This window comes from Mirounga leonina, unplaced genomic scaffold, assembly GCF_011800145.1.
Source record: "Mirounga leonina isolate KUSES-001 unplaced genomic scaffold, KU_Mleo_1.0 Mir_53, whole genome shotgun sequence".
In the NCBI taxonomy this organism is placed as follows: Eukaryota; Metazoa; Chordata; class Mammalia; order Carnivora; family Phocidae; genus Mirounga; species Mirounga leonina.
The window spans coordinates 45,739,410-45,811,498 of record NW_023270807.1 but is presented as its reverse complement, the minus strand read 5'-3'; the positions used below and the strand labels follow the sequence as shown (position 1 = coordinate 45,811,498).

General features: G+C 39.2%; 1 non-coding gene and 2 pseudogenes across 1 annotated transcript; 2 read left to right on the top strand and 1 right to left on the bottom strand.

The window, feature by feature from the left end:
* Positions 1-2,095: 2,095 nt before the first annotated feature.
* On the top strand, positions 2,096-2,202 carry LOC118001654. Its single transcript, XR_004676763.1, has one exon. It is a non-coding gene; the product is annotated as a U6 spliceosomal RNA (small nuclear RNA).
* A 17,469-nt stretch (positions 2,203-19,671) lies between these two features.
* On the top strand, positions 19,672-57,209 carry LOC118001070 (annotated as a pseudogene).
* On the bottom strand, positions 50,634-50,774 carry LOC118001723 (annotated as a pseudogene).
* Positions 57,210-72,089: the final 14,880 nt, after the last annotated feature.

Genomic DNA, 72,089 nt, shown 5'->3' with positions numbered 1-72,089 from the left:
CTTTACAAAGAGGGTGCAGACTTTCAAAATCCTTGCTTTATACAAGGGTTTTATTTCAAACTCTCTGCTTATACAAGACCAGCCTCGTTTCTTCTCTAGTGTAGGCATTAAAACCCTCCTGCCTCAACCTCCAGGGAAGACTTAGCATCAGCTCAGACTCATACTTCTTTGATTTACAGTTTCTTCTTTATCCCTGGGACCTGTAGGTTTCCATTTTCTCATAACCGCAGTTATACATTTCTAAGAATTTTTATTGCATTTTATCCAGCATGTATAGAAGCTATTAGAAAGAGAATTTCTAACTGTTTTATCTGCCAGCTTGCTGGAACCAGAAATTCTCAATTTTATTTTTTAACATGCACTTCTCTTTTTGTACTAATATTATAATGCTTTATATTCACTTTAATTATATGATTATAATAATAAATTTAACTGAAACAAACAGATCTGGGAGCACATATACACAATCATCTGATTCTTTGTGAATATACAATGCCAACTGGTAGGAGCAGAAGTTTAGGGCATACTAGAGAGTGTCCTGCAAGCCAGGTGTGTTTTGAAGGCTATAAACATCAATTTAGTGTGTTTCATAGAAAGAATGGGGAATATTAGAAATCCAAATATTAGAAATCCAAATATTATATATATAATACATATATATTATAATATATAAATCCAAATGGGGACTATTATAAATCCAAATATTAGAAATCCAATAAGAAAGCATCCATCATAACTTTTAGGAACGGAGCATAGGAACTGATGAGAAATCAATCTAGAGAAATAGTTAGTTTCATGCCTTGCAAGCATGAGTCATTCTGAGGAATTTGGCCTTAATCCTTAGGAAATGGTGGGGTATTTTGTATTAGCACAAAAATCCGGGGAGGGGGGGTGCGTATCAAAGTATAGTATAAGTAAATGAAAAAACATATAGGAAACAATCTGCATAAAGTTTTGCACATTTTTTCTTATTTCAATATCTATAAAAGCTTCAAAAAGCCCCTAGAATTTAGTGAAGCAATATAAGTATTCTAATATTTAAATGGCTATAAATTCTTAAGCTACTTCAAGGTCTTTGCAGATGTTCTCCTATGGAACACTGGCTCCCCTCATTCAGCCTGTGGCACCTCAGTAACTTTCTCGGTCACCCAGTGAACTTCAGTTACATCCTCTCCAAAGAAGTCTGACTCTCAGCACTCAGTGACTGGGGAAGAGAGAACCCTCTTCCAAATGTGTTCATTCCCCATGTACCCTACCTCAACCCGAGAGCTACTGGCTGCTACCTATATTTGCCATTCTTGTTTTCTTTAGAGCTATTTTTACCCCTTAGTAGTTATGACCCATTGCAAGTTAATAATTCTTTAATTAAGGTTTTTCTGTTTGAATTACTGTATTGTTTCCATCTCCAAACTGGACCCTGACTGATAACACACACTGAAATTTGAGAACCAATATCCTAAAAGACAGAATTATCCCAGAATTTCCAGTAATTTTCACCAAAAGTAGATGAATTATTCTAATGACTGTATAAATAACTGTTACTTGGAGCGCCTGGGTGGCTCAGTTGGTTAAGCATCCAACTCTTGATCTTGGTACAGGTCATGATCTTGGCGTCATGGGATTGAGCCCCACATCAGACTGTGCACTCTGCATGGAGTCAGCTAGTCCCTCTCCCTCTCTTCCTCCCCTCTGCTTGCACATACACACTCTCTCTAATAAACAAAATCTTTAAAAATAATAAATAAATAAATAAATAACTGTTCCTAAAAGATTGAGGGTCATAAATACCTGAAATTTAGAGGCTCAAATAACTATTTATTCAAGGAAATTCTGATATACTGTGTACTTTTATGGCCATACATGCATACTGATACTTTTCTGATCATAAAGCCTATAAAACACTAATTAAAATTTTTAATCCCAAGTAAGTGTGATTTAAGGTAAGATTAATCATCTGTGGAACTAAAAGATAATATTTATAATTACAGTTAAAAGTTGTTTGCAATATGCTAAAATTCTATTTTAGTCATGAAATTAGTACAAGTCAGGAAAAGAAAAAATATTTTTAACAGGGCTTTACAAAGGGAATATCCTTGTGCTCACTTCAGCAGCACATATACTAAAATTGGAATGATACAGAGAAGATTAGCATGGCCCCTGCACAAAGATGACACACAAATTTGTGAAGCATTGCATATTTCTCTTTTGACAAAGGTGGTAAATTCAGACAACATCATGATCTAATAAACCTCATTCTTTTTTTAATAAAGAAAGAATACTCTTTTTCTAAAAGAAGTACAAGATCTCACGCATAACGTATTATTGCCATTATTGTAGTGAGATAAACATTGCTAACAGCAAGAAATCCGACCTTAATTTACTTATTGAATTAAAATAAAAATTCCTATTCAATCAAAGTGACCTGTCAGTGCTATAGTTTCTACTGCTTCAGTGAATACATTTCTTTAGGCTGTTGAAATGTAAGGTCCAGAAAAGAAAGTGATAATTGCACATCTAAGCTATAGGTCACAAAGTTTCAGAACTTTAGCTTTCCTTTCCAAGCAAACTTTAATTATATGAATCTAAACTTTCACAAGGCCTCTTATCAATCCCTCCTCCCCAAAAGTGAGTCAATTGTAAAAATCATTCTTGATCCAGCACCTTGAAAGATTTTATATTCAGGGCACATTCTTAACATCAGATTCATCAAAACACAAAAATCAGAAAGGTATTCTCATCTTTTAAGGTATTTTCTTGATAATATTGACATTTATATGAATATCCTTAGGCTTGACATTATTCAGTCTGAGACAAGTGACTAAAAAGTAAAGGTTTTCTCCTGGCAGAACCACAGCAACATGTTCAGAAGGCTGAGGGTCCCCTCAAGTCTTATTTTGGACTGAAAGTTCAAATTCTTCCCATCTTCTTGGTATATAAATTTTGATTAATGTTGTGAAAAGTACTTACTTTAAGATTTTCATTCATGGGGCGCCTGGGTGGCTCAGATGGTTAAGCGTCTGCCTTCAGCTCGGATTGTGATCCCAGGGTCCTGGGATCGAGTCCCACATCGGGCTCCCTGCTCCTTGGGAGCCTGCTTCTCCCTCTGCCTCTCTCTCTCTCTCTCTCTCTCTGTCTCTCATGAATAAATAAATAGAATCTTTAAAAAAAAAAAAAAAAGGAACACAATCCTTAAAAAAAAAAAAAAAAGATTTTCATTCTTGCTTCCAGTTTCCTTTGAATTTTAGTGGCCTTCTTCTATGCAGAAATGTCGTAGCAGAATCTCAGCAGATCTCCTAGGCAGTTGGGGGTAAGGAGGGGTAAGACAGTGTACAGCACTTCATGAGAATCAATCATAAAGGGCATCTTGGATGACTTGGTGCTCAAAGGGATGCTCATCCCAGGTATATGGAACCATCTTTATTGGTAGCTTCTGTGAGATATAAGGGCCAGAGAAACTTGTCCCTCCAACCGAGAGAAGGCGGTTGTGTCTGTTACTCCATGGAGTAGCAACTGATATGGTATCCTCACTTGTGGTGCCTGTTGTTTGTTGGTGTCTTTCAATCAGCTGTGCAGCCCCTTTCTTCCTGATACCTAGCCTGGGCAACATCCAGAGCTTCATTCAGTTATTTAGCATTTATGGATTCCCTTCCAACGACAGGCATTGCATAACCTTACCCTAGCTGACAGCTTCACAGACATGCATGCAGTGATGGTAGTAGAAGGGAGGGGCTGAGAACGCTGGCTTTGAGATCAGGCAGACTCAGGTAGAAATCCCAATTCTGTTACCTACTAGCTTTGTGAACTTAAGTTTGGCATCTATAAAAAGAAGATAATACTTCATTGCATTGTTGAAGGAACTAAATGAAATAATATACACAGGGACTGAGCAGGTGTCCGGCATATCATAAAAGTTCAATAAATTGTTGATATTACTTTGTTGTTATTGTTATTGTTATAATTATATCTTAAATATCCCTTCTGAGCTCCTGCCCAATATTTTCAGCTGCCTATAGTTCTCTCTCCCTAGATATCCTCTGTAAGTACATCAAACACAGTATTTCTAAAACTGAACCCATTAGCATTCTCGGGAAATCCATCACTATTTTCTCTTAGTAACTCCATCTGCCATCATCTTTATGGACAAATAAAATATCTGGAAGCCACCTTTGAGTCCTGTTTCTTCTTCACTTTGATCATCTATTCAGTCCTTTTTAACTCATAAATGTATCCCTTTCTCTCCATTCCAACTGGCATTGCCCTGGTTTACAATTTCATTCTCTCTTTCCTGCACAGCCTCTACATACAGCCACAGGAAATCTTCTAAAGAATCCTGAGTTCAAATATTCTGTCCTGTTGAGCTTACAACTACATTAATACTTGTTGAACCATGTTGTAATTTTTTTACTCAAGAAATACAGCCTCCCCACTGGCCTCCAGCCTCCCATCTGTGCCCTAAGTCATGTGTCACTCTGCCACCAGAGGGATCATTTAAAAAAACAAATCTCACCATGTTTCTTCCACTCAAAATGTGGAAAACCCTCCACTACTGAGCTCCAGCTTCACTTTTGAGCCCCATCTCCTGCCAAACCTGAGTGTGTGTGTGTGTGTGTGTGTGTGTGTGTGTGTGTGTCTTATATGCACTCTAGTCAAATAGTGCCAGGTTTTCCCAAGTCTTGGAGACTTCCATTTGTCACCTCTACCTGGGATCCCTTCCTCAACCTGTGCCCCTATTCTGCCTTTCCTTCAACTGCCATTCATTCTTTGTCATTCTTCGAAAGTCACTTCCTCTGTGAAGATTTCCAAAACTTTTCTCCAAGGACATTTAACCAGTTTTGCTTCTGGCCTTATATGGTAAATACTCCACCATGGGCTTGTTACAGAACAATTCCTCCCATGTATGACTCTCCCACCAGACTTTGAGCATTTATCCTACTAGATTTGAGCTCTGCTGGGGCAAGTCAACAGTTTACTTCCTTATACTGACAATATGTGGTTGGTCTTTGATAAATGTTTGATGTATGAAAGGATGAATGGACAGTTTAATCAGATGTGGAGGGAGGGAGAAATCAGCACAGTTTGGGAGGGAAATGGAAAACACTCATTGGTATTTGTTTAGTGGGGAGAAAGTAGCATCTCAAATAATAACAGACTTTGCAAATGAAAACATGGCTTTGTCTTTTCTCTTATAATGAGAGGGACACACTGAGAATTACACAATTACCATTAGATATTCAAGTAGCCAAAGGCCTGTGGAGTTAAAGAGTATAAGGGAAAGGTTTCAGTGCACACTGTGTGCAGGCCCTCAGGAAAACAAATGATAAGTGATGACCAGTGTCCCAGGTCATGTGCACAAGGCTTTGGGCAACTGAAGGAATTATTTGGTCACTTGAGGAAGACTGATAGCCCCATGTAGAAAGGTATGAGTGGGCATTCCACTAATAGTGAGAATTAAGGGAGACATTATCCTGAGCCAAGAAAAACAAAAACAAACAAACAAAACAAAACAAAAAAACCTTTGTCTCCAAGCCAGTTCTATTATACAAGGGGTATACTTTGCTGGGGCTGCCATAACAAAGTACCACAAACTGGGTGCCTTAAACAACGGAAACTTAATGTCTTACAATTCTGGAAACTAGGCATTAGAAATCAAAGTGTCAGTAGGACTGGTTCATTCTGAGTCTGTAAGGGAGAAACTATTCCACACCTTTCTCCTAGCTTCTTATGTTTGCTGGCAATCTTTGGCATTCATTAGTTTCTGATGCCTAGCCTTGATCTATGCCTTCATTTTCACTCCCTGGGTATGTAACTGGGTCCAAATTTCCCCCTTTTATAAGGACACCATCATATTGAATTAGGGACACATCCTATTCCACTATGACCTCATTCTAACTTAACTAATTACAGTAGCACTGACCCTATTTCCAAAGAAGGTTACATTCTCAGGTACAGCGCATTAGGACTTCAACATATCAAGTTTTGAAAGGACACAATTCAACATATAACAAGAGATTAGATGGTGTTCATCCCAGAAGATCCTGTTTTCCCAGCATCTTGGGATGGTTTATGAGAAACACATAAGGAAGAGAGCTGGGTTATTGATGGCTTAGAAAGAGAAGGGGTAGGAGACCCCTAGCAAATACTATTGACTAACCACCCAATCATTGGGACCTGGGGAAGGGACAGACTATAAAAGGAGGCGAGGAAGGGTCTTCAGAACCAGACCCACCTCTAATTGCTCTTCTGTAGGTCATGGAAGACTAACACCAAGAAGCTTTTGTGGATAAAATCACCACCAGACTTGACGGTGTCCAGGATTGGAAAGGTATGGTGCCAACTGGTTTATCAAAGTTCCAAGGTGTTTGAGAGAGGTTGATGAGTCACTGAAATTGAAGTCTTGTCTAATTCCTTGTATACAAATACTGGTTATATATAAAACATAAATTGTTTAGAGAGAAAAGGAGAATTTGGTAAAATAGTCTCTCTGCTTTAATTTACAGAAGATGAAACCAAGATTCAGAGGAGGGATTATATGCTAAGATGTATAAGAAACAGCACAAAACCAAGAAGCCAGAGAACACTGTTAAATCCACATTTTGACACTAAGGAACCTTAAGCAAACTGTATCAACTCACTGAGCTGCACTACCATATCTTAAAATATGATACATCCTCCAGAGAATGGTCAGTTGACTAAAGGAGATAAATATATGTGAAATTACCACTCAATTCTAAGAGATGGTTCAATGAATTCCTAAGTACAGTGATCAAATACTATTCCTATTGAGTCTACAACATCTAGCACACACATTAGATGTTCAACAAATGTTTGTTGAATGACTGAATGAATTCAATCTCTTAAAAAGATAAAATCCTAGAATACAATATCCAGATCTCAAACCTGAATACTAACTATCTGAAGCCTTGAAAACAGACTTCCCAAATGTCCTTTTTTAAAACCAGGCAACCCCAGAATCGTAAGGACAATAGATTTCCTGAAGGCAGCATCTTAATTATCCAAAAGAAATTCTATTACTATGGTTTCTGCTTGTGTTCTGAGCAGCCTATCAGAAAGACCACATCCCCTGACAAAACTCAGGAAGGTTCTCTGTACTCAGGGAAATCTCCCCTGAGTATTAACTACACATCTGGTACACTACTCAAAGGGTAAGCGAGTGAACAAATCCATAACAGCCAGCATAAAACTCTAACAGTTATTATTCCAGAGTCCTGTGACCATGGGGAGATCTTTGTGCACGTTGCTATAGCTGAGTATTATTATTGTATATTGTAAGTTCTGACCTAGGGCTTCTTTCTCTCTCTGGTGATTCACTTTCTTAGTACCATCTACATTGTTTCTTGTAGATTGATCAAAATGTTCACATAAAATCTTAGTTTAGTACCTAACCAACGTTGGAGGTTGGAAAAAGGAAAGTTAATTTCAATGCAAACAGAAGAAATTAGCCTCATTGTAAGACTTACTGAAATATCTAAATCAGCTGTTGCAAGGGGACATTTTTCAGGGAAATTGTCCTTTAAAATTTAGATGGTGCTCACCACTTTGAATCTGTGGTTTCCGTCTTTAGAGTGATTAGATTGTGATGCCTTACCCTAACAAGTGATGTGTAGGAGATTATTAGATCCTGAAGGGATGTACTTTACAGCATTTAAATAAACCTAAGTTATTGGGCCCTAAAGAGCATAATTGATCATCATTTTATATTTGATCAAAATGGTTTGCAATTATTTCTGCTGGGGGATTTATCCATTTGCATCTTGCAGTTGGTTTTAAGGATTTTATTCCTTTGATCTTGCCATAATATCATGATTAATTGATTAATTCAAGGGTTCGGGAGTCAATAAACCAAGTATTTGTTATTATTTATTATTTAACTGCCCCCAGTGTGCTGGCTGGCATTCAGAGGCTAAAAAAAATACAGTCCAGCTCTCACAGCTTCTTAAAGACTTGATTATGCAAGAGAAAAAAGAAAACCAATTTTTTGTTCCATCATGTGAATATTAATGGAAAAAAGAAAATGCATTCTGTATTTTTTTGGCCATTATTTAAACATGTTCTGAAGATCTGGACTGTTGTTCACTTTTAATGTATTTTTTCGGTTTCCATATATATCCATATAAATCCATATTTGTATCTGTAACTGCATCTGAAACTAAAGCTCTCAATTTAGTTATTTCTCATATTATAAAAGTAATTCTACTTGGGCATAGTTCAAGAAACACACAGGCTTAGAAAAAAAAATGAGCAATAAAATTGTCCTCAGTTCAGAAAAAGAAAAAATATGTAAGTGCAGGGATATTGATTGTATCAAGGTAACCCATGTTCTTTTCTTAGATTGAGACAAGGTTTCCTCACCTAATAAACACTCCTTCACAGGATGGATTTAGCAGTGGCAAAGAATGGGTCACTGATCCCAAGAAACTATACCCTCATGATGCTTAGGTTTGCCATCAGAGCCCTGGGCAAGTAAGAAATGACCAAATTGGCCAAATGAGAGGCAGCACAGTGAATAAACATGTTGCCAACTAATACTGTAATTCAAACATGCATCCTAGAAAAAAGGTGACTTGTTTTGTACATAACAGCATGAGTGGGTATGATAGCCTCCATCCAATGAGTAACGTTGACAGCAGGATGAATATTTGATGGCTATTTTTCATTTTACAAGGCATTAAATAAAGATATATAGAACTCTGTGAATTCTTTCTAAGGCAACTAAAATAAAGTCAGTATTAACACCAAAACATGGATATCCTAACGCAGAATTTCCAGAGAACTATTTCTTCCTAGGCCACATTTCTACCCATAAGCTGTCAAATTATACAGAGATGCTGTTACATAAATATGGCTACTCTCACTTGAAGCTCCAGGAGAGATGTTTGCATAACCCAAAAATGGAATTCACCACTAAAAGCCCAATAAAAACCCAAAGGTGTAAGGATGCTACTGAACTAAGATTGATGGTATGTCCTAAATGCACCAGCTGTATAAAATATGAAATCATCCACCATGCTGATGTCCCAAAGGAATCCGATGAGGGGCACATGCAATACCACATGTTTTGCATGACAAGCGAGACAACAGTGGTCGACCAGATGTTGTTCTCCTTCTCATTTGCATTGTTAAGACATATGGTGACTAGGAAGAATGAAGCCATCTCTTAAGCAGTGATATGAATGGTTTGAAAGATAATTGTTTCAAATTATAAACCTTACACCTGTCATGGATTAATGGTGGTGAACCTCTGAAAATAAACATATTAAGTATAACCTAAACACCTTATGTCATATGGTGGTTTTTTATGCCTTACCACACATTTGCAATCTCTGAAATAAATCACAGCTCTTTGCATAGTTTGAGATTGTGTAGTTTTATCTGGAGAAAGGTTTGGTTTCCTTACACATGTTAAATTTGAGAGTATTTCAACACTTGCAATAGCAATATTTGGATGTCAGAAGATCTAGATTTCAGCACCAAGGGATAATTTGGTATATAAAACATCTGGTGTGTTTGTGAGAGAGTATCAGATTTAATTCAGTGGTTTCCATATTCTTTCTGGTTCAAATATGCTTTTTTGGTAGCAAGTTCAGTTTCTGGTTTATGTATTTGTCTTTTCAATGGCTAAAGTAAGACTAACATATATTTTTAAAGGTTGCCTTACATAAAATAATAGCAAAGAAGAAAGTAAATTTGCTCACCATCCTGGAAACATGAGCTGAAAGCCCAGCTCCAACTTATTGCAGCTGATCCTCATCCTAGGGATATAGAAGACAAAATCTTTGTAGTGACTTTTGGAGCACAAATAATACCAAAACCCTAAAATTCAGTCATGGCAAGAAATCCCATTAACTATGTAGAACTGGGACTCCTTTTTCTTGGATTTGGAGCTAGCATGAAAAAGCCATTCTACTCTTTCCTCTTGCAACGTAAGTGATTTCAAGACAAGGAAATTTTGCCCCACCAATGGTTCTTATCCTTATATTTTGGCAGATCTCCTAAAATTCTACTAATGTCCTTGATGCAATACTACAAACAAGATACATTAAAGGAATCTAACCTGCTGTAAAACATATCATAATTGATTTTTATGAAGCATCTTTTGCTGTAAGTCATCACACAGCAGTATTCTGAAGCCAGTATGGGAACCACACCAAAGAAGGAGAATAAGGTTTGAAGTGTTATTTTCTTCTTCAAAGGTATTGTTGAGTGGAGCTTCTGAGTTGGAAACATCCCTCTAGACCAATGAGGATAAGATTTTGGAAGGGTGGCCCAAGATCAGCAAAATCCTGGGAAAATATCCAATAGCTTCTGTATCAGAAACCATAAAAGGGGAAGGACTTAACTGTCCCAGACATACTGTAATTAAACACTTTCGGCCAATATCTGCTGGTATCAGTATCACACGCTGAATAGGTAATCCTATCTTTAAGTTGGTGTTTATGAATACTGAAACGCAGTCAGAATTCTTGGGCGAAATCAATCCTGAAAATGGAAAGTTAAATAGACCTAGGAGACTGCCTGGCCAACCACTTCTTGTGTTTATTGGCATCATTTCTTCATGTCCAGGCACAGCTATGCCTATAGAGCAGAGGGTAACACCAGTACCACAACCTTGCTATATAAGGGTGACTCCTGGCAAAATCATGAGTTTGGTGTGACTGACCAAACACTCATCATCGCAGTGTTCTGCTTTCCATTTTCAGTGTCTTGCCCCAAACAATGTTCGGTTCTTTCCCTCTCCCCACCCCTGCCACCACAATGCCAAGGCACTATTTCCCTGGTGAAATAATACTGCCAACCCAACCACACTGTTTCATGCTAGAGATTTCTTGTAGATGTTCTTTGTCAAGTTGAGGATGCCCCCCTCAATTTTTAATTTGCTGAGAGTTTATCATGATGGTTGTTGGATTTTGTCAAATGCTTTTTCCATATCAAATGATATGATCACATCATTTGTCTTCTTTAGCTTGTTGATGTGGTGGACTACTTTGATTTTTAAATGTTGGATCAGCTCTTATTTGCTTTTTTTTTTTTTTCTTATTTGCTTTTTAAAACACGAATAGGGAAACAAAACTCTAGTCAATGGGTATAATTAGTAATAAAAGCCACTCTTAACATTTTCTGACATGATACAATGATGAGAAATATTTATTAATATTGTAATTATTTTAATGTAGAGAAGACATAAGACCATTTGGATTTACAAAAACATAAAATAATACTACTAACATTATTATAAGAATATTTTAATTCTTATCTAAAGTTGGAAGCTCTAGGATTCTTCAAAGTCTCTCTTTCAGAATTTTTTTTTTTTATTTTTAGCAGGAAATGGCCTCCTTGATGGAGCTACATCACCAACTTGTAACTGAAGACTTACTTCTAGGACTTGTAAATCTTACTGCATTTCCCACTTAGAAGCATAAACAGTATCAGGATCATATTCTGGTGCTTGCTTCACAGGACATAAAAAGTGGAGCTCATATCTGGATTGTTCACAGGATTCAAGTCCCCTCTAGTGAACTAAATTATAATGAAGTATTAACAGTGGAGTCCAGAGGTGTTAACCTTCCCAGGAGTATGGGCATTTTGTTTCTTCTTACCTAACACTCACCTGGAAGTTAACCACCAAGTTGGACATTCAGGCACTTGACAGAAAATCTATAGGTCAGGTCAGCAGAGCTGCAAAGCATTTGGTGTCCCTCTCCAAACATACTATACAGTTGATCGCCTAATTAAACTATACATAAGGCTTTCAGAATCCTCAGGTAGCTAATTTTTAAATTTTATCCTGAGTTTTTAGTTGCAATCAGTGGGAAGGATGTGCTATACTGAGTTTAACCCCCCCACAGCAGAACTACAACTCAACAACTCATCTCACAGATGAACAAACTGAGGCCCAGAGGGAGGGACAATGATGAAGCAACTTTTATTTATTAAAGACCTTTATGGTTTACAAAGCATTTCCTTGGGACACCTGGGTGGCTCAGTCGGTTAAGCATCTGCCTTCAGCTCAGGTCCTGATCTCAGGGTCCTGGGATTGAGTCCGGCATTGGGCTTCTTGCTCAGCAGGGAGCCTGCTTCTCCTTCTGCCTGCCACTCCCCCTGCTTGTGTGCTCTCTCTCTCTTTCTCTCTCTCAATCTCTCTCTGACAAATAAATAAATAAAAACTTTTTTAAAAAAGCATTTCCTCACATTATCCATTTCATCTTCATAATAATCCATTGTGAAGGTATAGCCTCATAATGCCATGGATTCCAGAAAGTTGCAATTAATGTTACAAAATTATGACTGTGTTTAACCTTTCATTTTTATTTCTCTCTGCTGTTTTCCTTGATTTATACAAGTAATATAACCCAACAGACAATGTAGGAAGACATGGATTTACAATGTTAGAACATAAATTTGCAATTAAACACTAGAAACAGAAATATTCAAAGATTATGGAGAGGATAAAAGCAGAAATCATGCTAAGCTGATCTATGATGGAAGTGAGAGAAAAGGAATTTGGATCAAAACAAGTTTCCTGCCTGGGGGTTATCAGCAGAACACCCCTATCCATATCAGTACAGGGGAAGCCCAGATATCTGAGAGGAAGGAGCTCTTTGCAATTGGTAAAAAGAGGTTCCCTCTGTTTCTTAGTTTTACGTATGATGTTTTTAATTTTCATCCACTTTTGCTTTTTCCACAACACTCTCATATAACAAATCTTGTTTCAGCCCATAGTAACACAAAGTTGACAAAACAGATACTTGCTTTGCTGTTGACAGGTTTTTTACTGCTGTCTTTTCAGGTAAGAAACTAAAGCCCAGAGAGTTTGAGTGCTTTACTGAAGGTTACACGGTTAGTTTAGAAGTGAACAGGAACTAGGATTCTTTTTTTTTTTTAATTTTATTTTATTATGTTATGTTAGTCACCATACAATACATCACCAGTTTTCGATGCAGTGATCCACGATTCATTGTTTTTGTACAACCCCCAGTGCTCCATGCAGTACGTGCCCTCCTTAATACCCATCACCGGGATAACCCATCCCTGCATCCCCCTCCCCTCTAAAACCCTCAGTTTGTTTCTCAGAGTCCATAGTCTCTCATGGTTCATCTCTCCTTCAGATTTCCCCCGCTTCATTTTTCCCTTCCTTCTCCTAATGTCCTCCATGCTATTCCTTATGTTCCACAAATAAGTGAAACCATATGATAATTGACTTTCTCTGCTTGACTTATTGCACTTAGCATAATCTCCTCCAGTCCCATCCATGTTGATGTAAAAGTTGGGTATTCATCCTTTCTGATGGCTTAGTAATATTCCATTGTATATACAAACCACATCTTCTTTATCCATTCATCTGTTGAAGGGCATCTCGGCTCTTTCCACAGTTTGGCTACTGTGGACATTGCTGCTATGAACATTGAGGTGCATGTGGCCCTTCTTTTCACTACATCTGTGTCTTTGGGGTAAATACCCAGGAGTGCAATTGCTGGGTCATAGGGTAGCTCTATTTTTAATTTTTTGAGGAATCTCCACACTATTTTTCAAAGTGGCTGTACCAACTTGCTTTCCCACCAACAGTATAAGAGGGTTCTCCTTTCTCCACAACCTCTCCAACATTTGTTGTTTCTTGCCTTGTCAATTTTTGCCATTCTAACTGGTGTAAGGTGGTATCTCATTGTGGTTTTGATTTGAATTTCCCTGATGGCTAATGATGATGAACATTTTTTTCATGTGTCTGTTAGCCATTTGTATGTCTTCTTTGGAGAAGTGTCTGTTCATGTCTTCTTCCCATTTTCTGACTTGATTATTTGTTTTTTGGGTGTTGAGTTTGAGAAGTTCTTTATAGATCTTGGATACCAGCCCTTTATCTGTAGTGTCATTTGCAATTATCTTTTCCCATTCTGTGAGCTGCCTCTTTGTTTTGTTGACTGTTTCCTTTGCTGTGCAGAAGTTTTTATCTTGATGAGGTCCCAAAAGTTCATTTTTGCTTTTGTTTCACTAGCCTTTGGAGATGTATCTTGAAAGAAGTTGCTGTGGCCGATGTCAAAGAGGTTACTGCTTATGTTCTCCTCTAGGATTTGGATGGATTCCTGTCTCACATTGAGGTCTTTCATCCATTTTGAGTTTATCTTTGTGTATGGTGTTAGAGAATGGTCGAGTTTCATTCTTTTGCATGTGGCTGTCCAATTTTCCCGGCACCATTTATTGAAGAGACTGTCTTTTTTCCATTGAATATTTTTTCCTGCTTTGTCAAAGATTATTTGACCGTAGAGTTGAGGGTCCACATCTGGGCTCTCTATTCTGTTCCATTGGTCTTGGAAGCTAAAGACCACTCTGCTCAAGAATGTTTGAGTCAACCAGGAAATCAAAGAAGAACTTAAACAATTCATGGAAACCAATGAGAACAAAAACACATCAGTCCAAAACCTATGGGATACTGCAAAGGCAGTCCTAAGGGGAAAATACATAGCCATCCAAGCCTCACTCAAAAAAATAGAAAAATCCCGAATTCACCAACTAACTCTGCGCCTTAAAGAACTAGAGAAAAAGCAACAAATGATGCCTAAGCCTTGCATTAGAGGAGAAATAATTAAGATTAGAGCAGAGATCAATGAATTAGAAACCATAAACACTGTAGATCAGATCAATGAAACTAGAAGCTGGTTCTTCAGAAGAATTAATAAGATCGATAAACCACTGGCCAGACTTATCCAAAAGAAAAGAGAAAGGACCCAAATTAATAAAATTATGAATGAAAGGGGAGAGACCACGGCTAACACCAAGGAAATAGAAAACAATTATTAGAAGTTATTATCAACAACTATATGCCAATAAGCTGAGCAACCTGGATGAAATGGATGCCTTCCTGGAAACCTATAAACTCCTAAGACTGAAACAGGAAGAAATTGACAAGCTGAACAGGCCAATAACCAGTAACGAGATTGAAGCAATGATCAAAAACCTCCCAAGGAACTAGGATTCTTAACAGAACATGAGTCAGAAGAGGTCTTCAAAATGCAATAGAGCAGATTAAATATGACAGATTGGTGCATACATAGGACTGTGTCCTACATTCCATCAAATGGCAAGAAAGGAATTTAAAAGATTTTAGCCCACAAGAGCAAATGACCAGCTGAAGAGCTACCAGCAGAGAAGAGATTTCAACTAATAGTTGGAAAACAGCAAAGGATGAAAGTGTGGCTTTTTGATTCACAAGGAGGAGGAAGGGACAGCTAAGCTGCTACAGAGGAAAATCCTGAAAAGAAATGAGATCTTTGCAGACTCACAACAATGGAAGTCCGGGACATGGGGCACAACTTACCGGAGGAGGCAGGAGGGTGTGTCAGGGCAGAAAACAAGACATAGAGCCAAATCTACACACAACCCGAGTTGAATCCCATATCATTCTCCCACCCAACATAACCAGTCAACTATATCCTCCTCCATATTACTACCTATGCTCCATGCAGAGTCCCAAGAATTCTTTTCTAAGGACATTGAACCCAAGTCTCAGTGATCATCATATTATGTGTTGGGGTTGAGGATAGACATGAAGAGAAATGAAGTAATAAAGTGACAATTCTGCACTGAGAAGGGTGGGACTCCTTAGTTTCTTTTCCCAGCTCTGCTTCCAAAAACCAGGAGCCAGGTTTAACTCTCCAGGCAGGAAATGAAAGAATTTTTCTCTGGAGAAACTAAATAGCTAAAAAACAAACAAACAAACAAAAAACCAAAACAAACAAACAGAAAACAACAAAAGCAAATTTTAAAAATTTCAGATATTGGTGGAGGGAAAACCTGGTGTTAGGTCTCCAGTGTCAAAGCTGATTTTCCCTGCACAACCCCTTCCCCTTACCACACACAAGCCAACACACACACAGAGCTTCCAATCTCCTTTTAAGTGTCTCACTCTAAATATGAATGGACAGCCTAGGATAACCAGACATTAGAGGAAGGCCTCCAATATGAGAGGGACCAAAACAGGCGGGGAGAATAGGGGAAACACTGACAATACACACAGAAATTATGAACATGATTCTCAGAAAAATGAGCAAAGATATTTAATCCCTGAAACAAGATCAGTCTGCCACAAAAAAAATGTAAAAGTGTGTGTTTAGGTTGGGGGTGGGGAATTAGAAAAATATAAAGAGTTTCTAGAAATTAAAAATGTAACAGCAAGAATGAAAAACTTGGGAAATAAGATGAGGAAATAAGAAGAAAAAAAGAATAATGGATAAAGAGACAGACAAATGGAGAGAAAAGGTAAGAAAATCAGAAGATAAATTTGAGAGCCCTGTACCTAACCAATAGGGGCTCTAGAAAGAGATAACAGTGAGGAAGAAATTATGAAAGACATCCTTTTCTCATAACAAAATTCTCCAGGACTAAAGATTAAATTTTTAACTTAATCTTTAGATTAAAATGGTCAATCACAATGAATGAAAAAAGACCAACACCAAGGCACACTGCTGTGAAATTTAAAAAGCTCATCAAGAAAAAGAACATTGTTTTAAGCTTCCAGAGAGAAAAACAGTTCACACACAAAAAAATTACAAATCAGAATGGCAGATTTCTCAATAGTAATTATATAAGGTAGAAGAAAATGCAGCAATGACTTCATAATTTTGAAAGAAATAAAATTCCATACCCAAACTATCAGTGAAGTTTGAGCGTAAAATAAAGACATTTTCAGACATTCAGATCTCAAAAATTTTACTTTCTTCGTACTATTTCTTTGGAGGCTGCTGGAATGCACATTCTAGCAACCCAAAAAAGGAAGCCAACGGAGAAAAAAAAAACAAAAAAACAAAATAGGAATTCATCTGAAAGAAGCTGCAAATGGGATTCAAAAATAAAGCAACACATCTGGATTGGAGTAGAGGGATGAAAAGCTCCAGTTTTAAGAGGAAAAGATGGAATTGATTTTTTGAGCATATGGAAAATACTGATAGGTATGTGTGACAGAGATATTAGAGCATTTGGGGGAAAACTACAATAGGTCCAGAGAAATGTAACAAATGTGAAGAGACAAGTATTAATTCCAAAAGGACTGTACAAGATAGGAGGCATGATTATAGTATATTACTGGGCTTGGCAATGAACATTATTTCCACCATCATCATACTTTAAGCACTGATGATTGATTTAAGCAAAATTTGTGATGCTACTATTTGGGGGTGGGGTGGGGAACAGGATCTGGGGATATTTGTGTAAGAATAAGCTCTCATTGAAAGGGAAACCCTCCTACATTGTTGGTGGGAATGCAAACTGGTGTAGCCACTCTGGAAAACAGTATGGAGATTTCTCAAAATGTTAAAAACAGAACTACCCTATGATCTAGCAATTGCACTACTAGGTATTTACCCAAAGGATACAAAAATACAGATTTGAAGGGGTACATGCACCCCAATGTTTATAGCAGCATTACCAACAATAGCCAAACTATGGAAAGAGCCCAAATGTCCATCAACTAATGAATGGCCAAAGAAGATATATACAATGGAATATTACTCAACCATCAAAAAGAATGAAATCTTGCCATTTGCAACAACATGGATGGAGCTGGAGTGTATTATGCTAAGTGAAGTAAGTCAGAGAAAGAAAAATACCATTTGATTTCACTCATGTGGAATTGAAGTAACAAAACAGATGAACATATGGAAAGGGGGAAGAAAGAGAGGGGGAAACAAACCATAAAATACTCTTAATTGAGGGTTGATGGAGAAAGGTGAGTGGGAGATGGACTAAATGGGTGATGGGTATTAAGAAGGGCACTTGTCACGTTGGAAACTAGGTTTTATATGTAAGTGATGAATCACTAAATTTTCCTGAAACCAATATTACACTATATGTTAACCAATTAGAATTGAAATAAAAATTTGAAAAAGAAAAAAAACTTGAAAAAAAAAGAGAATAAGCCCTCATTTTCTGACAAAAAATTAAGAGATGTCCAAAACTATTAAAATTGTGTGACATACACATCACATTACAAAATGAATGATGAAAATCAAGTGATCATCTCAACAGATGCAGAAAAAGCACGTGACAAAATTCAACATCAATTTATGATAAAAATTCTCAACAAAGTGGATATCGGGAGAAAGTACTTTAACATAATAAAAGTCATTTATGATAAGCCACCACTCATATTCAACATAAAAAAATTGAAAACTTTTCTTCTAAGATCAGGAACAAGACAAGGATGCCCACTTTTGCCATTTTTATTCAACATAGTATTAGAAGTCCTAGCCAGAGCAATTCAGTAAAGAAAAAGAAATAAAAGGCATCCAAATTAGAAAGTAAGAAGTAAAACTGTCACTATTTGCAGATGACATGATTTTATATCTAGAAAATCCTAAAGGCTCCACCCAGAAACAGTTAGAATTTAAAAATTCAGTAAAGTTACAGGATACAATCTCAATATACAGAAATTTGTTGCATTTCTTATACACTAACAATGAACTATCATGAAGAGAAATTAGGAAAACAATCACATTTACAATTGCATCAAAAATGTAAAATATCTAGGAACAAATTTAACTAAAGAGGTAAAAGACCTATACACTGAAAATTATAAGACACTGATCAAAGAAACTAAAGAAGACACAAAGAAATGGAAAGATATTCTATGCTCATGGATTAGAAGAATTAAAATTGTTAAAATGTTCATATTACCCAAAACAATTGACAAATTCAATGCAATCTCTAACAAAATTCCAATGACATTTTTCACAGAAGTATAACAAACAATCCTGAAACTTCTGTGGAACCACAAAAGATCCTGAACAGCCAAAGCAACATTGAGAAAGAAATGGAGAGCTGGAGGCATGATGCTCCCTGATTTTTTTTTTTTTTTGGCTTTTTAACTTTTTATTTTAATTCCAGTTAGTTAACATATGGCACTATATTAGTTTCAGGTGTACAATATAGTGATTCAACAATTCCACACTCCCTGATTTCAAACTATACTACAAAGCTTTAGCAATTAAAACAGTATGGTACTGGTATGACGATAGGCATATAGATTAATGGAATAGAACAGAGAGCCCAGGAATAAACATGTATGGCCAATTAATTTATGACAAAGGAGGAAAGAATATACAATGGGGAAAAGACAGTCTTCAATAAATGGTGTTGGGAAAACTGACAGCCACATGCAAAAGAATGGAATTAAAATACTATCTTAGACCACACACAACTATTAACTCAAAGTGAACTGAAAACTTTAAAGCCAGACCTGAAACAAAAAACTTCCTAAAAGAAAACATGGTCAATGGTCTTGGCAATGGTTTTTTGGATCTGACTCCAAAAGCAAAGGCAATAAAAGCAAAAATGAACAAATGAGACTACATCAAACTAAAAAGCTTCTGCACAGCAAAGGAAACCATCAACAAAATGAAAAGCCAACATACCAAACGGGACAAAACACTTGCAAATCGTATATACAATAAGAGATTAATACTCAAAATATATAAAGAACTCCTACAACTCAAGAGCAAAATAACAAACAATCTAATTTTAAAATTTTTAGACAGATATAACTGACATATAACATTATGTTAGCAAATAGCAGAGGATCTGAACAGACATTTTTCCAAAGAAGACATACAGTGGCCAACAAACACATGAAAAGATGCCCAACAGTCTTTTTTCGTGCCTAGCATAGCCATGTCTCATGGTCACAAGAAGCATCTGAAGCATGTATCAGCTCCAAAGCATTGGACACTGGTCCCCATAAGCTGAGAGAATGTCTCCCTCTCATCATTTTCCTAAGGAACAGACTTAAGTATGTCCTAACAGGAGATGAGGTAAAGATGATCTGTATGCAGTGTTTTATTAAGATTGATGGAATGGTGTGAACTGATATAACCTACCCTGTTGGTTTTATGGATGTCATCAGCATTAACAAGACTGGGGAGAATTTCCATCTGATCTATGACACCAAAGGTCACTTGGCTGTTCATCAGATTACACCTGAGGAGGCCTAGTATAAGTTGAGCAAAGTAAGAATGATCTTTGTGGGGACAAAAGGAATCCCCCATCTGATGACCCATGATGCCTGCACCATCCACTATCCTGATCCCTTCCTCAAGGTGAATGACACTTTCAGATTGATTTGGAGACTGGGAAGATTACTGATTTCATCACATTTGATATTGGTAATCTGTGTATGGTGACTGAGGGTGCTAACCTGGAAAGTATTGGTGTGATCACCAAAGGAAAGGGATACCTTGGTTCTTTTGATATAGTTCATGTGAAAGATGTCAATGGCAACAGCTTCGCCATCCAGCTCTCCAACATTTTTGTTATTGGCAAAGGCAACCAACCATGGATTTCTCTTCCCCATGGAAAGGGTATCTGCCCAGTGGAAGTTTGTCAATAAATACAATATAGTACTGTAAGTGTATTTTCTCTCCCTTATGGTTTTCTTAATAACGTTTCTTTTCTCTAGCTTACTCTGTTGTAGAAACACAGTATATAATACATACAACATACAAACCATGTGTTAACTGACTATGCTATCAGTAAAGCTTTCAGTCAATAGCAGGCAATGAGTAGCTAAGTTTTGGGGGAGCCAGAAGTTAAACACAGATTTTCAACTGCACAGGAGGGGAGGAGAGGGGACCAGTGCCCCTAACCTCCACATTGTTTAAGGGTCAACTGTATACGCAGAAACCACAGGAACTAATTCACCAAGAACTATGTAGGGGCACTCAGCCCAAAGACAGTTCGGTCTTCGAATCCCACTAATTGAATGTGTCCTGAAAGTGGGGAAATCCCTGGCACGGACCCTTCCCTACCTGGGCACCTTGAGAGCTCCAGCACATCGGAGCAGCGTCCAGAAAGAGACCGAGGGGCTAGAAGAAATGGATGTGCCTCCAGAGACTCATCAGAGCAGGGCAGGAGTCTGAAATGTGTAAATGGAGTGCCAACTGATCTTGTTCACGAGGCACACATCAGGTACCTCCTGAGGACTCTCCAAATCCCCCTGGGGCATTTTGCAGTCACCCAATAGGCTGTGTGAGCAGATGCAATGACACTGGTAAGTTCAGTGTCTTTCTATTTATATAGCCCTGTGACCCCTGTGGGCCGGTGACCTGAAAAAGCAAATCTTCCTGAATGAGGTACTAATTCGCCAGTGCAAGCATCTGGCTCCAGCACAGAATCATACCTGACCAGCTTGGAGTGCTCTTGCCATGGGCAGTCTTCCCGAATAATACCAATCAGAGAGAACATTATGCTAAGCAACTGCCCACACCCTTCAAAAACTTTCAGGACATCACTCGTGAGCTGTCACCCCTCAGACAGCTCCACTAAGTCTGAGAAAGGGGCCATGACCAGGGGGCAAGTCCACAGCTGCCAGTTCCACGGTCTGAGTACCACATCTTAAGAAGAACAAGGGACCCTGGTGACATGAGCTCTCAGCTTTAGTGTCTGCTTTTCTCCATGGCCAGACCCTTCATCTTGGCCTCTGGACACATCCTCACCTTGAAGAGTCAAAGCCAAGGAAGGCATGCTCTTGGCGCTTGGGTACCAAGGAGGAAGCTCCCATCACCTCCTGGGAAGCAAAGCAGCATTTCTGTGCCTCTTCCCTTCCTCTGGTGGTTCTGTTGTTACAACGCATAAGGGGAATTTTCCCCTTGAGGATCATTTCCATTTCTCTAACAGCAGGGCCTCTCAGAGACCTCATTTGAGCCCCTAACCCGCCCTTTCCAGCCTAGATACTCCAAACCACACATCCCATCATTCAATGATACAGCCTCTCCTAAGCAAGGTCCCCTATTGTTTTTCATAAGTTGATCCTTTTCCTCCAGCTAGATATTCCAGAACAGCAAGGATCAACCTTAGACATCTATTCTATAGTCCCCAAAGCACCCGTCCAAGCCCAATAAATAAGCTGGCACTCAATAAACACGACTTCACTAATGTTTCAAGTCAAATGGCTAGTTTCATAAGGAAGCTGAAAATGGGCTTGTTAGGGGGGAAAAAAACAAACAGAAAAATTTACAGGTCCTTCAAAGTGTTTCTGATATCCTCTCCTTCTTTTTCAGCCCCTTCCACAAGCCCCTGCATGCTAAAAACACATAAATAAGAGTCTAATAGAAGCCAGACGTTTAAAATAACATATTTTCAGATTTTTTTTTTTAACAAAGCTTGGACGCCTGTGCAGGCTGTAAATTTACAGTTGATGATCTTCTGCCAGAAGTTCTTTTGGGCGCTTACAGCTGTGAAATACAATCTTTGGTTGACTACACAACCCCTTCGTGCTCCCAGTCTGATTCCAACAGCCCATATTCCTGACAACATAACTCATCACAACAATAATGAAATAACAAGAATATTCATTTGGATTTACACACCACCTTTCACCTAAGGGTCCCTGAGCAACTCCAAACACAGCTGAAATGGTTCTAAACCATGTACCTCTCCAACTTGGATTTAGAAGCTAAAAAAGGAGTCAGTCTGCTGTGTGTAATTCCTTGGCAAAAATCATACACTTTTCCATAAATGGAAACAGTGAGTCCTGGCTCTTCTTCAATAATCTTCTCTACCCTCCTGACACCTTTCTTCTTTGCTGAGAAATAAACCATTGGCATAATCAAGATCCTGCCTTTAAATTTTATTGTTTTGTGTTTTGAAGATTTTTTTTTTTGCAAAATGTAAGTGTACTATAAAAATTAAGTGTCTTTCTACTTTGCAAGATTCACTGAAATAACTTTTATTTCAGATACCTAGAGAATTGGGAAATACCCTCTCTTTTCCATTTCCTTATTTTTTCCACACTTGCATTTTTATTTCTTCATGAACTATAGCTATTTCTTTTTTTTTAAAGATTTTATTTATTTATTTGAGATAGAGAGAGAGCATGAGGGGGCAGGGGAGGGAGAAGCAGACTCCCCGCTGAGCAGGGAGCCTAACACGGGGCTCAATCCTAGGACCCTGGGATCATGACCTGAGCTGAAGGCAGATGCTTAACCAACTGAGCCACCCAGGTGCCCTGAATTATAACTATTTCTTTACTTGTTTATTCTCCTCTACTACAGTGGGAGATTTTTAAAAAAATAAGACCTATATTTTGTACCCTTTCTATATATTTGTATCCTTTCTCTTTGTATGCCAATTTCTCTCAGTGTCATGTGCACAGAGTATATAGATCTGTGATGAATGGACTTGTTTCTGAGTTGCATCCATAATTTAAATTTTTTCTTAAATATATTATAATTAATATATATTACATGATATATTTACATATAATATACAAATATATATTAAATATATTATGACCTCAGTGTTTACATTAGGGTACAAATGAGGGGATAAAAATAGCAAATGCCTAAACCCTATCTTTCATTCTACTGGACCTAAACAAACAGCTACCAATGGTGTTAACCATCATCACTAGAAATAAGGAAACCAGTTTACTAGGCCTACCAGCACAGAACCCAGATCTCCTGCTTTGGTCAAACACAGCATTAGAGGGAAATTACTCTGAGCCCTTGGATTATTTCAGCCCTAATCCTGGACATATAAAATGATGACCCTCTTAGAAAACTTTGGCTCTTAGTCACTCATTAAATCTAAATAAGGAATCTACAATGTGTCTGACATTGTGCTAAGGGCTGAGGATATAAGAATGTAAAGTGCATTGCCCTGCCCCCAAAGAACTTATAGTCCAGGGAAGGAAGCCATCAGAGAAACAGAGAAGAGCAGGATAACACTGTAAGCAACGTGACGTAATGATGCACAAGGTGAAAGTGGCTCCATTTGAACCCAACCTGACTGATGCCTCTTCCCAACCACATGTTGGGCCGTGAGCATACTTTAAAACCCTGCGCTCTGAACCTACTTCCCTCCTCTGGAATATCTAGCTATCATCATAGCTGGGGCAGTGCCTCGTCTTGGCATCCTGAGAGCGGTGTTATGTTGCATATTCTAGAAGCTCTCTGGCTTCTTCCCTGGATGCCATCTTTTTGTTCTGTCTTGGCTCTTTACTCTGGAGCCCACAGGCCTGCTTGTTTTCTCTTTGTACTTTAACACTGTGGCTAGATGATATTTTCAGATATTAATGTTTCTTCTCTCTGTATTTGTTTGTTTCCTTCCTCCATTTCAGACTGGTAGCAGTCTTGATATGCCATGACTTCCAGAAGGCATGCATCAGAGCCAAAACCAGAAATAACCAGCAAGTCCTTCTTGCTTTTTTTCCCCCAAAAAAACATGTTTAAGCCTTTACTGGAACTCAGTGGTTTGGAGAAAAGATGGGAGAGAGTATGAAAAACAATAAGGATGGGGCTTCATCCTTCCTTTCTTCCCGGCCCTAGAAAGAAATATCCCTAGGGCAAAAGCAGGAGAGGAAGGAAGAGAGATACCAAAGGGTCCCAGAGCAGCCATGATTCCCCATGCTCTCATAATGTTGACAGCAAAACTCCAAATGGAAGGGCTGGGTGGAGTTTAGGCTAGGCAGACAAAACCCCAGCCAGCATCATGTGGCATAGCCACAGGAGAGAAAAAGGGATCTGGTAGAAGGGTGGCAGCCTTAGCAGTAATCTACCTGGAAAGATGACTAAGGACCAGATAACCACTCTGCATCCTGATGCCTGGCACTGCGTAAGAGGAAGGGAAACTCAAATAAATGAAGTTAAGCTTTGCCCCAGTCAAAATGAAGGGACACTCAGTATGAAGTGAAGCTGACTTATGAATGATAATATACAACGTCTCTAACATACCTGAGTTGTGTGGGCTGACTAGCACCACACTCTTCCTGGATGCCCTTCTCTATGCACAGGGCTTTATCCACTGTTGAATTATACGTCTAAATCTCAGGTTTTGCTTCCTTTCCCTACAATTTGCAGCAAAAAGCAGCAGATATTTCAAGCTGCTTTCTAAATATTTCATTTCAAACTTATCAAGTCCTGAGGTGACTTCTATCTTTTTGATTCTTCCCCACCCCCACCCGACCAACCCAGTTCTCTCCCCCATATTCTTTTCTTTGACAACAGCATTAAAGTCCACTCATATTAAAAACCTCACATATACCCTTAGTTCCTGTATCTCCTTTACCATCCAGACCAGTCAGTTCTACCTTAGGAATCCTCTTCATTGCCTCAGCCATATCCATTTTCCAGACCCTCAGCATGTGTACTCTATTCATGTATTGGCCTCTTCACTGGTATCTGTGTTATCAGACTCTCTTCTACCCTGCCCAAGTCATCCAAGATCCTAGACACCTCCAGCTTCCTGTTAGAGAAAATCCACATTCTTCATCAGGGAATACAGGACTCTGTCTAAATATGGCCTCTGACTACTTCATCCTCCACCACCTTCTATATTCTGCACGCATATACACTCACACACGTACCCCAGAATCTTACCACCTCTTATGAGCCAAGAAGTGACTATCGCTAAGCAATGGATTAAGAAGTGGTAAGCTTGTGGCTTAGTCTAAATGATAAGCTGGTTCATAATTAAGCATGAAGAAAGAGCAAATGTGAAAAAAATCTTCCTTGGTTTCCTTCTAGAATTCTCTTATGTTGCAAGAAAACAAACCCAGGAGAGCCTGTCACTTAGAATATGGTCAACATGAATGGCAACTAAAACTGAATTCTATAAGGCTGCTCTGGCCAGCCTTCCAAGAGTCCTTGGCCATTTTTGTGGCGCTTGGGTGGCTCAGTCGTTAAACATCTGCCTTCGGCTCAGGTCATGATCCCAGGGTCCTGGGATCGAGCCCCGCATCGGGCTCCCTGCTCTGCGGGAAGCCTGCTTCTCCCTCTCCCACTCCCCCCGCTTGTGTTCCCTCTCTCGCTGTGTCTCTCTCTGTCAAATAAATAAATAAAATCTTAAAAAAAAAAAGAGAGAGTCCTTGGCCACTTTTGTGGCACCTGTAATACTGCCATTCTTACAGGATTTTTGTAAGAATGAAGGTGATAGTTGAGGGAGGAGGGGAGTTCTCTGTAAACTTCAAAGTGTTGTACAAAATGTAAGGATTCAGTCTTTTCCCTGTAAATAAATATTCATTCATTTCTGTCTTTTACAATTCAAAATTCCTTAGAAAAATACAACTCACAGAGGGTCTGTCTTATGCAAAAAGGAAATGCCACAGACCCATGAGAATCCAAATAATTTTTAAATGAAAGTATGCTGAGAAATGGCAGGGTATCTTTTACTGAGAACATGGGAATCCATATGAATTCAGAAACATTACACCATGGTTGTTATCATCAGGGCAGCTCTGGTGTGTTTGGCTGAATTTTTAATACTCGAGCTTTTTAATCTTGCATGACTCTCCCTGGCAAAGTCAGTCCAAAAGATGAGACACTTAATAAACATTTGAAGCTGGGGACTAGCTGTTTGTGAAACTCACTGTCCATTAAGTAATTGCAGGTTAGGCTAACTAAAATGTTTTATGGAGAGTAATATATCCATGGTGAGGCTTCATTAAATATGTTACTATTTTTATGGCCCCTTCAGTATGGAAAACAAATAACCTGTCCTTGTTCTCCACAGACTACGCTGACCCCTAAGTCCGCTTTGCACTTGCCTTGCATGCAGATCAAGTGTCACAGCTGGTTTTACAAAATGTAAAAGTGCAACCAGTTCTTTGCTGCTTACCAATGCCCTGATAATACATGATGAGGAATAAAGTTTTATTTCAGTATTCCCTGAATGTGTTCTACAGAACATTAGTTCTGTAAGATGGTAACATATATTCTGAAAAAATGGAAAGGAAGGAGGCAGCCATGATAAGGGGCTCCTCCATGAGCAAACAGGTTTGAGAAACAATAGTTTAAACAAAGGTAAGCCGTTTTCCTTCCTTTGGGATATTTAAAGCCTTCAATAGGCCAAAATGCTTTGTGAGTCTCCTAAAGGGGAATATAGTAAATAGAGCACCTCTAAAATTAGTTGACCATAGAACTTATTTTCTATAGAATACAAAAGGTACAAATGTTCCACAGAACATAGTTTAGAAGAGGCTGTTTTATTTAATAAAGCCAAGTAACCAATGACAACCAGTTCAATAATTTCCAGATCATATTTCTCGGTGAAAGTCCTAAGGGAACATCTCCCACAAGCAATATCATTACAAGAAGCATAAGACAGAATCATCTGCAAATGAAGTTTTGAGTAAAACACATTAAGATTTCACTACAGCCTGAGGATCTATAATTCAATATCTGAAGCCATTGTTTCTCTTATGGAGAATAGGAAACGAAATTGACAAAGGAAGTTGCCATATTTTCTACACTTTGCTGCAGGATGACAATTCTCACTTAAGCACAAGAAGGACAATATTAAAAAACAAAAATCCAAGTATGTTTGCTGTCCATGTTTTCCCTTATAATTGTAAAAATCATCTTATGCACAGCAAGCTTATAAAGTAATGTATGACAGCCAGAGTAGCCAGGGTGACCAAGAATAGGAGCCACATTGTGAAAAACCTCTCATGTGACTCTATGTTGTCATCGCATAATGGATGCTGATGGTGCCCCTCCTGGATCCCTTTTACCTGTCATCCCCCCCACACCCCTGTTGCCATGAATGTTGTTTACTAATAGCTCCAGAGGCTTCCTCCCAGGAAAATTGCCCTCTGCAGAATAGGAGCTAATCTTAGCCAGTAGATTATATCACTCATCCGTCCCAGGGCAGCTTGTAACCAGTGACTGACTGATGTGAGATACAAAAGGCTGGCCTCCTCTCCTCAAGGCAGGACCAGCTATGTGGTACAATTCATCCACGGAGCTCTTCATGAGATCAGGTTAAAGCTGGCCTCTAGCTGAGACCACAGTCCTGCTTAGCTCCTTGCCTGGCCCTATCCTATTTCCCTTACTCTCTTGTTCCTGAGACCACTCCAATAACTAATACACATCCAAATGCCAGTTGCAGGCTCTGCTATTAGGGAACCCAGCCTAAGACATCCAGTTTGCAACTTTGTATCTAAAGAGACAGTTTTTTTTTTCTTTCAATTACAATAATACAGTTCACAATGGCTTGTCCTCTTACCTGCTTCAGGAACCTTACATCATGTTCTAATAAGAGGCCTTAGATCAGTATTTCACATCGTGTGGTCTTGGATTGTGTACACTGGAGTTATCGGGGTGCTTGCTAAAAAGTAGAGATTGCTAAGGCCCACCCCAGACTTACTGAATCAGAATCTCTGAGAGTGGGATCCACAAATTATATTTTATATATCAGGTACTTCTGATATAGTTGAGTTTAAGATCCACTATCAAGATGCCATGATTTAGCCAATTTCCCCCCACCACCACCCTCCCTGTAGTAACTGAGAGACACTCTCAAGTCAGGCTAACTTGTCTTCCTACCTTCTGCCTACTGATAAACTCCTTGGAGAGAAAACAATGCATAAATTTCCAAGTAGAAACTTCCAACATGGTCTATAGAGAGAAAAAAAAAAAAAAAATGAAACCCAAGCAGATTATTGTCTTGGCTAATGACAAACTACTTCAAAATGTAAATTGTTTCATTTCTTTGAAATCAAAAAATGTAACTTGAGATGACACTCTAAATAAATAAGTTGGAGAAGCTATGTTTAATCATCTAAAATCAATTATTTCTAAGTATTTAGGAGCTATGGGAAGGAAGATAATCTGAAAACATTTTTTTCAAAGCACAATGCAGAAAAGATTTACAGTAGCTCATAAACATCTAAATTGCCGTATTTATTCATCCCATAGAAGTTGACTGTTGCTTGAGAATTATTTACCTAAAAAGTCTCAGATCTCTGAATACACTGTGAAAAACATCACCAAATGCCGTGTTTTTGCATACCTCTGACAAGCGTGGGACAACCACAGTTGTTCACAAGTACCTCAATCAGCAGCACAATCAAAATTAACCACAGATATAAGTTAGTGACAAGAGATCAAACAGAGCTCCAACAGCAAACTTGCTGTCTACCATGGAGCCAAGATGGGTCAAGAGAATCAGAGGGTGGGTGGAGATGGCTTCTAGGGAATGGTGTTTACTGAGCAGCAGTTGATTCAAGCCTAGACTGCTTGGCAGGCAGATATCTCTCTTCATTATCACTGTTTTGGGATGTGTGTGTATGTGTGTGTGTGTGTGTGTGTGTGTTGGGTTTTTTGATCCAAGAGAAATGAAATGGTCTTGATTCAATGCCAAACAGAGGAGCCACGCAGTTCCTCACTGGCTGGCATTTCTTAATGACCATCTCAGCAGGGATCCCAAAATGAATCAGACCCCTGGAAAGCTCACTCACCCCTAGAAGATGTTCCTAATAATTATCTAGTGCTTGGTTAATAGAGAATACAAGAACACGCTTCTAATCAAAGTGAAGCACCCTTTCAAATCCCAGAAGTCCAAAAGCTACCTGGTAGGAGGATATTAGGTTATTCAATTTGTTGTTTTCTCCTGGAGGTTGAAACATGGACTGTGTGATAACAAATCTAAAAACAAAACTCAAAGAGAAGTCTAAACTTGTAAGTTATAAAAATACATTAAAACCAATATTTTTAAGAAGAGATATGCTAAAAATAAAGTGTCACAAATAACACACTTTTGAAAGAAAGACAATTCTACAGGTATGAACGTGTAGTTTCCAAAGTCCAAAGTGGTTCCAATGTGTCATTTTAAAATGAGCTCAAAAGTTCCTTAGAAAATCTGTATTAGAGTAGCTCCTTTTGGGCAGAAAGTTATACATATCACTTAATGGATTAACACACAGACATCTGGGGCCACACCCATCAAGAGCCAGCATTCTTGCCTTGAATTTCATAATCAACTCTGTTGGTATACCACAGCAAATTGACCAAGAGGATGTTGGTCATCTGAAAAACCTGAGATTTTCAAACAGACACAAGAAAAAGGAGAAAGAACTATTTTATTTTATTTTTTAAAAAGATTTCATTTATTTATTTGACAGAGAGAGGGAGAGAGAGAGCACAATCAGGGGGAGCAGCAAGCAGAGAGAGAGGGAGAAGCAGGCTCCCCATGGAGCAGGGAGCCCGATGTGGAGCTCGATCCCAGGACCCTGGGATCATGACCCAAACCGAAGGCAGACGCCCAGCTGACTGAGTCACCCAGGCACCTCGAGTAAGAACTATTTTAGAGAAAGGATCCTGGCAATGGTAACACTAAATATAATGAACGCTCCAGGCTTATATCAATAAACAGTCTCACTGCCCTGACAGTTTCAGGAAAGGTAGTAAGAGACATGATGACGATTATAAACTCAACTCCTCAACATTAATTCCTATGGAAACACTAAGACAAACCATTAAACTATCTATTTGAGGGCACCCAAGAAGCACCAAGTTCAAATAATCTTACATGGCTCCATGAAGAACCAGTGTGGCAGCACCCATATAGCCCTTCAACTACAAGTTTGATCTACATGGTATCTAGATAAAGGAGGCAGAATTAGAGGTAATTACCTCAAGAAATTCAATTCCAGTCTACATGATATCCTTAGCAATTTCTTATTGAGATATGGTTTAGGATCTAGCTGGTCAAAAGCCAGATCCAAACACAATTATAGTGGCTTAGTGTCCACCTGAGCACCATAGAGTCTCCTCACAATGAAAGCTGTGATTAAAAGTATGCACCTTAGTCCTTCAGATGACACAAAGTTGAGTGAGGCTGCTTAAAAGTCATGAAATCCTAATTAAAAGCAACTACAATAAAAGGAAGAAGATGTTCAATCTTATTAGTCATCAGGGAAGCACAAGTTAAAACCATGTATGATATCATTATGTACTATCAGATGGTTAAAAAAGACTGACAATATGAAATGTTGGTGAAGATGAGGAACAATAAGAACTCTCAAGCTGATGGGGATGTAAAATGGTTCAACCAATTTAGAGAACTCTTTGGCAGTATCTCGTAAAACTGAACATACGTATATACCAGATGTCTCAGTGATCCCACTTCCAGGTTTATAGCCAACAGAAATGGGTACATTCTGTTACTTCTAGTTTTAAGCTATTGTGAATAATGCTACTATAAATATTCACAGAGTATTCAAAAGTTCAAAAATAGGCAAAACTCATCAATAGTATAAGAGGTCAGCATAGAGCTACCCTTGAGGCAGGAGTAGGAAGGGACTTCTGAGTGCTGATAATATTTTGTGTCTTGATTTGGACACTGGTTACACAGGTCTATTAACTTTGTGAAAATATTTTGAGTTATGTATTTATAGTTTATATACTTATAAGTATATACTTATGATAGTATTGTATGCTATATACTATGAACTGAATTGTATTCCCCAAAATTCATTATGTTGAAGGCCTAACCCCTAATGTGATGATATTTGGAGAGAGGGCCTCTGGGAGGTAATTAGGTTTAGATGAGGTCATGTGAGTATAGCTCTCATGGTAGAATTAGTGCCCTTATCAGAAGAAATAGCGAAGATCTCTCTCCCTCTGCCATGTAAGGACATGGTGGCTAGCTATCTACAAACAAGGAGGAGGACTCTCACCAGGAACTAAAGGGGAAGCACCTTTTTCTTGGACTTCCCAGCCTCCAGAAATATGAGAAATAAATTCCTGTCGATTAAGCTACCTATCTATGGTATTTTCTTATAGCAGCCTGAGCAGATTAACACGCTACTATAAAAGTTTACTTAGAACAAAACAACAGCAAAAAAGCAACTGTAAACCACTAGAAAAAAATAGTCCATCAAAAACAAAATACACTTGAAAACTGTGATTTCAGTACAATGTACTGTGATGCTAGTGAGAAATGATGATTGAGAACTTCTCAAATTCCCAAATCTGCAAATACCATTTCAGAAAAAAACGAAGTGCTATTGAGATATGGTGCTAAGACAAGACAGGCACTTGCTCCACGACTGGTTCTGGACACCAGCCTTACAGTCTTTGAAACTCAAACCTTTGCTTCAGTAAAATGACAAATGACTACCTGTTTGGTGTCATACACACACACACACACACACACACACACACACACACTCCCATTCCTCTAACGTCCACAAAGTCTACTATACAAGATTTGGAAACATAAAGCAAAACCAGAGGTACCAAGAAAAGATTGGGCAGAAAGGATCACTATGGGCTGCAAACTAAACATTAGTGGGGTATGAAATGCCTTTCCTGAAAAGTTAAAATTAAATATGTCTTGTTTCTGGTTAACAGAACGTAGGCTTCTGTATGAGAAAAAATTCAGTGATATTAAGACCAGATAGCATTCAAAGATGGTATTTAGTTTGGGTGGAAAACATCTTAATAAATGGTGGAAACCACTCAACACAATAAAAATAACCCTTCTGAGCAAAAACTGAAGGTATCCAAGTAGTTAGCTCTAGAGGGGCACCCATGCAAAGTGTACAGATTGAACCTAGCTTGACCCACTGGGTAGCTCCCCAAACTTGGCTCAGACAAGTTACTCAACCTTGTCATACCTCAGTCTCCTCATCTCTATACAGGGTGACAGTAAGTATCATGAATCCACTGCATTAACAGAGGTGAAGTGTGTCTGTCATCTAGTAAACAATATGCACACACAGACTGTTATTGCACAAAGAGAAAGAGCTTTGAGATTCTTAGAGCTAGTACACAGGACTCCACAATAGTTTTCCCTTCCTCGCCTCAAGTAGAAGAAAAGAGGAGAGAGAGCAAGGATAGTTGTGGGATGGGGTAACAAGCACCCCCAACCCCCAGAGCATCTCCCTCACTTGCTCAGAGACACCAGAAATGCTTAAACATATTCTATAATCAGAAAGGCTTGAAATGGCAATAGCCCCTTTAAGCAGCCCTTGGATTTTCACCTTATTCACACTGTGCAGTAAATAATTGCTGTCAGGACCCTTTCCAGGCACTAATTTGAAAACTGGAATACAGAGAACCCTGGACACTGGACACTTGAAAGTAGAAGGGAGAGGGGCAGCTGGGTGGCTCAGTCGGTTAAGCATCTGCCTTCGGCTTAGGTCATCATCTCAGGGTCCTGGGATGGAGCCCCATGTCAGGCTCCCTACTCAGCTGGGTGTCTGCTTGTCCCTCTCCCTCTCCCTCTACTCTCCCCCATGCTCTCTGTCTCTCTCTCAAATGAATAAATAAAATCTTTTTTTTTTAAGATTTTATTTATTCATTTGAGAGAGAGACAGAGACAGAAAGAGCACAAGCAGGGGGAGAGGCATAGGGAGAGGGAGAAGCAGACTGCCCACTGAGGTGAGAGCCTGACATGGGGCCTGATCCCAGGACCCTGAGATCATGACCTGAGCTGAAGGCAGACGCTTAACCATCTAAGCCACCCCAGCGCCCCTAAATAAATAAAATCTTTTTAAAAAAAAGAAAGAAGAAGGGATTCTCAAGAAGAAAAGAAGCTAAAGATGCTAGAGGCCAACTTCATCATTTTTTTCTATCCTCAGATGGGACACAGGGAACTGCAGCTGACCCTTGAACAACGAGGGTTTGAACTGTATGGGTCCACTTACACGCAGATTTTTTTTTTTATAAATACAGGACAGTACTATAAATGCATTTCTCTTCTTCATGATTTTCTTAATGACATTTCCTTTTCTCTAGCTTTCTTTATTGTAAAAATAATACACACACACAATACATACAACAAACAAAATATGTATTAATCAACTGTTTATGTTATTGGTTGGTTATGGGAGGAGTCAAAAGTTATACATGGATTTTCAACCATTTTGGGGGGGTCAGTTGTTCAAGGGTCAACTGATTTCCTTATGAAAAAAGAAGATTTAAAGAAGTTATCCAGGTAATACAATCCCCCCCAAACCATTTCTCCTTAATTATTTGCATTTGTCAAAGAAAGTGCTTTTAAGCTTGAATTAGCAGACAGTGGTTACAACTTCACATGCACTTTGCCTACGTAAATACAGGTTTATAAACACTAAGACTAATAAAGAAAGCTACAGAAAAACGGATGTGTGCAATTCAACTCTAATGGAGATGCAAACCTTTGGAAAAGTGGATGTATATTTTTCTGTATTTTAAGTGTGAAAGTGGAATGTGGCTTAAAAGGAGCAACCTCTTGGATAACACATGTCTCTACAAATGGAGCTGTGATGAGCTTTTAAGGGTGATTGAGTAACTGGCTATAAATGTCGACCACAAAAGTTAGCAGGCCGTCTCTAACAGAACTTATTAATTTTAATACCTTCTTGGAATGGTTGTTCAGGCCCAGAATCTAACTTCACACCACACTTACAATCTGTGCAAGCCATTCCTAGAGGTCCTCTGGAGACCCCTTTGAGGTCTGCGGTTTCACAATAAAGATAACCTACAAGAAGGGAAATCAGCATGCAGAGAAAATACCTCCATTGAAACATTCCTTCGAGTCTGGATTCTCCACATTATCTACTCCTGAGAATTCAGGACGATTGTTCCCTCTTAATTCAGGGGAAAAAAAAATATTTAGAGGTAAATCTCCTACCCTTCCTGATTTCCACAAAGAGAAAAAAAATCAAACACTTTCCCTTTCTGTACTGAATTAAGGATGGTTAAAAGTAGTAGATTGGTAGAAATTATTGTAACAATACAGAACCACAATAAAACAATTAGCAAGGTAAGAAGAGAGAAAGAAAAGCAGCAACAGACAGTGAACTAAAAAGATTCCACGGAAATAATTCTCATCTTTTAAGATCTCGGCCTAAGGCTTTTCTGTGAATTTTAGATAAAGATATCCAGCCCCCTCAGAAATCTTTAATAAAACACCCAACCCAACAAATAATGTATTTTCCTGCTGTGGCAGAAGACTGCAGTTAAATTTTCCAGGGGTCATGATCTGTGTTTCCATGCAAGAAAGAGGGCTAGGCAAAAAGGACTTTTCCATAAAGCAGTTAAGGTATAACGTGGATTAGGAAAAAAATTAAATGAGTCTTTATCTTCTTCTATGTAAATATTTTCCTAATATACCACCTGCTGGAAGCCTCTGGCAGAATATGATTATAAGAACACAACTTCTGTGAAGCAATTTTCTGAATTCCTGAGTAATTCAATTAAAAGTGGGACAGCTCTTCAATTATCCAAGATACTATCTCAAACCACAGCTTTGCCCTACTTTTACCAAAATGCCCCAGAAATCTCCATTTATCAGTTTTCCTGTTTGGTAAGATGAATTCCTTGAGCTTTCTCCTTGAGTCTGAAATCTAATCAGTTAACAACCTTTCCAATTCCAAGTCTGGGAGTCATCTTGGACCTCCTCGCCCTCTCATCGTCATGCCAACCAACCCTGTTGATAATACACACACACACACAAACACACACACACACTGCACAGAGTGTACTGAAATATGCCATTGAATATGTTATTTTCCCTGTGGGCTGTGCCTTTTTTCCTCCTTTACACCCACTCAAATTCCAGACCTTTAAGACCAAACCCAGTCATTTTCTCCAGGAAACTTTCCTGGATGAAAGCTACTTCACTGCCTTAACACTTAAGTATCAAGGCTAAATCCTGCCCCCCAAAACGCAGGTCTTTGCTTATAAAGTACTTTGATTCTTTTTAACATTGTTTGAAATAACGTGGCTCTTTAGTATTTGGTTCTTGGTTCTCCCAGCCCCAGCTCCAACCCCTACTTCCATCCCAACTCCCCCTGTTCTCCCCCTCCACACACACATATACACAACAGACTGATCGTGAGCAGGAAGCTGTTTGATCATTTTATACGCTTTGTCCCATGCCTTTTCTCCCATCCTTCCTAGATTACCAGAATACAGTATTTTTAGCACTCTACTTATTGAACAAATAAATATTTGTTCATCATCCTTTTGGTAGCTAGAGACAGAAGGACATGGAAACTAAACTGCCAAATAAATATGTGATCCAGTAGGCACCTAAAATGTCAACACCAATGGTTCTCTTAAGGATTGGGGGTAGGAGCTGGAAGAGAAAGGATATTGGATTGCAGTGTCTTCACAAAACTGTTTGACTTTTTCCCCCTCTCTCAAATGCCAGACTACCACAATCCTAGCTCTCTGACCCATCAGACTGGAGATGTATCTTTTTGTCAGACTGCCCCTTAATTCCCTGCCAGACTTTCTTCTCTGCAAATACCACAGAGGTAACAGCTGGGATATTTTAGAGTACCCCTATCATAGCATTTACCCCACTGTCATGTAACTATTTATATGTTAGTCTCCCACAATTAAGATTAGATTTAATGGATTAAAATACAGGGTGTCAGTTAAATTTAAATTTCAGATAAGTAGTGTTAAAAAACAAATTTCAACAGAGTAAATTTTAAAGATCTTACTGGCTTTATTCAATGACTCATGAATTGGGCAGCATCCCATCTAGCAAATAGAAAGGATCTCTAAAGAGCTGTACAAAATGAAAGACTTTAATAAGCCAAAGGGGGCAGAATAAGCAAAGACTGGACTGTTTCAGGCAAGGTCACCTTCCTTTATGGGATGGCAGGGGTCTATCAGATGAAAGATCCACTAGTGCTGATCAGGTAATTCCAGATTGACCGGTTAAGATTACATTTCTGGGAAAGGCTGAAACTACAATTAGGTTAGGTATTAAGTCTCAATTTGGTGATGTGGGCTTAGCACAAGTAACTCCATGTGGGGCCTGTTATCTCCTTTTTAAGAATAGTAAATAATTTTTTAATATATGTATGTCCCAAATTTCGCATGGGACATACTTACACTTAAAAAAATTATTTGTTGTACATCTGAAATTCGAATTAACTGAGCATTCTCAATTTTATCTGGCAACCCTACCCAAACAGGTTAATGTCATTGCTGTATCCACCACAGCCACATCACCCAATGCTGAATACACAGGAGGCACTCTGTAAATGTTTCTTGGATGGATGTAAATAACTTTCATGCAGAGCTTAAATGGCAGCAAGTCACACTGAAAACTTTCACAATAGAAAGCACAAAAAGGTTAAATGTGGGACGCCTGGGTGGCTCAGTCGTTTGGGTAAGTGTCTGCCTTCAGCTCAGGTCATGATCCCAGGACTCTGGGATGGAGCCCCACATCGGGCTCCCTGCTCCGCGGGGAGCATGTTTCTCCCTCTGCCCCTCCCCCTGCTCATGCTTTCTCTCTCTCAAATAAATAAATAAAATCTTTAAAAACAATTTTTTTAAAAAAAGGTTAAATGTTCATTCTTGAACCCAACATGGGTAGATCCATCTGAAAAGAAGCTACTCCTCAGAAAGAATAAATAAGAACAAGTTTGGAATAGCAGCATTGCCCAAGCGATTCCCTCAAACATTATAAGGACATGATGACAGATGACCCAGTTCAGAGGAAAGGCCACTGTCAAGTGTGAGGCTGCCTATACACGCAGCTTTGCAAAGAGGCAAACCTTCACAGCTGCATTTCCCTCAAGGCTACTTTATCTTCTTCCCTCCTACCTTAAAAAGTATCCTACAAGTCATATTTCTCAAAAAAGAGATAAGAAACAGGAAAATCTACCACCACAGAGTTAGAAGGAGATAAGAGAAATAAGCTGTCTAGATTCCAGCTCAGCAAAGGAGAAAGGAATTAGGAACATTAGGATGTTTCATAGGTGGAACGATAAATAGAGAGGATAAAGAAAATAGAAAAGTTTCTCTGGAGCTGAAGTACATACTGAGAAAAATAAATAAAAGACAGTAAAATATTCAAGGCTACACTGAGGATCAGCAAAGCACTTCATCATGACAATATGTTTTATAGAATTGCAGACCAAAGGTTTCTTCATGAGCACATCTTTATTAATTCTTCAGATACCTAAACCTTGTTAGTAAACGTGTCGTCCTAACAAGCCATCTTTTGTATTGTTATTGAAATGTAAAGCTACTCTTAAAATTCAAATGCTATATGCAGATTGGTTGAAAAAAAAAAAAGAAAAGAAATGGGTGTTCAGAAAGCAGAAAGATCGAAACTATGTAACTCACTGCTCAGAATACCATTAAAATATGGCTAAAAATTTTTTTATTATATATACCCAGGAAAGGAAGATGTGTTTTATCATACATACCTAGGAAAGAAACACTCTTGAATGTGGAAAAGTGTGGCTTATACACTAGCCCTACTCCTTAGCAGCTGAGAGTCCTTGAACAAGTTTTTTCACCTCTCTGACTGTGTCTTTACAACAGAGGTATGATGCTTACTATAGAGGGTGACCATCAGTTAATTTCTACAGAACACCCAGCACAGTCCCCAGGACATATCTGTTTCCTTATTCATTTACACTTACTACCTTGCTATCATCATCCTCATCATCCCCATTATCATCATCATCAATATCAATTCTGATTACTGGCTATGTGCAAATTGCTCTATACACTTTCATTATCCAGCATGACAGACCTAGAATTCTAGTTCCTATTCTGTTGGTTCTAAAGGTCCTCCCCTGTTTACTACATAATATTGCCTCTAAGAATAAAAATTCTGTCACCAAAATCCCTTTACTTTAGCCTTATACTGTCTGCACTTTGAAGTGTGGGAAGATTTATTGATATTTAATAGCAGGAAGGCTGAGGCCCCAGAGATGTGAGAATAAAGTACACCCTCCTGTGGAAATCAGGTGAGGAATTTTGATTCTTCCAAACTTCAGTACATAAGAACCTCCTCAAGACCAAGGAAGAACACTACTCCAGTCTAGGACCCTGCTGACAGGGATAATTCTGGGAGTGGTGAGGACAGCCTAAGAGAGGAAAGGCACCTGCTGTGGATGATTAGAGAAGAAAGCAAGCATTTCCTGTGGCAGCTGGAAGTCAATTTTAAGGCTGATAAGGAATGGAAATTTGAAATATTGTTTATAAAAATTAAAGAAGAGGGGCGCCTGGGTGGCTCAGATGGTTAAGCGTCTGCCTTCGGCTCAGGTCATGATCCCAGGGTCCTGGGATCGAGCCCCACATCGGGCTCCTGGCTCAGCGAGGAGCCTGCTTCTCCCTCTCCCTCTGCCTCTCTCCGTGCTCATGCTTTCTCTCTTTCTCTCTCTCTCTCTGTATCTCAGATGAATAAATAAAATCTTTTAAAAAAATAAATAAATAAAAATTAAAATTAAAGAAGAAATATCTCTATAGAGTCCAGGATTTTTTAAATCAATGTATTTTGTTTCTCATTTGAAACCAAACATTTCAGAAACGCAAAAGTGGCATACCCAAACTTACTCGTACTCAAATGTGCTCACACAGGTGCACAAAAATGTTTAGATAAGGAAATTTGTAACAGCATTTTTTCTAAGAGCCAAAGATTAGAAGGAACCCAAGTGTCCACCAAGAGGAAACTCAAGAAAGTACTGTTCATCCACTACAACAAAATACCCTGTGATGGTGAAAAAGAATAAAATAAATCTGTATGTGCTGATGAGGACAAACTCTAGAGCCCAAGATGATACCTTTGTGCAAATTAAGAAAAGGGGGCCCCTTCTAGGCAGACCCAGCCTCCTGTCAGAGAACACAGTTTATTGAATTCCAGCACCCACTCTCCCCTCAGCCAAGTGCCTTGTGCACAGCTATATACGATAGTTCTGCCAAGATGTATTAAGGGGAGAAAAGGGAGGTGGGTGTAATTTGATACCATTTGTGTGTGTTTCAAACAGCAGATACACAAATACTAAATATATACTTTTATGCATAAATATTTCTGGAAGAACACTCAAGAAATTGGTAACAATGGTTGCCTTTGGGAAAAGGAAATGAGGGTTGTGGGTGGGGGATGATGTTTTACTGCATTCTCTTTCGTACATTTTTTTTTTACCGTGTGCATGTAACTTTATCAACTGTAAAAAAAAAAAAAAAAAAGTTCTATTCTTTTTTAATGGCATGCCCAGGGACTGTGGAGGCAAAGGGCCACGGCTACCGCTGCTAGGCTACCTGTCCTCCCACATATCTGCGTGGCCCAGCAGCCCACATGTGGTGTCCTGGCCCAGTTCAGCCCATGTGGCTTCCATTTATCCGTGTGCAGCGCAGATTTTTTAAGTATATTTTTGAGCTGGAACATACTTTGCTTTTATACACTTCTCAGCAATGACAACTCTCCAAATTATTTTCACTGGGTGCTTCTCATTTTAGCCCGATATACAGCCTGATCCAAACCAACAGAGAACTCTTTTTTCACTTCTGCCAACCACAGTGAAAAAGTAACATACCTGAAGCAATGGCTGCAGCAGCCTCTGAAAATCCCTGCAACACTACGTTTCTGGCTACAGTTTATAGACTGTGTGTTTGGTATCGTGCTTTTGCACATAGGATAAACTACTCTGGAGGGTGCTAACTGATAAAAGTCATGGTTCCAAGAGCACTGGTTAAGAACTGCACTTGGTCTGGCCAATCTACTAGCACTGCAATCCTGAGCAAGTTCCATATACACCCTACGCCTCATTTTTCTCATCTGAAAATTGGGGATAATAATATCTATCTCAGAGGGTTTGTGTGATGGTTAAATGAGATAATGCATTTGTCATACATAGTGACCACTCAGTAAACGTTTGCTGACGTGACTACTGCCTTGTGGTAATATGGTTGCTATCTGGTTGGAAGGATGAGGCTGAAACAATGAAAATGATTCGGTAACCAAAAATGCATTATCATTGGAACAATTCATCCATACTTATCAAATGCAGTCTCACTCAATACACTACCTTCCATCAATAGTAACAGTTGTTATTTGATCTTGAAATTAAGGTACACTGAAATACTACAACACATCCTTCATGTTGTTGCTTGGATTTAATTTTTGTTTAAATATAAAAACTACCCATTATTAAACATTGACAGAATAGTAAAATACAGATGAAAAGGAAGTAATCATCATTTATAATCCCATTTCCAGAGAATAACTACTAATGTTTTTTTTTTTTTTAAAGATTTTATTTATTTATTTGAGACAGAGAATGAGAAACAAGAGAGCATGAGAGGGAGGAGGGTCAGAGGGAGAAGCAGACTCCCTGCCGAGCAGGGAGCCCGATGCGGGACTCGATCCCGGGACTCCAGGATCATGACCTGAGCTGAAGGCAGTCAGTCGCCTAACCAACTGAGCCACCCAGGTGCCCAACTGCTAATGTTTTAACATATTTCCTTCCAGTCTTTTTTCCATGCATTTTGGTAGCTGAGATTATATTAAATATACAATTTTCTATCCTTTTTCCCATTTAGGCCTTGGTCATAGTGTTTCCCCAATATCATTAAAAACTCTTCATAAATATCATCATTTTAATGGGTGGCTAATATTCCATTTCAGTCATTCATTTCTTTAACAAACACCTGCTGAGAACCTATTATGTGTTAGGCACTGTCCTCACTGCTGGAGCTCCAGCAGTGAATAAAACAGACCACAGCCCTGTTCCCATGAAGTTTCCGCACAGTGCTAAGGGTCGTGGCACAAAATAGAGTGGCCTGAGGAGAAAACAGGAGGTGGAAAAGTAGAGATCCTGCTTCAGCAAGTTTAGCTGCAAGGTGGCAGTAGCTGAAGGGAGAGGTGGGGTCAGTGCCATACCTTATTTTATTCAATTATTGCACTAATGTAGAAATACAAATGTGCATCTTAAATGAGCTCATGGACATTTGGTAATACTTAAAAAAGACTTCTTAATAAAAGTCGCTAATGCAGTTCCTAAACTGTTGTTGGTGAATCTATTTTGATTCTCATGTGTATCTGCAATAATTTCATGGTCTTTCGAAAGTCACAAACACAGAGTTGGTTTTAAGGGCGATGGCACTGATACCAAGTCCTCATGCAGGCTTCCACTTTGGATATCATGTTATAACCTCACAATAGCCACCGCTCTCACTTTAAAGAAGAATTTGATAGAAACCATCTCTGCCTGGTATCCTATCCAACTTTCTGTTTGGTTGGTTGTTTTTAAGGCTGGGAAGGAAGGCGTATTGTTCTTATAGGTTTTTATACTAGAAATGTTTTATAGTTCCCTCCCACACCGTCTTCTATGGGAAACCATAGAAGGCCCACATCCTTGATAAGGAATAGTGGCCATGTTTTGTAACCCTTGACCCTACCACTCCCCCACCCCAATACACACACACACACACACACACACACACTGACCACACCTGACTGAACTCAGCATACATTCTGACCTAATGACCTATGACCAATGACCTATGAACCTAAATGGTTCAACCTGAAAATTAGACACTCTCTTCATTTTCATTTGGGAACTGGAGTACCGGGGCAAAAAATAGTAAGGGCAGAAATTGAAGTAGTGTCAGAACCGAAGAAGCCTTAGCTGTCCAAATCACAAGAAGCTGAAATTCTGGAGACTAAAAACTTTGAATAAACAGAACAAGCTGATCAAATAGAAAAAGGAACACAGAGAAATATCCATAGGGAAGTGGAGACACTGTGAGATTTATTCTGATCTTCCAAATGATTCGCCGATTGACACAACTAAAATATCAGCTAAAAATTTTTTTAATGTTTCTTTGTTTTGTTTTGTTTTTTTAGATTTTATTTATTTGAGAGAGAGAGAGAGAGCACATGAGAGGGGGGAGGGTCAGAGGGAGAAGCAGACTCCCCGCTGAGCAGGGAGCCCGATGTGGGACTCCATCCTGGTACTCCAGGATCATGACCTGAGCCGAAGGCAGTCACTTAACCAACTGAGCCACCCAGGCGCCCTTTTTTAATGTTTTTAAATGCATCGATGAACTGGCATAAAACAAAGTTTTTTGTAGATCCCAAAAATGCAAATCAGAGCAGGGACCCTGGTTGGTTAAGTGAATACCAAACCGGCTTTCACGCTGAAAGTTTCTGTCAAACCCTGGAGCATTTGAGCATCTGCTTTGAGGGCTGCACAAGGCTGGGGACCCACCTAAGACGGACAATCTAAATGAAGACTCCTTACATAATGTCGGAAGCCCAGAGGGCTACATGCTTAGCATACAGATAAGCGACAAATAGACCCTGTTCTGCAGAAGGTGGCAGCCAGGATCCCGTCTCTCTTGATCTTGGTGCTGAGTGGATGGTTAGACAATCTCCCATAAGCCATAAGCCAGTCCTCACACGGCTTGTAGTCCAAATTCATGCTAGCTGTGTTGTCTGAAAAACTTCCAGTGGAGAGCGTAATTCTTAGAGTTCCTGACTTAGTAGTCCCAACTGCAGCCGAGTTCTCCAAAGATTCCACAGATGGAAGTTCCAGAAAAATATACAGCTCTCAGACAGAAGATCACAAAACACACAAAGGAATACCATGAGGGGAAAAGGCCACACAGCTCTTGAAAGAGAATCACCTTCACCCTGCAGGTAGCCAAGAGATTCTCTTTAATGCTGCGATAAAGTCTTCCTTTATTTGATCACATTTTAGAGAGACTTTTGTTCTTTAAAAAATATCACAACTCCCTCGTTAGCAGTTTTTGTCCTTAAACAGTGGGCTGACGGCATGGATCTTAAGCACAGCTGTAGCGAGGGCTCTGTTGCCTCTACCTGCCTTTATCTTTACTGTTACTGCATTGGTTTCTGAATTGCATCCTGCAATCCCACTCATTCCTTTGTCATAACCGAGTACCAACGATCTTATGCATCTCTCTTTGGTATCTCTTTGAATGACATGCTGGATGAACAAAAGGGGCTTACAGTATCCAACTGGGACTTGATTGCCGAAGAAATGTATTAGGAAACTCTTGTGGGAAATCTAGTTTATGCTAATCAAACACAATCTGGATGATTGTAAATGCCTGGGAATTAAGGAAAGTGAAACCAAAGAGGTAAGGGGATGGCCACCTAATTCCCCACAAGGGTTGAACACAAGAAATAACTAGTCTTATCATTTTTAGACACAATAGGAAATAATCCACAGCCAGAAGTCTGGTTTCTACAGATAAATCTTTCACAGAAAGGTGAATAAAGCTACTGTGAGCCAGCTCTGAAAAACATAATACGGCACGATTACGAAAGACGGCATTTTGTAAACCTGTGCTCTGCTTCCGGGAATGATCACACCGCTTCAAATCCCCAGGCCTATAGATGGGGCTAAAAATGTCCTCCGTTCTCTAGAGAACTCTCTCCTGGCAAGCTGTCATCTGCTCCTCAGCCTGCTTTTTCTGGAAAGTCTCACCAGTACTTCTGTTTGTAGTCTCACTGAACAAGCAAGCCACCTGGTTGTTGACAAGACTGATGGGTAGACATTCGGGGAGTGGCAGGAAGACAGCAGGGAATGGAACTCCTGACCTTCCTCTCAGGCTGAATTAACACTGGTTAATACAGTTAACCACAGGGACAGAAGGTGCGCTCGGGAGCTAAAGCCTGTGCTTCTTAGCTGCTTCTCTTTACTCGGTGAAGAACTATTTTGAGATTAATTGGACTTTTATCTGAAACACCCAGTAGTGTGACCCTTCTTTGCTCTGCAGTGAGCAAACCCAGGCACAATTATTTCCTGCTGAAGGCCAGGTACACAGCGATATTTGACAACAATTCATCATCAGGCACTAAGGAAGTGAGAAGAGCATTCCACTTCCTCCTTTCCTTGTTGAAAAGGTATTTTTGACTGCAGATTAAGTGAAAATTTAAGGTCTAGTAGTAACGATCCTGTGAAAACAGTAAATTAAGTATTCATCATTTGCAGATGAGCCTGGGCAAAATGGGATTTGTACTATGCAGAATCATTTTGGATACTGGGGCATTTAGACTACAAGGTAGTTATTATATATTTCAATTGCTGCCTCAGCAAAAGACTTTTTCTTCTCCCCTCTCAGTTTGCTTCATTTGAAAAGACCTAGCTTTCTCTAGATTTGAGAAATCAGCCCTCCTTCAAGGATCTGATTTGCAGTACTGTGATTACTGATCTTGTTTCTAGAACTCTAAAAGAACGGGAAATATATCTGCCCATAAACAAATAAACATGTTTTCACACACATTTTTAAAAAGCATGCCACTTGGAGTTTAGCCTTGTAACTTCTGATTTAGCCAGCTAGGCCACTAATTTAAATCACCAAGTATTTATTAAACATCTACATTTCAAGGTACTATGCTGTGCCAATTAAGTCAAATGTCAAAGGCAGGGATGGAAAAGTAGTTGAATTTCATCACTGAGGGTCTCAAACCAAAACACGGTCATTTTTTAAAATTTGTGAATTCTGAATTAATTGAATGGAAGTTTTCCTACATAATCCTTATCAGAGAATATGTTTAATGGTCCTATTTGTCACTAGGATTCTATTCCTATTGGAAAGTAAAATGTCATTTTTCTCACTATTATCATCATCAACAACAAACTCTTACCAGATACAAGGCATTAGAGTCTAGGGAAGAAATCAAGATATAAAAGGACAGGGAGAGTATGAATACCCTGTCATGGGGGTTACAAGAATCTATGCATATATACACACTCATTAAACTGTACCCAATAAAAGTAAACTTTACTGCATGTAAAAAATTTTTAAATACATTTTTTAATGTATAAGAGGAATTCAAAGACAGATTTACCGTGAAGCTAATGAAGCTGAACATTCAGGGCTGCTAGCAAGCACAAATCCTTCTAAGGCCTTGTACCTATTTTGTACTCTTTTTCATAAAGTGGGCTCCATTCCAAACTGTATACGCTTCAGGACATAAAACTTGCATTCACCCCTTGGAGGTACGACTCTAAAATAATTAAATTTACTTCCATGAGTTAAATACAGGGAAAGTTAAAGAACAGAATGAGGCAGCAAATGCTGAATTCTGGGAATTCATAAGAAGAGCAATATCAGAGCACTAGGGAGGTCAGTGGGATTTGAATTGGGTCTTTGTAATAAAGTCTGACTCCATCTTTGATGTTTGACTACTGACAGCTTTCAAGCCCCATCACTCTTGTACCCCTTCTGCAAGCTGATACAAAATCTGGCTGCCCCCTCCTTTGGTACCAGTAGTCAGTTCAAAACACACTAGCACCAGCCCATGTGGGAGCCCTCATCCGGTCCCACTCCCTAATCACAGTGAAAGCACGGTCTCCATTTCCTACTCTCTCAGGTCATTTTAGACCACTTTGGAAGCCCGCATTGTTCTCCATAGAAATTCCCATTATGTAACAAACCTTTCATTCCCTCTTGTTGCATGCATAACATCATCTGTCTTGACATCCAAACCAAATTTGGGGTGGGAACTGAATATTGGATAATGGGTCCATCTTGTTCTGTTTCTGCAAGGTTATCATAACTGTCTTGACAATCTATACAATTTAGATGCACCAAGAAGAGAAGGGCATTTCGGGGAGAGAAAATGGCTTACACAAAGACAGAGAGGTGGAAACATGAAAACTGTGTATGCAGGATGATGTCATTGAAACCGTAAGTTTGAATAGGTGAGTCAGAAAGGTGGTAATAAAGCTAAAGTGGTAGTAGGGGCTCATTGAACAGGTTTAGAAATCCGGATTTCTCTTTTATACATCAAGACACTACCAATGATCTTTTTTGAATGGGGAAATAATTGAGTAAGTATAAGAATATTATCTATCTAGTTACAGGAGGTCAAATGGGCTGGAGGCAGAGAGGTTAAGAGAGACAGAAACTGTCAAGCATAGGATGGTAAGGGCTTGCATTACTGTAGTGTCAATGGGATGGGAAGGAAGAGAGGGATGGCTGTAAAAATACCGTGAATACAGATGTGACAACGGGGATGGTGGGAAAGGGGGAAGGAAAGAATTAAGGATGGCTAAAAGATATAAAATGACTATAACAAGAATAAATTCCATAAAACAAGCATCAATCACTAAATGGATAGTCCCTTTGTGGCACCTATTTGTATCACCCATCATGAAATGATTCACATCCAATTCAAGAAATATTTATTGAGCATACATTTATTCAACAAATAATTAGTAAGGACAGGCACTGACTAAGGTAGGGGGCAAAGAGATAAATAATCAATAGCCCGTTTCCCTCAAGGAACTTAAATTCTACCATGGGGAAACTGCTCTTTATTCAGCTCACTATAAAATAATGTGATAAATGCTATATTCATTTAGGAAGAGGGGTCCTACAAACTTTGAACTGGGAACAATTAACTTTTCCAGGAAGATGACATTTAAGCTGTGCCTTAAAGAATGAACAGTTTTAGGATGCATAGAGAGAGGGTAAGAATGTTTCAGGAAGGGAAGAATAAGCACAAAGAAATTTTTCAAGTGAGCCATGTGTTCGGGCTAAAAACATAGCCCTCAGAGCGGTTGATGGAACAAAGTATGAGAGAGAGAGATATGGTGAAAGAGAATGTGAAAAAGCTGACTTGAACCAGATTACAGAAAAGAAATCACTGAATGTTAAGGCAACAGGAAGCAATCAAAGGATTTAAATTGGGAAAATGATATGTCCTAAGTTTCCGAAAATTTACTCTGATATTGATGGAGGACCAAAGCAACACAGAGAGTCCAGATGCAGAAAGATCAATTGAAAAACTTCTACCAGGTTGAGAAAAGAGATAATGAGACCCTAAAGAAGGTGGTAATGCTGAGGAAAAGAGGAATTTGAAAGAAACCAGTTGAAAGTAGACTCCGTAGGACGTGGAAATCAATTGAATATGAGGATTGAGAGTTAGGGAGGTGCTAAGCCAACAGCTGATACCTTGGGCATTGGGATGGTTGAAGGTGCTCTTAATAGAAGAACCACAGAAAAAGATGAGAGGCTACAATAGGGTGAGATGAGATGATAAGTGCACTTTGGGAAGTGTAGAGCTTGAGAAATCTACAAATGAAAACAAATGCATATACAGCAGGAAGTTAAAACCATAAGTCTAGAGAAATAGAGTTTTATGGACCATCACCCCCACTCCAATCACTATAAATCGGTAGTAGCTGAAGCCACTGGACTGAAAGAGAGTACTTAAGGAAAGAATGAAGAGCTAAAGAAAGATAAGGGGTGAGGAAACAAACATGAGGTAAAGGGCAAAAGGGAAGAGAAGAGTAGCGGAAAGAAACAGCACAGCAATTAGCAAGGGAAGGCACAAGAACGGCCAGTGAAATAGATTGCAAAGCCCCTCCATGCGCGCGCGCGCACACACACACACACAATGTACGTGTATACATGTATATATGACTATATTTTTTAAATGAAAGGCTAAAATATAAAAACAATGGTTCCCTGTAAAAGACAGAATGGGATTGAGGTTGAGGGAAAGGAATAAAGACTAAAGTTCTTTGAATATATCTGGTTTTATAGATTTGACTTTGGAACCAGGTAAATATCTCACAAATTATTTTTAAAAAATTGAGTTTTGGGGTGCCTGGGTGGCACAGTCGTTAAGCATCTGCCTTTGGCTCAGGTCTTGATCCCAGGGTCCTGGGTTCGAGCCCCGCATCAGGCTCCCTGCTCAGCGAGAAGCCTGCTTCTCCCTCTCCCACTCCCCCTGCTTGTGTTCCCTCTCTCACTGTGTCTCTCTCTGCCAAATAAATAAACAAAATATTTTTTAAAAAATTGAGTTTCAAGAAAGCACTTTTTGAAGTTAAAAAAAAAATGAACCTAAATGTGTATTTGGTTGGGGGCAAAACCACACAGAAAGGAACCAATTCAAATGACTTTTAAAGCACAATAATGTGAGTAAATATCAGTGAGCATAATTGCTGGATTGTATACTATGTTTAATTTTGTGACAAACTGCCAAACTGTTGTCCAAAGTGGCTATGCCACTTTGCATTCCCACTAGCAGTGAATGAATGAATGCTCTACAGCATTTCGTGTTGTAAGTATTTTGAATTCTGGCCATTCCAATAGGCGTGTAGTGGGACCTCATTATTGTTTTAATTTACAATTCCCTAATGACATATGATTTGAGCAGCTTTTCATATGCTTATCTGACATCTATATATTTTTCTTGGTGAGGTATCTATTCAGATCTTCTGCTCATTTTTTAACTGAGTTATTTGCTCTCTTATTGCTGAGTTTTGAGAGTTCTTTGTATATATTGGACACAAGTCCTTTATCAGGTAAATGTTTTGAAAATATTTTTTCCCAGCCTGTCACTTTATTTTCATTCTCTTATATAAAGACATTTTGAGACAAGGAAAATCTCAGGAAATATACTTCCCTTGTACCTTTTCCTAGGAAGCAACAACAAGACGTTCTCCATCCAAATGAGAAAGAACTCAGAAGGATGAAACATGGAACCCAAGAAACAAGATGCAACACAAGAAATAGCCAAAAGGATTTCCTAGATTTTTGGCAAAAAGTTCCAAGATATTGTGAGTAAACCTAGAGCAGAGGTCTCACATCCCAGTGAGTGAAAGCCAATTGTTAGGGGCACATAAAGGAAATAATATTAAATTTATTTTTATGTTAGCCTTTTGGGTTTTCTATTTTTATTTGTTTCATAATGTAAACACTACTTTATTACAGAAAATATATTTTATAAACAAATAATACAAATATTGAAGGTATATGCTGAAACTGATAACAGTCCATCTTTTTTTTTCTTTAATTTTTTTTAAATTTATTTATTCATGAGAGTCAGAGAGAGAGAGAGAGGCAGAGGCAGAGGGAGAGGCAGGCTCCAGGCCTAGCAGGGAGCCCGACGAGGGACTCGATCCCAGGACCCCGGGATCATGACCCGAGCCAAAGGCTGACGCTCAACCATCCGAGCCACCCGGGTGCCCCAACAGTCCATCATTTTAAAAATCTAGAGAGAATCAGTCCAGAATGGAGTAGGAGGCCAGAGGTGCACAGAAAGAATTTTACAGAATGAAATGGAACTGATATGTGATATGACAGTTTTGACCATGTGGAAAATTGTATAGAGAGCCATTTTACAGAGCTATTGGAAGGCAGGAAGACTTACCATTTTTCAAAGAAATTTAAGCAAATGAAAATGACAATTATTAACTCCAAGAAAAAAATAAAAAATACACAAGAAAGAAAACATAGTCATAGCACATTACTTAGGTCGGTAGTGAACAATATTCTCATAATTATCATGAAAACACTGAATATGTATTTAACTAAAAATTAAAACATAATTACATCAGGAAGATTCAAGAAAGAGGGTAAGAGAAAGCAAAAGTCTTCACTATCTGTATACTCTTGGTAAATGAAGAAATAGTAGGATGTTAATATTAGGGGTTTTTTTATTTTTAAAACTTTTTTTTTTTTAAGATTTTATTTATTTATTTGACAGAGACAGACACAGCGAGAGAGGGAACACAAGCAGGGGGAGTGGGAGAGGGAGAAGCAGGCTCCCCGCGGAGCAGGAGCCCGATGTGGGGCTCGATGTGGGGCTCGATCCCAGGACCCTGAGATCATGACCCGAGCCGAAGGCAGACGCTTAACGACTGAGCCACCCAGGCGCCCCTTAAAACTCTTTTAATATATTCTGTCTCAGACCCCTTCCTACCTGGCCAGCTTGGGTCTCTAGTTCCCAATTCCTGATCTGCCCCTGTGGCGTGGACACTACCCCTGCCTTCCCGAGCTCTGACCTCAAATCCACCTGCTGCTCTGATTTATCTTCACCCCTGCACTCCTTCACTCCCAGTCTGGATTGCTTTCTTCACTCTAGGACTCCCCACGATTTCCTATGGATGAAAAAAGCGGAGGCGCAAATACAAAACCAGCAAAAAAGTTCAAACTTACGGGTTTTCTTCCACGGACAAGTCAGGCAAAAAGAAAACCGAGTTGCTTAAGAACTCACACCGGGCCTCTCAACCCAGCTCGCTCTCACCACATAGTGAACTCGTCCTATGAGAACTGCGGGCAAAACGCAGGGCGCGCAACTACGGAGGCCGAAGAGCTCCAGTGTGGTCTCGAACCCGAGAGGATCAGGGGAAAGCGCGAACCAGGGCCCCTTCCACGGATCGTGCAGGAAGTCGCAGGGGTGAGCAGAGCCGGAGTACACGGGTTAAGCATCACCCTGGGAAGACCACGTCCGTGATCATGGTATCTCCGCTGACAGGTAAAAATAATACTAGTTTTAAAGATGGAACTGTGTATCAAAAGAAGCTGCTATAGAATAACGGAAAGCGGTTCCTCTTGAGACAGGACAAAGCAGATAAGGCTGCGGGGAGAACGGAGTGTCTTTTATACCACTATTTCATTTTGTAGAATATTTGTGTGTAATAATGTAGGCAGATATTCAAAATATAATGTTAAGTGAAAGGGGAGGATTAAAATTGGTAAAAATTTTATAGCAATATATAGCTACTGACATAAATTTACCAAGTTCCAAATATACATGCCTTCTGTTAATATAAAATCTGAATACATCGAACTACATTTTTTAAAATATACTCAAAGTAGTTATCACTGCACGATAAGCTAATGGTAATTGTAACCTAATTTTTTGTCTTTTTTTCTTTTAACTACAGTAAGATATATTACTTTCTTAGGCAGGGGGAGAACTTTTTAAAAACTTTTCCGACCTTCAATTACTAAGGAAATGGCTGAATTGCAAACAGGAGTCACATGTAACTGAGGTGCCCGGGACCAGAGCCGCTTAAAAGATACAAATTGGGTAGCACTGGGTCACAACCTTTCTTTGCTGACTTTCACCCTGCCTGCTGTCCCAGGATTCTTCTCCTGCAAAGAGCTCCCAGCTGCCCAGAATGTCTGGGCATTCCCAGGGGCTGCCTCAAATGTGCTCAAATGGGAGCCATCCCATGTGGTGTCAGACAAGGCTGCTGTGTCCTCTGCATGAAGCTCTGCAGGGCACCTCTGCCACCCAGCGGAAGCCCTGGGGCCCTGGAGGTGACACTACTGCCCTGTGACCTCTGGAGCTGTCAATCCACCAAAGCCTCCCTCTACCCTACCTCTGCCCTGAGTTACAATCAGCTTGTGGGCTATGAAAAAAATTCCGCCAGGGCCCTGGAGGTTTTTTGTGTTCGGGGTTTTTTTTTAAGATTTTGTTTATTTATTTGCCAGAGAGAGCACAAGCAAGGGGAACGGCAGGCAGAGGGAGAAGCAGGCTCTCTGCTGAGCAAGAAGCCCAAAGCAGGACTTGATCCCAGGACCCTGAGATCATGACCTGAGCCGAAGACAGACAACCAACTGAGCCACCCAGGCATCCCATGGGCCCTGGAGTTTTAGAGAGATTTCAGTAAAAATAGCTCTTTCTGGATTTCATTTATTGGCATGTAAACCTAAAGTTTCACACACACACACACACACACACACACACAATGTGCATAAGAATCAGTGTAAAGAACTGGGCCGAAGAAAAGCACTCCAGGGCGCCTGGGTGGCTCAGATGGTTAAGCGTCTGCCTTCGGCTCAGGTCATGATCCCAGGGTTCTGGGATCGAGTCCCGCATCGGGCTCCCTGCTCCTTGGGAGCCTGCTTCTCCCTCTGCCTCTCTCTCTCTGTCTCTCATGAATAAATAAATAAAAAAGAAAAAAAAGAAAAGAAAAGAAAAGCACTCCATGGGATGGATGTTCGTTCTTGACTCCCCATATTCCCTGGGGGCTTCAGTGGAGCCAGAACTGCCAGGCAGACTCCCTCTTCCTTGAATCCATCTGGCTCAGTTCTTTCCTTGGGGGCAAGTGTTCAACGCGTGTGTGTCTTTGTTGAGTTACATTGGCACTGTGCAGAGTGCTTGGTGAGCATGCAATGATTGCTGATTGATTATTAACTGGTGAACAGTGGGGACCATTGAGGCCCCCCACAGAAGGCCCTGTAGAGTAAAGCAGTAAACCAAATCCTGTGATGTTGTCATTTTATGAAACAAACTGTTCACATATTGGCAATATCACATGGGTCAATTCAATATAAGAAAAATATCCTACCTGAAATAGCCAATAAACCCAGGAAAATGTTCCGTTGGAAGATTCTGAAAACCCCATTCTTGGATATCTTTTATAATCTACCTGTGGCTATTAAGTATTCGTTTTTAAAAATACCCTAAAAGTTCAAATTCTAAACTGTAAATACTCAAATATCCCAAAGCCCAGACACCAGAGATGAAATTTGATTCCAATGACTTTGTTCAGCCATGAGTCCCTAAGATGGTGTGCAAAAGGCCAATTGTTAACAGTCTACCGGGAGAGAAAGCAGTTCTGCTCACTTAAATCTCTCCATCTTGGCCCAAAAGCTGCTGAGAAATATCTCCTGGGGCCTGGTAACTTGGGGTTTCTACGTGCAGTAAATCCCACACTGTGCCTTGCATCCCACCCTTCAGCAGATTCATCTGCCTGCAGATTGATGTTTGGGGACCATACCGACCTTTGGAACGGATGTTGATAGCGGTCATTCGTCCAATAGATGAGAATGTTGCTCACCTAGCAGCTTTCTTGGCCTGGCTCAAGCCTCTGCAACTGAAGGCGGTAAAGGTAACTGACAATGTAATTTATCCACACTTCACCTGGAAAGAGTATCATTTCTTTGAGCTCTCTAGAGACCCTAGCCTCATAAAAAGGCCCAAGATGCCTGTCAGACCAAACAATGCCTATCATGTTTTATTACATGGAATGAAACATAAGACTTTATGCTCCATTAGCAGAAGGTTTCATTTTCACTCCAAGAAGGTAATTCAACATTATAATATCTTATCTTGTTCTTTCTTATGTTTTTAATATAAACGGCCTTAAAATTCCCTACTTTCATCCCTCACACCCACCATCTCAGGCATCCAGAAGCTATATTATCAGATTTTACAGTCAGAGATAATGTGATATTGTAAGCGTGCTGAGGTATATGCAGGGTGTGTGTGTGTGTGTGTGTGTGTGTGTGTGTGTGTTTAAATAAAACTACAGCCTGATAAAAAGAAGAAGTTTGCTCTCTAGTGGCTGACTTATAAAAGGCTCTGAAAGGCACACAATAAGATATCTTAGAAAAAGAGGAAATTTAATAGCGATATTTCTTTAACAAGGTCTGGGCATTTTGTTTTTATTTTGTTTTTATTTTTCCTTACAGTGAACAACTAGATCATAGAAAATGTTTTGTGAATATTTTTCCAATTAAAATTTTTCCTATCAACAAGCTAATTTCAATTCTAAATTCTTAGAGTAGCAATTAGGTTTCTGGTGTTTTATTAGCATATTGTACCTTTAGAAAGCTCTATGGATTTTTTTAATACCAGATAATTAATGTCTATTATAGACACGTTGCTCAATAATATATTATCATTAGAACTTTTTATACCATTTTTAGCCCTTTGCAGAAAGATTATATAAATTCAGTGAAAAATCGTATAATTTTTAATATGATGCTAACTAATATCATTGTATTACTCCTTTTTCTACAGCAACTCAATTTATAAAAGTTACTATAATAAGAACTATAAATGAAAACATTTATTCAGTGTGCCCCTCTTTTTAACACTCCCCCATCATGTTTTACTTTCCCATTTTATTCTCCCACTAGTTCATGTCTGTCTCCCCAAGTCCACACTGTTTTCCCCAACTCTCTCCAGTACCCCTGGTCAGATAATAGGAAAGTAAACACCACCACTGGTCCCTGAAATTCCCACCCTATTTAAAAAAAGGCAGGGATTACCTAGGAACCTTTCTTACCTGCACAGTAATTAAATACTTTAAGTGATTTTCAGATCCAGTAGATTTTTGTCCTCATTTCACCTATGAGAAAGAAAACAGCATACAGAAGTTTGAACTTTTCAGCAGGTCAGGACTACAGTGCAAGTGACGTACTAGACAATGCAAAGAAGAGTGTTATATGGGGCAGGGGAGCAGGCATCCGGGACAGTGCAACGGGTGATTAAGAAGGGGAATGATGCAATCTGATTGACATTTTTGAAAATTATTCTGGCTGCTGTATGGAGAAAGTGCAAGGACAAGTACAAACAGGGAACCTCTTTGGAAACGATTGCAGTCATGCATGCAATGAAATATAGTGGCACGGACAAGGGGATAGCCATGGAGTTGTGAAAAATGAATGGATTTCTGATGTATTTTGGAGGTAGAGCTAAATGGTGATGGATTGGAGGTAGGGGTGTGACTTTTGACTGAGCAACTGGGTGGATGGTGTACCACTTAATGGAATTGAAAAGACTGAGTGAAGCAGGTTGGGGAGGTGAGTGGCATTGAGAACGGTTGGTCATGGTTCAATCTGAGATGCCTATTCCAGAGGAGGTGTCAGGTTATCTCTTGAAGCTTTCAGAAGTAACGTCAGGAGGTATGTGCCCAACTAGATCTCTTCTTGTTAAAAGTCTGGAGCTTTGGAGAGAAGTCAGGACTGGTGATTGATACTTAGAAGTCTTCCGAAAATAAATGATATTTAAAAGGAGATCCTCAGAGACTGTGGATGGAGAAGAGAAAAGGCCTGAGCTGGAGAGAGAAGGGAGGCCCATCCAGAAGACTGAACAAAAGTGGCTAGCAGTGGGGAGAGAAACAGAAGACAAGTGAGACAACACTAGTGAGTGGTCAGATAGGATGAGGACACTGAAACGACTGTTGAATTTGGCAACACAGAGGTCCCAGATGACCTTGACAAGAGCCCTTTTAGTGCAGTGATGGGGACAAAAGGCCCTCTTGTCCTTGCATTTCTATAATAGGTTCTTGTACCTCCCCTCCCAAATATGGGCCTAAAAGATTCCTTCTTCATGCAAATATGCAAGACAGAAAGGAACTAGTTGGTGCAGTGTCTGGGAAATCTCTTTCTTGTCTATGTTGATAAATTATACTCCATCTTTAATCTGCAGTCATTTTCTTTGAGCCCTTTTAGAGTCAAACTGGGCAAGAAATAGGATTCTTGAATATCAGAAATCAAGCTATCCACCATTTCACAGAGTAACTCATCGTCCCCACAGAGTAGATGGTGAGGTAGAGGGAAGCTGAATTTAGGAGAAAATAACTAGGGAAGGGTAAATCTGACCTAGACAATGTGAGCAGACAGAAAGTAGAGGGAAGGAGAACGAGGAAAAGAGTACCTTGGGGAGGGAAAAAGATATAAACAGGAAAAGAAAAAATGAGGGATAGCCTTTTTTCCTTAAGGCATAGCCCAAAATGAAAGTTGAACTACCTGCCAATCTCAGATGAAACAGAACCCAGACAGAGTAAATATGGAAAGCATTTCCACTTCAAACTATATGCCAAGCGTTGGGGAACAAGGAAAGAGAGTAACACATTGAACAGCAGAAAGGAATTATAATGTGAACAGGTGGACTGCAGAAGCTGCTTATTTTCTAGAAGTCGTCTTAAAATTCACATAGCTATTTCAAAACACTCCCCTCCCCCAGGCCTCCTTGCTGGTTAGTTTCTGTACAACTGCATTTCCTAGGCTGTGGAAATGCCTAGGAAAACTGAAGTGAGAGGCTGAACCAAGAAGAATGTGGCCAATAGAGTCCCTTCTTTTTACTTCATGTGTTCATATGAATAAGCACAGTGTGGAAAGGCAGAAACTTAAGTTATAATTGAAGGGAAAACAACCTGTTGATTCTGCTCTTTCACACTCCCGGGATGGGCTTTTGTTCAACTCACATTATAGTATATGCAATTTAATGCTTCAATATGATGCTGAAGACTACCGGGCTTCACTGGAAATGCTTGTGTGCTAACTCCATAGAACTTACAGGCTGTCAAGAGACACCAGTAAACCATGGTCAAGTAGGGGTAACTTTCAGCTGAAAAGGACTGGCCAGAACCCTCAAGCTGGTCTTGGGATTATTCTTCTCATTTCCAACCGTGGCCTCACATTACCAAGCAATACTATTCTCCACCAGCCCAGTCCCCGCTCACCAGGGACCCCAGCAGTGGGTGTGCCTGAGGTCTAAGCTTCGAAGCCTCTCTTCACGTGGTTTTTGCGTGGGGCTGAGCTGCTGGCTCACTTGACCTATTTGTTTCCTACATCAGAAATTCAGAAACATCACTCTTCAAATTCCAACTTGTCTCTCTTTTTCTGCTTTGTGGTCATTTCACTGTTATTTTAAAAACAGCACTCTGAATAGAACTGGGGAAAGGAATCATACATCTCAGCTCCCTGGACCAAAGAAAAACACATGCAATCAGTTGAGACCAAATGTGTTTCCTTTCTCCTACACAGAAGCATGGGATGGCAGTAGGAAGCTCCCTCTCCTAAAAGGAAGGAGGTCATGTATGGTTCATTAGCAATGACATCTGGAGAGAAAATACTGGTTGATGAAATGGCATTAAAATTATGTCATGACTACTGTCTCTCCTGCAGTTCAGAAGGAAGACATCAAGAAAAGGATCAATATTAATTTGTGGACCAACTACCTAGAATAGACCAGAAATATCACCTTCTAGGTTTGCTGTGCTCCCATCCCTGAAGCAAGACACAGAAGAGACTATCCCCAAATCTTCATCTCCAGAATCAAATTTCGACAGTAACGTCCTTGAGAACTCCTCTGGTTCCTTACTAATTGAGAAGGCTCCAAGCTTAGGCAATGCCAAATCATGCCAGAAAGTTATGTTCTTGGATCTTTACTGAGACTTCGCAGACTAATTCTGGCATGTTGAGGTCAGTCTCCTCTCTATCACAGAAAAGTAAAAAGTTAAAATAGAGGAAACCATGAGTTCAGATGGCAGAGGGTTTATCTGAAAAAGATAAAAGAGGGCAGCCCAGCCCAGAGGCCAAGTATTACTTTACAAGACTCTCTTAGTTCTTATGACTTCAGGTAAATACCTGATTTGCCTTAATATTTACACACGATGGTTTCTATGTTTTGGGGTATTTGTGCTTTGAATCGACATTAAGAAGGAATAGGCATAAGCGTATGGAAATCCAAGAAAGGTAAAGAAAACAGCCTTTATAGGTCATTAGGATTTTTGAACAGTTCCGAAGAGGAAACAAGCCAGGTATACACATGTGCTTTAAATATAACACCCCAAACAGCAGTGAAGGCCCCACTCTGCTTTGTGCATATGTAGAATCTTGGTTTACCCCCAAATTATAAGAGATCATCAGGAGTACATGATTCTATATCTTACCTTACAATAAAAAGAAAGGAAAGATTAAGGATAAGCTAGGGGCTAGATTTGGGGGTAATGAAAGTAGGGGAAAACCCACATCCTTTGATATATTTTTCTTACTGTAATTGTTGCTAAGGAAACCACTTCCTATCCATACTCAGCACATATTTCCCCTACTTGTTATTCTAACAAAGTGCGCAATACCACATTTAAAAACAGGAGAACAAGAGCCCAGTAACATATATTCAGGGACATTCAGAGCTCTGAAATAATTGGAAAGAGATTAATGAGGTTGTCCTAAGAGTCAGGGAACAAGGTGCACTTAGCAGAGAGAAAACCTACTCTCTTATTGTTAGCATTTACCGTCCAATCCAAGCTAGAATAAATGCCCTTGAGCATCAGAAAAGAGGCTTCTTCTACTTCTACAGCTCTCCCGCCATGGGGAAAGGATGGTGGAACTCATGCTTCATAGAATCCCAGAATGTGAGAGCTGGAAGAGTATTAATTAACTTAATCTAAGTTCCTCATTTGACAGTGAGGAGGCAGAGAAACTTGCCAAGGTAACATGGTTACTTCATGGCTAAATTGGGAGTAGAAGTCATTTTCTGACTCCCAATGCAGGAACAGAAATTCAAGGAGTGTTGTCTGATGGCTGGAATTGAAAGACTCAATCTTAAAGGACTCCTTGATCTTTCAAGCTCAACTTGGCCTTGCATTGCAGAAATCCCCAGGAAGTTTCATCTTTATTCATACTATGGACTTGGGCAATCGTGACTCCTTGCCTATCCATCCATAAATATCTATGCAGAGATCACTGTGTTTGAGGAAACAGTGGAGTTTAAGTGTAGTTCACATCTCCTGGAACAGACATAATCCTTGTACTTGTTCATCTCTCAAGAGTGCTCCAGGTCTGGTGGAATCACAGTCCCAAAGGTTTCCTCAGGCTCTAGAAACTATCTAGCTCACTCTTTTCTCCTCCCCTCCTCTTTCCACTTCCTTATCATTGTGCCTTTGTTAGCTGCATTAACATCCAAAGAGGTGTCCTCTAAAGGAAAGAGATATTTAAAAAGGGACTGGGAGCAACCAAGAAATAATCAAAAGAATCCGGCCTTTGATGTGATAACATGATTGACAGTGATGGTGGTGAGGAAGAATTTTATACCAGTTTGGCTTTGCATTGCTGAAAATCAAAGTTATTCTAAACAGCTGGGTCAGACTGTAGTTATTCAATCCCTTTTATTTTCTCTAACAACAAATCCCTTAGATTGCCTAGAGTTAATTAGAAGCTCCCAAACATTAAATATATGTTTCTTTTGTTTGCTGGAATTTTGGCATTTTCTTTTTCACAAATGCCTTGATTGAAAATATTTCAGCACAGTGATACTTACCAATCTGTCAAATGTCTATCAGCAGTCCTGTTGATGTGTTGTCTAAGATCCATTAATTCTATTCTTTTCCATGCTCTCAGTCACCCACTCACTTCTCCAGTAAATATGTACACACAAACCACAAAATATTGTTCTGCCTCAACCTTCTGGAATTTTTTTTAAATCCAAGAATTCTCCTCTATGGCATACAGTAAAACTCACGCACTTAAAAATAAATGTAATTGAAATTTCTCTAGACTGGATTCTTCCCTTTCATGGTTCTAAGCCTGAATATGGGCCAATGATGCTGTTTCCCTTAATCAGCACACTTGACCTCTAGCTAACACAGGGGGAACATTCTAGGTGATGAAACAAAAACAAGAGAAGTCTTAGCAAACCAAACTGACTTTCAACTCTTTTAGCTTTCCACTTTTGTGCTTTTGAGATGTTGTGCCACCCATAATATCAACTGTTTGTTTCAAATGTATTTCTTACACAATTTCTAATCCTATGATCAAGAATCTAGAAAACCAGCTGAGAAACTAGATGACTGTTGTTTCAATTATAAAATCATTCAAAGATATGTGATACAAAATATTATAAAATTTATAAGACCTTTCCTCAATAGCGGTAGTCCATAAAATAGTATCTTTTATTTGTATAAAGGTATGTACTTTTGAAAATACTTTCTCATAATAAGAGTTTTACATACTAACACATTGCATTATCTTGTACACAATTTAAAGAAGAGAAAACCAAGACATTGTTTTCTATGTAAAGTTTAGTTCTTCTGCTAAATAAATCAGGAATTATCTCGCTAAGCCTTCATCAATTTGTAAAAAAGATTAGATCTATAGCTTCTGGTCTCTGCTGTTGTACTTCATTTGTGAATATAAGAAACCGAAACTCTTATTTTCTCTCAGAGAAGTTATTATATGTTCAGCGTATTTATTTGGGTATGAAAATGCAAAGTCCCAAGTTTTCATTTATGAACACCAAGAGTCAATTAATATCTGTAATAGGAAAAAAGACAACTTGCAAGTTAAAAGATTTATTTTTCTGTTAGTCCAGTATGACTGCAGGCAAACTGTTACTATAAATAAAATCTCTGCCCTAAACAGAACAGAAAAAGAATTTGTTGAACATAGATCTTTTTATTTATTTATTTTTTAAAGATTTTATTTATTTATTTGAGAGAGAGAATGAGATAGAGAGAGCATGAGAGGGGGAGGGTCAGAGGGAGAAGCAGATTCCCTCCTGAGCAGGGAGCCCTATGTGGGACTCGATCCTGGGACTCCAGAATCATGACCTGAACCGAAGGCAGTCGCCCAACCAACTGAGCCACCCAGGTGCCCCAAACATAGATCTTTTTAAAAAAACTTTTTAAATTTAAATTGAATCAATTAACATACAATATATTATTAGTTTCAGAGATAGAGGTCAGTGATTCATCTGTCTTATATAATACTCAGTGCTCATTATATCATGTGCCCTCCTTAATGTCCATCACCCAGTTACCCCATTGCCCCCCTCCCCCCTCCAGCAACCCCCAGTTTGTTTCCTATGATTAAGAGTCTCTTGTGGTTTGTCTCCCTCTCTGATTTCATCTTGTTTTATTTTTCCCTCTCTTCCCCTATGATCCTGTTTTGTTTCTTAAATTCCATATATCAGTGAGATCATATGATAATTGTCTTTCTCTGATTGACTTATTTCACTTAGCATAACACCCTCTAGTTCCATCCATGTCATTGCAAATGGCAAGATTTCATTTTTTTAGTGGCTGAGTAGTATTCCGTTATATATATACCACATCTTCTTTATCCATTCATCTGTCAGTGGACATCTGGGCTCTTTCTATCGTTCGGCTATTGTGGACTTTGCTGCTATAAACATTGGGGTGCAGGTGTCCCTTCGGATTACTACATTTGTATCTTTGGGGTAAATACCTAGTATTTGCTGGGTCATAGGGTAGCTCTACTTTTAACTTTTTGAGGAAGCTCCATACTGTCTTCCAGAGTGGCTCTAACAGTTTGCATTCCCACCAACAGTGTAAGGGAGTTCCCCTTTCTCCACATCCTCGCCAACATCTGTTGTTTCCTGACTTGTTAATTTTAGCCATTCTGATTGGTGTGAAGTGGTATCTCATTGTAGTTTTGATTTGTATTTCCCTGATTCTGAGTGATGCTGAGCACTCTTTCATGTGTCTGTTGGCTATTTAGTTGTCTTCTTTGCAGATATGTCTGTTCATGTCTTCTGCCCATTTCTTGACTGGATTATTTGTTCTTTGGGTGTTGAGTCTGAGAAGTTCTTTATAGATTTTGGATACTAGCCCTTTATCTGATATGACATTTGCAAATATCTTCTCCCATTCTGTCCATTGTCTTGGTTTTGTCGACTGTTTCCTTTGCTGTGCAAAACCTTTTTATCTTGATGAAGTCCCAATAGCTTACCTTTGTTTCCCTTGCCTTTGGAGACCTGTCTAGCAAGAAGTTGCTGCAGCCAAGGTCGAAGAGGTTGCTGCCTGTGTTCTTCTCAAGGATTTTGATGGGTTCCTGTCTCACATTTAGGTCTTTCATCCTAATTCATCACCCATTCATTCTGAGTCTATTTTTGTGTATGGTGTAAGGAAATGGTCCAGTTTCATTCTTCTGCATGTGGCTATCCAATTTTCCCAACACCATTTGTTGAAGAGATTGTCTTTTTTTCCACTGGGTATTCTTTCCTGCTTTGTCGAAGATTAGTTGACCAAAATGTTGAGGGTCCATTTTTGGGTTCTCTATTCTCTTCCATAGATCTATGAGTCTGTTTTTGTGCCAGTACCATACTGTCTTGATGATTACAGCTTTGTAATAGAGCTTGAAGTCTGGAATTGTGATGCCACCAGCTTTGGTTTTCTTTTTCAACATTCCCCTGGTGATTCGGGGTCTTTTCTGATTCCATACAAATTTTAGGATTGTTTGTTCCAGCTCTGTGAAAAAAGTTGACGGTATTTTGATAAGGATTGCATAGAATATGTAGATTGCTCTAGGTAGCCTCGATATTTTAAAAATATTTGTTCTTCCAATCCATGAGCATAGAACATTTTTCCATTTCTTTGTGTCTTCCTCCATTTCTTCCATGAATGTTCTATAGTTTTCTGAGTACAGATTCTTTGCCTCTTTGGTTAGGTTTATTCCCAGGTGTTTTATGGTTTTTGGTACAATTGTAAATGGGATTGACTCTGTAATTTCTCTTTCTTCTGTCTCATTGTTTGTGTATAGAAATGCAACTGATTTCTGTGCATTGATTTTATATCCTGCCACTTTGCTGAATTCCTGTATGAGTTCTAGCAATTTTGTGGTGGAGTCTTTTGGGTTTTCCACACAGAGCATCATGTCATCTGCAGAAAGTGAGAGTTTGACTTCTTTGTTGATTTGGATGATTTTTATTGCTTTTTGTTGTCTGATTGCTGAGGTTAGGACTTCTAGTACTATGTTGAACAATAACAGTGAGAGTGGGCATCCCTGTCGTGTCCCTGACCTTAAGGGAAAAGCTCTCAGTTTTTCCCCACTGAGAATGATATTCGCTGTGGGCTTTTCATAGATGGCTTTTATGAAATTGAGGTATGTTCCCTCTATCCTTGCACTGTGAAGAGTTTTAATCAAGAAAGGATGCTGTACTTTGTTATATGCTTTTTCTGCATCTATTGAGAGGATCATATGGTTCTTGTCCTTTCTTTTATTAATGTAGTGTATCACACTGATTGATTTGTGGATGTTGAACCATGCTTACAGCCCAGGAATAAATCTCACTTGGTCATGGTGAATAATCGTCTAAGGTACTGTTGGATCCTATTGGCTAGTATTTTGGTGAGAATTTTTGCATCCATGTTCATTAGGGATATTGGTCTGTAATTCTTTTTGGTGGGGTCTTGTTCTTGTGGGGGATCAAAGTAATGCTGGCCTCATAGAAAGAGTTGGAAATTTTCCTTCCCTTTCTATTTTTTGAAACAGCTTCAGAAGAATAGGTATTAGTTCTTCTTTAAATGTTTGGTAGAATTCCCCTGGGAAGCCATCTGGCCCTGGACTCTTGTTTGTTGGAAGATTTTTGATTGCTGCTTCAATTTCCTTACTGGTTATGGGTCTGTTCAGGTTTTTTATTTCTTCCTGTTTTAGTTTTGGTGGTTTATACGCCTCTAGGAATGCATCCATTTTTTCCAGATTGCCTAATTTATTGTCATATAGTTGCTCATAATATGTTCTTATAATTGTTTATATTTCTTCGGGTTGGTTGTGATCTCTCCTCTTTCATTCATGGTTTTATTTATTTGGGTCCTTTCTCTTTTCTTTTTGATAAGTCTGGCCAGGGGTTTATCAATCTTGTTAATTCTTTCAAAGAACCAGCTCTTAGTTTCATTGATCTGTTCTAATCTTCTTTTGGTTTCTATTTCATTGATTTCTGCTCTAATCTTTATTAATTCTCTTCTCCTTCTGGGTTTAGGTTTTATTTGCTGTTCTTTCTCCAGCTCCTTTAGGTGTAGGGTTAGGTTATGTATTTGAGACCTTTCTTATTTCTTGAGAAATGTTTATTTTTCTATATACTACCCTCTTAGGACTGCCTTTGCTGCATCCCAAAGGTTTTGAACAGTTGTTTTCATTTTCATTTGTTTCCATGAATTTTTTAAAATTCTTCTTTAATTTCCTGGTTGACCCATTCATCCTTTAGTAGGATGCTCTTTAGCCTCCATGTATTTGAGTTCTTTCTGACTTTCCTCTTGTGACTGAGTTCCAGTTTCAAAGCACTGTGGCCTGAAAATATGCAGGGAATGATCCCAATCTTTTGGTACCAGTTGAGACCTGATTTGTGACCCAGGATGTGATCTATTCTGGAGAATGTTCCATGTGCACTCGAGAAGAATGTGTATTCTGTTGCTTTAGGATGGAATGTTCTGAATATATCTGTGAAGTCCATCTGGTCCAGTGTGTCATTCAAAGTCCTTGTTTCCTTGTTGATCTTCTGATTAGATGATCAGTCCATTGCAGTGAGGGGGGTGTTAAAGTCCCCTACCATTATTATATTATTATCAATGTGTTTCTTTAATTTTGTTTTTAATTGGTTGCTCCCATGTTAGGGGCATAAATATTTACAATTGTTAGATCTTCTTGTTGGATAGAACCTTTAACTATGATATAATGTCCTTCCTCATCTCTTATTACAGTCTTTGGTTTAAAATCTAATTTGTCTGATATAAGGATTACCACCCCAGCTTTCTTTCGATGTCCATTAGCATAATAAATGGTTTTCCATCCCCTCACTTTCGATCTGGAAGTGTCTTTAGGTCTAAAATGAGTCTCTTGCCGACAACATATCAATGGGTCTTGCTTTTTTATCCAATCTGATACCCTGCATCTTTTGATTGGGGCATTTAACCCATTTACATTCAGAGTGACTATTGAAAGATATGAATTTAGTGCCATTTTATTACCTGTAAAGTGATGACAATATACCTTTCTGTATATTATCTTTGTTCCTTTCTTGGTTTATATTACTTTTGGGCTCTTTCTTTGCTTAAAGTATCCCTTTTAATATTTCTTGCAGGGCTGGTCTCATGATCACACATTCTTTTAGTTTCTATTTGTCCTGTAAGCTTTTTATCTCTACTTCTGTTTTGAATGACAACCTAGCTGGGTAAAGTATTCTTGGCTGCAAATTTTTCCCATTTAGCACCCTGAATATATCATGCCAGTCCTTTCTGGCCTGCCAGGTCTCTGTGGCTAGGTCTGCTGCCAGTCTGATGTTTCTACATTTGTAGGTTATGGACCTATTGTCCCGAGCTGCTTTCAGGATTTTCTCTTTTCTCTGAAACTGCAAGTTTCACTATTATATGTTGGGGTGTTGACCTATTTTTATTGTTTTCAAGGGGGAGGTTCTCTGTGCCTCCTGGATTTTGATGCCTGTTTCCTTCCCCAGATTAGGGAAGTTTTCCACTATAATTTACTCCAATATACCTTCTGCCCCTCTCTTTCTCTTTCTTCTTCTTTTGGGATCCCAATTAGTCTAATATTGTTTTGCTTTATGGTATCACTTATCTCTCAAATTCTCCCCATGTGATCCAATAGTTGTTTATCTCTCTTTTTCTCAGCTTCTTTATTCTCCATCATTTTGTCTTCTATATCATTAATTCTCTCTTCTGCTTCATTTATCCTGGCAGTTAGAGCCTCCATTTTTTATTGCATTATTTACATAATTTATTGCATTATTTACATAATTTATTGCATTCATTAATAGCCTTCTTGATTTCAACTTGATTAGACTTTAGTTCTTCTATTTCTCTAGAAAGTGATCCTCTGTGTCTTCTGTGCTTTTTTCAAGCCCAGTTAGTATCTTTATAATTGTTATTCTAAACTCTAATTCCAACATCTTACTTATATCCATACTGATTAAGTCCCTGGCAGTCAGTACTGACTCTTGTTCTCTTTTTTGAGGTGAGTTTTTCTGTTTTCTCATTCTTGCAGAAAGTGGTTGCTTTTCTATCTGTAGAGTTGCGGCTATTCTTTTCTTAGATCTCCATCTGAGTTCACAGGTGTTCAGAATGATCTGATAGCTATCTAGCTGAATTCCTGGGACCAGACAAAACTAAGGTCTCCTACTCCTCTGCCATCTTGAACTATCTCCCTAGAGGGTAACTCCTCTGTTGTACATAGATCTTGAGTAAAATGAAAAACTTCCAGAATTCTTGAACTATAAGCAAAGCAATGGTCATCCCTTAAAGAATTAGCCTTCAAATAGTAGGCTAAAAAAACAAAATACATGTATTTTATCTACTTTTTCTTTTCTTACTGCAAACTTTTTGTTTGTGACCTTTAGCAGTGGCTCAAGTGCATCTGTGCTTATTTCTGTATGTGCAGAGAGATAGAGAAACAGATGGACAGTACGAATACCAAGCCCTTGGAGAGGTATCTGGCCATTTGTAGCTGGAAGTCAGATTAATTTTTTAAATTCAGAACAATATTTAGGACAGTTCTAAAACCATAATATTATTAATTTTAATTTGATATATGCCCCACAAAAAAATACCATCCCTGTTACTAGAGAGGTTAGTGCTGCTGACTTAATTCATCATTTTAAAGTTGCCTAAATACCTTAATTCAGTCAGGTCCTCAAATTACAGAAATGCAAGGGTATATCCTATATATCCTTATAGCCTCTCTAACTCATAGCGTAACACCATGACTTGGGAGAATCACAAAACTGGAAAATGGGATACCTGAGTTCTAGTTCTTGGTTTTCCAACTGACTAACTGATCCCTGAGCCCCTAATCTAACATAGACTACAACATTCTCAAAGCTGAGAACTTGATCTTGACACATAGTGAGGACACAGTCACTACTGATAAGTGAATGAAGAAAATAATCTATGATTCTAGTTGGTAATCACAAATATTTCTCTGAATCAGAGTCAGAGATGATTTATATTTATATTCTAATACCATTTATATTCTAAAACTCATAAATGATTGTGTGAAATTTTTAACAGACACTTGGAATGCATTTAGGCATTTTGGAAAGAACTCAACTGGCCACTTGCAGATAAATGTCCCTATTTATAAATAGGGACAAAAACTAACATTTTCTCATTAAACTCTTCCTCTCCCCTACCAGCAAGCCTGCAGGGAGATTTCTGACCTCCATTTTACTAAATAAGAAATTAAAAGTCAGAGAAGTAGTTTTTGCTCAAGTTCACATAGCTAGCAAGTGGATGAGCCAGAATTTAACCCAAGACTAACATTCCATGGAGACCAATTTCTTTCTACTATATTTTGCCACCTCAGCATTCCTATATTCACATATATACTAAGGTAATATAGCTCCTCAAGGGCAAAGAATGAGTTCTGTCCATCACTGTATTGCTAGTGCCAGCATACGATGAATAAAAATCTACTGAATGAAGGAATTCATGTTCAACAACACACAGTTTCCCAGCCAGCATTAGAAATGTGCCTTGAACAATGTTTGTTCCTCAGGGCAATTGGACAAGGCTCCATCCAAAAGCAGCTTTGTCTGTTACTCCAGTTTGTCTACAGAGATTATCATTTTCTCTGTGTGCTATGATGTGGGAAGGGTTGGGAAGCACTGCATAACTTGTCAATGTGAGCAAGGGCAAATTATGTGCTCATCACAGTACAAGTCATTTCCAGGCTGGCAAGAAAGGAAATCCTAAAGTTTGAAAATCACAGCTTGGCCACAGTTGGATGAAAACCAAGCAATGGACACCATGATAATGAGTTGCCTGAATGAGAAAGAATTCTTTGGCAAGGGAGAGAAGAAACCCCATACCAAAAGCAAAGAAGGAAGAAAGAACACATTAAATCATTCATCAGAGCTGTAGATGGGGTTGTGGGAAAGCCAGGGGGTGAGGGAGCAGGGTAATATGAGTGCCCTAGGACTAGAACTCAAATTGTTTTGCTTAAGTGGTAAAGAAAACTATGATGTATCTTAAGATATAAGCCCTTTATACCATTCTTCAAAATGACTAGCTATCATTTATTGTGTATATATTATATGTTAGGCATTTTATGTATATGTATTATCTCATTTTTTAAAAATCCCACACAACTCTCCAAAGTACATATTATTGTCCCCACTTACACATCAGGATTCTGAATCTCACAGGGGGTAAGTAATTTACCTAATACTATTCACCTGGTAAGGATGGAGTAGCCAGGACTCAACCCCAGTGTATCTGATTCTAAAGCTCACATTCTTCCCACCATGCCTTGCTGCCTCAGTCCACATTAGCTCCATCTGAGAGGCAGATGTTATCCTTCATCTTTTTTAGCAAACATCTTACAATGAGAAAAAGTGGAGTAAAGACTTATCTAACTCCCAAAGCCCTATTATAGCCTAAAATTAATGGTGGAAGAGTGTTTTGAAAATACCAGTGCAGCTCCTTGAATGCTAGGGTCTTTGCTGGGATTCTGAGTCTCTGGGATGAAAGATTCTACAGAGCTTCTCTATCTTACAACAAACACTTGTAAGGATTTCAAAAAGAGCAGGGAGCCCCCTCTTTTGAGAGGAGCCTTCAGAACCCTAGGATGATGGGGTAGTAGGAAGATACTTCATGGCAGAGTTGTCTCCTATATAAGCTCCTGGCTAGCAAAGGGAGGGAAATGGACCTTAAGCTTCCAGAAGTATCCCAAGAATTTTTTATAAAACATGCTGAGCAGAAAAATAAGGTAAGAGAAAGCCTGTTTACTTGGAAGAAACATGAATTGCCTCAGAAGGATTTGAGTGGCATAAATTGATGGAAGGCTAAGAAAAAAACAAACTGAAATTTCCCAAATAAATATTGATGAACAGTGAAAAACACCTACCACTGCCTAGACCACTGGGCCACCAGCTTCTTATAGTTACAACTTGACCACAAACCTCAGAAAGCCATCCAGAGAAAAGATTGCTTAAGACAGCAGAGACAGCAGCCTTGTTTTGTTTTGTTTTGTTTTGTTTTGTTTTGTTTTGTTTTGTTTTGTTTGTTAGCTCTGAGGCAAACCCCACCAGGAGCTCACATGGAGAGTAAGATTGAGCTGTGTATAGCTCATTATGTGTATTGGAGAAAGGTAGGACAGATACTAGAAGATGGAAGATGGAAAAGCTTAGAGACAACAGCATATGAGTATTCAGTTCTCTTTGTCAATTTTAATCTTGCTTCTTTGTTTATATCAGAGCATAATTTATTGTGGCATGATTTCCCACCCTCTATCTCTCATCTTCTTTGCTCTTCCCCTCCTTCACTACCTGTCCAAGCCCAGAGTGATATGCCAATTTGTTTTCACTGTGTAACAAACCATTCCAAATCTTTAGTGGCTTAAACAGCAGTGATTTATTTAGTTCACACTTCTGTGGATTGGTCAGCAATTTGGGCTAGACTCAGCTGGGTTGTCTTCTGTTCTGGTCTAAGCTCATTCATGCTGCTTTTTAGCAGGGTGACTTTGTTTCTGGGGTTAATTGGCTGTCAGCAGAGGCTAAGGGGGCAACTGGGCCATTGTCATCCAGCAGGCTAGCCTAGACTTGTTCCTTGGGAACTCAGCAGGGCTCCAAGAGTTAGAAGTATGCAAGGCCTCTTGAGATCTAAGCTCAAAACTGATAGAATTCACTTCCCTCAAATTCTCTTGACCAAACAATTCACAAGTTCAGCCAAATTCAAGGGGGGAGGGAAAGAGACACCATCTCTTCATGGGAGGAGCTATAAAGTTACATTGCAAAGGGTCATGGACTTAGGGAGGGAAATAATTATGGTCCTTTATGCAAAATATCTAACATATCTGGAGTTTAGGGGAAAGGGCTACCACTCCTGTTCCTCTCCTTGTTCCTTACTCTGCTTTCCTTTCTCCCTTTCTACTCAATGACTCACCCAAATTGCTAGAAGTGTTTACTTCTTAGATCTGCCAGACTCTTCAGAGATGATCTGGTCAACAAGGTTTTAAACAGCTACCTCTTCTGCTTAGCCTTTGTTTAAATGTCAAATATCTTGCTGAGACAAGACAAATAACATTAGGAAAAAGACTTCCAGAGCCTTAGGAATCCAGTTTGTGTTTTTTTCTAAATTAACAATACACTTTTCATAGAGTCCAAAACCCAAACCACTATATTCTTGGCACACTATTTGCTCTCAATAGCTTCAAGCTTACTTTTAAATCCTTTGTAATCCTGCTGGAAATCATTAAACAGTGACTCATGGAAGGTCTCTGATGGCCTCCAATAATGACTTTAACATCCACGTCAGAAATTTTTTTAATCTCCATTTAACAAATTTAGTCCATTGCTGAGATTTCTTCTTGGGAGGGTCCAATTTTTTTCCTTTTTTCCAGAAGGAGCTTCAGGGTCAGTGAGTCCCTGGCACTCACAGCTCTCCAGAGGCCAGCTGCTACAGTCTGATAAACCAAGGTGCCTCCTGAAAAAAAAAAAAAAAAGCACCATTTCTCCTGCTTCTGCCCTTTCCTACATCCTGGAATTTGTTCTGAGATGTCTCTAGACTCTCCCTTACCTATCTCCTGCTTGCAGAGCTTCAAAAAAGGAGATCATTCTCAGTTCAAACCTGGAGCATATGCTGGGGAATTGAGCTCCTTAAAGCTAGGTCTCCTATATCTGAGTGCTTCACAGACATTGAAAATGCACCAGCACCAAGCTCCATAAATTTAAATACTAGTAGAAATGATTTCAGGTATCCATCACTTTGTGGGTTACACCACTTTGCTTTTAGGAAAGACCTACAATAGTATCTGTTTCATAGGAACACTCTACTTTCAGATGGCAGAGGAAGCCTGTGTTTGGAAAGTCTTCCTTTCCTTCTCAGTGTATCTTCACTTCCTTTACTGATTGTTATCATCTGCCTTTTTGTCCTGGGGAAAGAGTTGGTCCTACTCCCTTCCATGAACAGATCCATCTTGAGTTTTTACATCACCCCATCTACCATGCAAACATCACATCATTAGTATTCTCTCTCTCTCTTCATTTCAGTCTCTCCTCCTTTAAAGCCATGCCCTCATCCTGTGGACATGATCAAGAGTTCCTATTCCCAAAATAAACTTTCTTTCAACCCACCTGCTGCCATTTTCTGGCTGCCTGTCTGTTCTTCACAGTTCCATTTCTTCATCCCCATCCACAGCTCCACCGACCGTAATTTGCTTTCAGCCCCTATCACTCTCCTGAGTCAACAATGGGCAAATCAAATGACTTCCTCATGTCCTTTTCTACTTGTCCTCTCAGCAACATTTGTCCCTCTTGATAACTGCCTCCTTCCTTAAATTCTTACCTTGACTTTGGAAACAGGTACATTCTTCTAATTCTCCTCTTACTTCTCTGTCTGCTTTTTCCTAGTTTCTTCCAGAGACCCCGCTTCCTCCATGTCATCCTTAAATGTTGGCCTTCTTTTCCCATTTGGCTCTTCCTGGGCAAGATTTTTCCCCTACCCATCTTACTGGATATCTCATTCTAGACACGCCACAGGCTTTTACACTCAATACTTCCCAAGCCAAACTTATTTCTTTCCCCCCACAGCTTCCTTATTCAACTTACTCTTTCTACATTCTCAGTTAACAGAAATACCATCAATGGTCTCTGCAATATTCATCCTGCCTTTTATAGTAATAAAAGTTTTACTTGGGCACATGGCTCTACAGCTAAAGACTACATTTCCCTTGCAGTTAGATGAGATCATGTGACTAGGTTATGGCAAGTGAAATGTGAGCATAAGTATTGCAAACTTCTGGGTCATGTCCTTATTAGCCATTGTGGATTCTGTTGTCTACAGCTAAAAACACTGAGCAAGGGGCACCTGGGTGGCTCAGTCATTGGGCATCTGCCTTCGGCTCAGGTCATGATCCCAGGGTGCTGGGATCGAGCCCCACTTCAGGCTCCCTGCTCAGCGGAAGCCTGCTTCTCCCTCTCCCACTCCCCCTGCTTGTGTTCCCTCTCACTGTGTCTCTCTCTGTCAAATAAATAAATAAAATCTTTAAATTAAAAGAAATAAAAACACTGAGTAATATAGGAATTGGTAAAAAAAAAAAATAATAATAATAATAATAAAGTTTGTGAGTTTGAGGTGCTCAGTCATCCAGTTCATCCCAAATGTCCTCATTCAAATTCTTTGGAGTCCCACTTTCCCTACCAATGCCCTAATCTTTACTTAAGAGAATTGGCAAGAGTGTAAATTCAAGATATATTGTAATTCAGCAGCTCACAGGATTAGAGTCTGACTATGATTTTCAGCTACATAAATCCTTTGCTATGAGATTAAAAAACAACAACTTCTCAGGACAACCTTAGAAATGTCTTGGTCCTCTGGTCATTCATTGAGTTGAGAATTTAAAACTTGAACCTCTTATTTTTGTTCTTTAGGTTCTCCAGGGTGCTTTGAAGCAGTAAGCCAAACCCACAGGTCTCATATTCTTCATGTGCCCTCCATAATGATTTCTCCCAATAGCCACTCCCTCCCAAGGACTTGTATGGGTAATCATTTAAGTACCTCTTTCACTATAGGTGACAAAAACTAC